The following is a 72,089-nucleotide window of genomic DNA, read 5'->3' on the forward strand; positions in this document are numbered from 1 at the left end:
CTGTAAAACTGTACAAAGACACAAATGATTTTGTACTCTCTGCTTGGTCTGTGTCAGAGTCGTACATGTAAGACTGAATGCTAATCCTCTCACTCCAGCTCCTTCTCTCAGTCTGCCTGTCTGTGTTGCAAAAGCAGAGTGGGTGAGCTCATGGCCCCGCCCCTTTGTTACAGTGGCGGGAAGCCAAAACTAAATTACATGTGAAGCAACACACCCCTAAATCAGCGAACTGTGGACACGCCCCCAACATGACACTTTTTAACACATTATAATAAAAAAATCTGAATTGTGTTTTAAACTGAACCTAAACTGGCACACTCAGAAGAGCCATAATATTAATATTAAATCATAAAAAAGAGGTAAACTATGTGCCCTTTAAAGGAGCCGTTGCAGCACATCAGCAAATCAGTTACATTCCCACATAAAACATGCTTTTTAGCGTGAAAATGTTACACACTTTTTATCAAATTCATTTAACTCTGGAAGGTTAAGTTGTTGCGTGTGATGTGGCTTTGCTCCAATATGTGTCCATATGTCTGAATATGTTTTGTACTGTCGTTATTTTCAATAAATATAAAGTTTCCTTCCTATATGCGGATGACACTCAGATGCATTTTCCTTTAAAACAAAAAGATTCAAATGGCTTACAACCACTTCTGGCTTGCTTAGAGAAGCTTAAACTTTGGCTCTCAAGCAGTTTTTTAAATGTAATTATTATTTTTTTTTATTTATTGGGGGGTTTTCACCTTTTTTAATGGACAGGACAGTGTTGACAGGAAATCATGGGGAGCAGAGAGAGGGGAAGGATCGGCATAGGACCATAAGGGCGGGAATCGAACTCAGGTCACCGTGAGCACCAGAGTGCATGTGTTGTCGCACTAACCACTACACTGCTGGCGCCGACCATTTTTTAAAATTTAAACGAAAATAAAACTGAAGTAATTGTATTTGGGCACAAAGAAAATGATCTGTTAAATGTCAATGTGGGATCTTTGGCCCCACATATTACCCAGTGTGCAGGAAATCTCTGTGTTATGTTTAATGAAAACTTAAAATTTGACAAACAGATCAGTGCTGTCGTAAAATCCTGCTTTTACCACCTCAGAGAACTGGCTAAAGTCAAGCCATTTTTATTCCAGAGAAATTTTCAAACAGTGATTCATGCCTTCATAACAACAAGTCTGGATTACTGTAAGTCTCTCTATTTAGGTATTTCTCAGTCTTCTCTCTCTCGTCTGCAGCTGGTACAAAATGTGGCTGCTTGACTACTCTCTGGCACCCGCAAGTCGGTAACTCCGATTTTACTGGTTACCCATTAAATTCAGAATTGATTTTAAAATGTTATTATTTGTTTACAAAGCCGTCAATAATCTTGCTCCTCAGCACCTTACTGACTTGCTTAGTCCGTCTACCCTCTCTCAATCATTGAGCTCTTATGATCTCAATTTACTCACCATGCCCAGAACACGCCTTAAACGAGCTGATCGAGCGTTTGCTATTGCTGTTCCTAAACTCTGGAACAGTCTACCAACTCACATTAGACTTCCCCCTCTCCATTTCTGTGTTTAAGTCCGTTTTAAAGACCTATCTATTTTCTCTCGCTTTTAATGATCACTGTTTTATTGCTTTTATTTGTTAAATGTTTCTTTTATATTCTGCTTCTCTGTCTTTTGTACTCCTATGTACAGCACTTTGGTCAACCTTGGTTGTTTTTAAATTTGCTTTATAAATAAATATTGTATTGTATTGTATTGTATTGTATGAGATTCCCGCTTTAAAAAAAAAAAAAAAACATTAATATACATCAGTAACTTTTTTGTCCCTGTAAGAAAACATCGTAACGGTGACCGCAATAATCAAACCCCTATGATTAAATACTTGGGAACTAGTGTGGTCAGTACCAAAGTTCACAGGACTGTCTTCTCTGGAATCCTCTCAAGCGGTAGACTTCTACATTCCGATTGCTTGCTGCCGAACTGTCTCATAGCTCATTACAATAAATCTGACTTGATTTCAACTCTCCTCGACGCCCACACTCGCGAAGATGCGCCACACCGCTCCTCAATGCTTATCGCCACCAGCTCCCATTGAAAATGAATGACTTCCGGCTACTTTCAGTGTGAACGCACAGTTACTGTTGGGTTACCTTTTCATCTGGGCTGCGCGTGCTTGTTTGTAACAATATAAAAATGTCTATTTTTGACAAATGTAAAGCCTTAAGGCTGAGATACACCAAGCTGATACCAAAACAACTAGAGTTGAACAACAGCAGCAGACAACTGATTCCAGAGTGAGACTGATTTGCCATTTTTTTGGACAATATCGATTTTAACAAAAAATTATCAGTCAAAACCCATATTGGTATTGGATATTGGTATAATTGCATACAGTACTAACAGGTTTTTTCTCCTCCACTTAATTGAAATATACTAAATATGGATTGGATCCAGGGTGTCACGGTGGCGCAGTGCATGTTCTCCACGTGTTACTGTGGGTTTCCAAAGACATGCAGTACAGGAGAATTGAATGAACTAAATTGGCCGTAGTGTATGTATGCGAATGCAAGAGTGTATGGGTGTTTCCCAGTGTTGGGTTGTGGCTGGAAGGGCTGCGTAAAACATATGCTGGATAAGTTGGCGGTTCATTCCACTGTGGCGACCCCTGATTAATTAAAAGACTAAGCCTGAAAGAAAATGAATGAATGGATTGAATCCATTGAACACTCAACTGTCCAACATTATGAGCTCTATCACACACCCGGTGCGATACAGTGCTAGGCGCGTCAGACGTGACCTTTTGCTATTTATATTTGTGCATGTGGGTGTCCTGGTCTGAAGAGGAGGCGCGTTAAGGTGCATTATTAACGCGTTGCTATTTTGAGGAACTGAAATAGTCTGCGCCATTTACCAACTAAAAGCTGCTCTAAAGTCCAGCACAGAGTTTTTATTATTTAAAGAGCACGTTAGTTATGTGGCTATGCAGGTCCAAAACAAGCATGCACATTGTTTAACACACACACAGAATGTACAACAATACAGAAATATCTTTACATATGAATAAATAAAAATTTAAAATGTAACAAAAATTATTATTCTCTACATTAATATGAAAACCACTGCCTCCATGTCTCACCTCGAGGAGCTTTGGAATTGTTGTATTCAGTTTATTTATGACAATTTGCTTTTGTATAATGTTATTATTATTATCAGTATTATTTACTATATGCATATTTGTATTTGTTTTATTAAAAACAAGCTTAGATTTGTCCACCTGTCGGGTTTTGGAGACGTCTGCATCACCATATGGGGCATAAGAACAGGACGTGTGTTTGGATATAACTGGAAATCTGAACTGAATTTAGAAATAGTTTTGAAACAAATCTTTGCGCTTAACAAACTAAATTAAACATGTAGGCTAATGGATGTCTTCAGTGGAATGAGTTTCAACCAATTCTTTATCTACCAAAGTAAAGGAGTAAAGAGTAAAAGTAAAGTAAAGAGAAAGTAAAGAGGCTGAATGGAGGAGGCTCATTCTTTATCCTCGCGCTGCAGATTGTCTGTTTAACTGTTTTCTCTCTAGTGAAGCCTTCAGTTTTTCCACTTACAAAGTCCACCGTGTAAATAGCAAATGCACCATGGCGTGATGCAACTGACTCTTAAAGGGAATGGGAGATGAGACTCTGATTGGTTTAATGCACATTATGCTCAAAACACACCTATAACTCATTAAGAGAATAAGCACAACCCTGTTAGACCATACGCCGCCACACAGAGCATATTTTTCCATCCTTAAACTAGTGGATTCAAATCCGCCCTTAATGCTTTTGCGCCATGCGCTTTAGACTTTGTGCTTAGACCGTTAACATAGAGTCCATTAAGTGAGGATAAAACAGGACGAAAAAGTCTAATTGCTTTTCTAGTTACTCGAAAAATGTAATCTGATTGCGTAATTTAAGTTACTTGGAATGTGTTACCCAAAACAATGATGGTAATGAAAAATATATTGTTTTAAAAATCCTAAAATTTTAAAAATATATATATTTATGCTGACAGCCAATCAGAATCTATCCTGCTTTAATTAGCATATTTAAAGTGATAGACGACAAATTAAAGCTCATGCATATAATAAACAACACTTTGTGCATTCTTTTGGATGCTAATAGGGTTGTTGTCATCTTAATTATTATAATTCTTGGTTGTAAACGAACCTTTATGAAGTGGCTGTTTCATAGCAGAATGCAGACAAACCTGAATGTGAGTTTCCAGTGGATTGCGCAGGACTGCTTTTCTCCTGGACATTTTTCCCCAGTGTTGGAGGAGGTTTTGTGACTGGGATGTCATCTGAAAAGAGCAATTTAGTACTTTTTGATTATAGGTTAGAGATAGAGGTTATCTTCAATGTGTGATAACATACAGTGATAGACTGTGTACAATAAGAATATGCATGTGCTATGTATTAAACATGTTAAAAAATGCCATTATTTACAGTTGTTTAAAATCTGTTTGAGTTTCTGTTGAACATAAAGAAAGATATACTTAATATTGCTTGGGAAAAAAAAATGGTTGTCAATGGCTTTTTTATCCCAAGCAATATTAAGTATATCTTCCTTTATGTTCAAAAGAAACTCAAACAGATTTAAAACATCTGTAAATAATGTCATTTTTAATATGTTTAATACATAGCACGTGCATATTCTTATTGAACATTCTTCAGTATTTCTTCCTTTGTGTCCAACAAGAAAGAAATTCATACATTTTTAATCGCATAAATTGTCAGTGAATGATGAAAATTATTTCATTTTTGAGTGAACTGTCCCGATCTACTGTAAATCACCCTGAAACAAATCAGCTGTGGTCAAATCTAATACATTTACTGTCTTTACTTTTAAACTGTAATATTAAATGTCAAGGATAACTAGTAAAATGCAAAATATTTACACATTTAATTCATGTAATAAATGATGTGAGTGGAAAGAGCTCATTCAGAACTCGCTCGTAATATTTGAATGCGATATTATATTAAATAAGAATAAAAAACATGACTAACTTAATTTTTAATGTTCATAGAAAGGGTTTAGATCAAACAGTTTTACAGAATATTCAGTCGAGTATGTGCAAATTTGTCCGGCATAGTGTATGATTAAACAATCAGTCACTTATGAACTTAATGAGCTGTAAGTGGATGAACTAGAAAAACAGGATGTGCGTACGTACGTTCATTTGAAGTCTCCGATGGCTCTGTTTGATTCTGATTCACTGCTGAACCATTCGCAGGTGCCGAACTGCTGCTGCTTTCCCCCAGGTAGGATGAAAACTTCTCCCACTTAAAACACATTACAGATCAAAAGTTATTTTGCAACAATATTCATATGAATAAATGTGTTTTTATATACCTATATACTCAAAAATGACATTTGCTGTTAGCTACTCATTTAAAATGAGTTGAATCAACAAAATATTTTGCGTTTTTTTTTTAAGGGGGTAACATTTTATGTAATTATTTTATGTTCAATTCACTTAAATTTGTTAAAACTAATAAGTTAACTTAATTGCTTCATGTTCTCCCAACATAAATCATTTATTCCAGTGTAGGTTTCTCTAATATTCCTCTTTTACTGGCTTTTTCTAATTGTTCAATAATAAATAGGCTTGCATGTGAACTGATTTGACCGAACTGTTGTAGAAATCACTACTTGTGCCCCGATATTTAACACTATTTTAACTAATTTATAGTAATTTTAAACTAATTTATAGTAAATACTGTAGTGTATTTGAACCATACTATAATGTATTTACAACTCTTTGTCAATTAATGCTTCACTGTAGTGTTAACTAGTGAGCTGATAAACTGGAAGAACTGCTGTATACTTTCAATTTCTGATGTTATGAAACTTTAAATTTCATTTTCCAGATACTGAAAAAACCACGGTAAACTTTCATTTTCACTACAGTAAACTCTGTGTGTTGTAGTATAATGTAGATTCATAATTACCATATTAAAGAACAGTGTTGGCTAATTTGTTTAAATTACTGTGGTTGATGTTTAAATTAAATTGTTACTAAATTACTAGTTGCACTAGAAACTAGGCCTATATAATTACCACACCAGATTCAATCAAGTACTTTACTATAGTATGGCTCAAAAAACATGTTTGTTGTTATATTACATTTCATTTTAAAGGTCCCGTGAAGTGCTTTGAATTTTTATTCAACGTTTGACTTGAAGGTTCATGAGATTTTAACAGATTTGTGTGTGTTGATCAGTTAAGACGTCTGTGACGGGGAATTGTCGCTGACAATGGAGGTGAGGATCCAAATGCAGGGTTTTATTAACAGGATGGTCAAGCAAGCAATGATAAACCCAGGAGCAAACAGTAGTATAAGGGCAATCCAGAGTCATTGTCGAAATAACAGGCAGATGGTCACGAGGGGAGGCAGTAGACTGGAATGAACAAATAAACCAAGGCAAGGATCAAAAACACGGCAAAGCAAGACAAAGGAAAATGGGTTAAAGTGTCACATAAACAGTAGACAAGACTCAGCCACATTGTGTGTTTGTGCTGTTCTTATAGTTCAAGTAATCAGTCTGTAAACAGCTTCAGCTGTGTGAGTGTTTGCATTCACTGGTGACTTGGAGCAGGTGTGTGTGTGTGTGTGTTGCATGACTGAATATGTAGTCCATAACATGGGGGATTTGTAGTTCATGTGAATGTAAATGTTTACCAGCGATCTAGTTGTTAGATCGCTGGTGATCCTGACAACGACATTAGCACCTGTCAGCTTTAATTGTGGTGAAAACTGGATAATTTTAAGCTTTTGTCAGCTGATTTCATCTTCTGGGTTTAAAATAATTTTTGGGGCGGAATCAAAATCTGTGACGTAGCGCGAATCTGCAAGTGGAGTGATAATGCTTCGGTTTCTTTTTATTATTCATAGCTGGGTTTTCTTATCCTATGAAAAGACCCTGCTTCTTAATTATTCATGACTGTGCTTGCTTTGGTGACGCAGTGGCGCAGTAGGTAGTCCTGTTGCCTCATAGCAAGAAGGTTGCTGGTTCGAGCCTCGGCTGGGTAAGTTGGGGTTTCTGTGTGGAGTTTGCATGTTCTCCCTGTGTGGGTTTCCTCCGGGTGCTCCAGTTTACCGCACAGTCCAAAGACATGTGGTAAAAGTGAATTGGGTAGGCTAAATTGTCTGTAGTGTATGAGTGTGTATGGATGTTTCCCAGAGATGGATTGCAGCTGGAAAGGCATCCGCTGCGTAAAACATGTGCTGGATAAGTTGGCGGTTCATTCCGCTGTGGTGACCCCGGATTAATAAAGGGACTAAGCTGAAAAGAATGAATAAATGCACTTGCTTTCCGAAGGCAAGGCAGACCTGCCAAGCTGTGAGACCCAATGACTGGTTGAGACTGCATCCGCGTACGGCACGGGTCATATGTGTTTGTTTCAATGATCCACAGGGTTTGTTGTATGTGTTTCCCCAGGATGCTGTCAGGGCCGATACAGCAAAAGTGTTGGTTTGCTGCAAGCATATTTTGTCAGGAGAGCTGTACGAGAATTGGAGAATGGCGGACTTTGTCTTTTATCAATTGAGTTTGTTACCATTCAGACACATCGCCTATATCCGTCCTGCTGTGTTCGCCAATGTTTAAAATCTTCCAGATTACCAGCAGGGCTAATGGTTGAAATAGAAAGGGCAAGAGACCTGCTGCACTGCTATCCACTGTGTCTGCATTCAGACACGGGGATTCAGGAGGAGGGAAGTCCTCCTCATTTATAGTGTTTATATAAACAAGATTATCTTTATGATGACATAACAAATTGTGGTTTTGTTTATATGATATTATGAATAACATACGCAGCAGGGCATTAAATTACTATTTCTTTCTTTTTTTACTTTGTAAACTATAAAACCATGGGTCTCCTCACGGTTTGAGTCTCATTTTGTGACAGTCGTTCACTCCCCTCGTTCTCCCCTGCTCTGCTGGTCACGCCCTCTCCTCCCTCTGCTCACAGAGCTCCACACCCATCTCGGAGTGTTTTTTGATTTGTGGTGGACTTGAACCAAAAGTGGGGGGTTTCATGACCCTTTCAAGAGTTCACACTTAGCTGATAATCAATAAAGCGTATTTGGCATGCTGTCCCGGGAGAGAGCCCTGAGCTCGTAATATCCTCGAGCCCGGGGCTCCCTCCCGTTAGAAGGGCGAGAGCGGAGTTCGAGCTCAGGTAGGTCTCGAGGACTCCCCTGCTTGTCGCCGCGTTAGAAGTGTAAACTAGTGTTGTTTTCGGTGATAATTTGGTTTAGTCGATTGGCTATAGTTTATGTTTTTGGACGGTGGGAGGAAACCGGGGGACCCGGGGGAAACCCACACGAACACGGGGAGAACATGTAAACTCCGCACAGAAACACCAACCAGCCCGATAGGAGGTTGGACCAGCGGTGTTCTTGCAGTGAGGCAACAGTGCTTGCCACTGGGCCACCGTGTCGCCCTATCGGAAGAAGGGGGAGGAAGTAGAGGTGGAAGGGGGGGAAGTTTCAAGACGAAGATAACTGGAGTGAAAAACTCTGGTTATTTATAATGCTTCAGTAATCATTTAATGGGTCAGATTACAGAGCTAATGAGGAGCTAGCCATGTTGATCATAAGCACGTGATCCTCTCGAAATTAGTTTATAAATAAACCACACTTAATCTCAACTGAAACAGGGGCACAGAGTAGCTCCTCCCCTTTTAAAACAGCCAATAGTGTGTGGTAAAATGATTTTCAGTAACATCTCTGCAGGTAACCTGCTTAGCATTTTATAAGTGAGCTGTATTTCAGCAATTGTAACTGTGGTACAGTATTTTGCAGCATCAATTCACAATGTTATGAGAAGGCAAACTACTGCTTGTATATATGCTTGGATATTATTGTGGGAGCTTATCACACTGAACGCAGTGAGTTTTGTCCGCTGTTTAGTAATAAAATATCTTTTTTCAACTCGTTGCGCTGCAGCAAACGCTGTGTCACAACACGCGCATGCGTCGTTCCCTATTGGCACGCACGATCAGCATGTCTCTATTTGAAATAATAAACTTGAGCACGCAAAAGACAAGGGATATGTAAACAGTCCCTTAATCAATTCTTTGAGTCTGGCTCTTTGCAGGATCCGGGATGTCTGCATGTTGGATCAAGAAAAAGATACATGATACATCACTATACATTTCTTGTACCCTACTTTATCTGTCATTTTCGGGATCTTCCGGTAGAGTGATAAAGATCTGATCCAGGGCTGTTAAATTCAGTTCTTAGAAGGCCGCTGCAGGGGCGCCCCCAAGGGATGGCCACGGGGGGATAAACTCTGGCCACTCCAATATGATTTTGCTGTCGATATTATTAAATGTACTTGCATAAATTCACAATATTTTAATGAATAAATAAATAAAATGCAGCCACTAAATTAATGTGGATTAATTGGCGCCTGACATTGCAGATTCACTCCCACTCCTTGTTTAAGCATGTGCTAAATCAGGGGTGTAGCGGACATTTTGAAAGTGGGGAGGGGGGGACAGCTGTATGAGATCATACGTTCATATAATTATTAATCACCTATTTCTAAATGGTCTGTCTATAAAAGTGAGTGGGACGTATTTAATTTAGCCAGAAACAAAAATATAACATTCCACTGAATTCAGTGTGTGTGTGTGTGTGTGTGTGTGTGTGCGTACGTGCGTGCTAGCGCGCGCGCGCGTGCGTGCGTGTGTGTGTGTCACCCTTGAGAAAATTTGCTGAAGGTGCCACTGGGCGGCTGGCATGCACAGTTTAGTTATAATAACTCTGCTCCAACACACTAGTTGTGACAAACCGCAAGCTTTGGATGTTAATGACAGGTTTATATCTTTGAATTTTGTTACTGTTTTGAAGCATCCGTCAACAGACATTCTTAACACACGTGCCACGGTAAAAACTTTGAGACAATTACTTGATAGGCGAGTATATTTATTACGAGTGCTAATAAAGACGCAGATTCCCAGAATAAGAACGTCATTCTCTGTGTACAATCGAACAAACCAAGTGAAAGCAATGCAGTAGAAACAGTTTAAACAATTCCGGCGCGCCTCACATGCGCGGCTCCTGCTGCCTGTTGAAAAACATATGCGCTGCTCAAGCGCGCGCTCATGTGTTGTGAAACCGCAGCACAGTCTGTTACGCAGAGGTGTTGACACACAGCGAGTTTTGCAGGTCGACAAAAATAAAGTTTAAATAGTATGATGATGATCTTATTTTGACTAAGTATGGCTCCTTATAGATCTTTTTGTATGAAGCAGAAAGGAGAGATGATGAGTCATGGAGGCTCGCCATGAGGTAAGACGGCCATGAGTCGGGTCTAAGACAACAGATAATTCTATAACACATATTTTTTGTATTCTATAGAAATTAATAATAATAATAATAATAATAATAATAATAATAATAATAATAATAATCATATTCATATTCATATTAATAATAATAATTAACAACCCATACTGATAACATCTAACAAACTTTACAATTTGAAAGGTTTTACCCTGAAACACTTTTGTTTTGTTGATTAAAAAGTACATTTCATATTTTTAGCAAATCTGATCATAAAATAATAAAAAAAAAACTCATCTCAGTGTTTACCATATTTAAATCTAATGCATGAAATCATGAAAATGTCAGAGATTAAAGTGTAGAGGCTAGTTACTTACCACACTGAAGAGAACGTTGATAACTGCGGCCATGTCTTAAGCTGTATGACTTGACTGTCTGTGCTGACTGGATCTCAAATTGCCGACACATGCGATTACTTTCATTTTCTATCCCTGTGTCTGTATTTATAGGCAGCCACGTGCTTTCTTCTAAAACACCTGATGTAAACCCCCTAAGATTTGGCTTGCCATAAAATATGCGTGAATCCACCATTCATCATGAGGCATTTCTGCCTCACCCGTCACCAGTCACAGTCCACTGAAAACCCACAAATGAATAGCATTTAGTTAAGTACATTGAAATGGAGGATATCTGTGGTTTCTGCAGTGTGGATAAAGAGAGCCTTTGTCATTTGTTTTTTGAATGCAACATAGTAAAGAATTTCTGGATAAATCTATAACCCAATATATTTGTTAAATTACAAAACTTAGTTATTATCTTACATACAATAAAAAATATTTTTTATTATGAAATCAAATCCAACAAATGTCTTGAATATATTGTTAATCTCTTTATTTTATTGGCGAAGGTTTATATACACAAACAGAAATTTACTAAATCATCTCCCACATTGTTGAAAAGCAAAAAATCTGAGATATGCATCAATTATTATGACACTTTTTTGATTCCCCTGTCAATTCTTAAATTCATTGGCTGTAGAAATGCTGTACACTATACTTTGTGTAATTAAATTAATCCATTTTTATTTATTTATCTTTGTTTATTTTTTATTTTATTTTTTTTGTTGTTGCTTTTTACCATTGTTATTTTAGTTTCTGTTTGTATTGTGTTGTATGTTTGTTCCTGATGGTTATGCAATTAAAAGAAGAAAAAAACAGAATAGTATTTAGTTGGTTAGTTTATTATAGCAACACTTAGTTTATTAAGCATAACTCAAATATATTGCATATTTATCTTCAAATACAGTCCTTCTCTTTTTCTTTTTTTTGTAACAAAACAGACAATTCTACTAAGAATGTGTCCTTTCCTATTAATTTAAGCCAAAAAAACCTCATAAATCAAAATGAATTATACACGAATAATGAGTTTTTCATTGATGTATTTGTTAGGACAGGAAAATAATTTGGACTAGACAAAACTAAACTGAGAAAATCATCTCTAAAGTTTCACCCAACATTTCACCCAACAGTTCACCCAACATTCTGTCATTATTTACTCACCCTTTACATTTATAAGTTTCTTTCCACTGTTGAACACTAAAGAAGATATTTTGAAGAATGCTGGAAACCTGTAACCATTGACTTCAATTTGTTTTTATACTATAGAAGTCAATGGTTACAGGTTTCCAACTTTCTTCAAAATATCTTCTTTTGTTTTCAACAGAGGAAAGAACGCTATAGAGATTTGGACACTTGAGGGAGAGTAAATAGTGAGTAAATATTCATTTTTGGATGAACTATCCCTTTAAGCTCTTAGTCATGCATATCACAATTACTAAAATTGGATGTTTAATATACTTTTGGAAGTAAATAAATCAAATATCTGGCTCACCATCACTACATGCCTTCAGTCCACTGGAAACCACAAATGAATAGCATTGAGTTGGTTAGTTTATTATAAGAAAGCATAACTCACAACAAATATTTCAGATTTACCTTCAACAGTCCTTCTCTTTTGCTTCTTATAAATAGACAATTCCTAATAAGAATGTGTCCTTTCCTGTTAATTAAACCCAAAAAAACTCATAAATCAAGATGAATTGTGCATAAATTGATGAGTTTTGTATTGAGGTATAGTTTGTTAAGATAGGAAAATAATTCAGACCAGATAAAACTATAAAAAATCTGGAAAAAAATTAAATACTAAGAAAATCATCTTTAAAGTTTTCTAAATTAAAGGGACAGTGCATCCAAAATTGAACACTCTGTCATCCTTTACTCACCCTTTACATTTATGAGTTTGTTTCTTCTGTTGAACACTAAAGAAGATATTTTGAAGAATGCTGGAAACCTGTAACCATTGACTTCTATTTGTTTTCATACTATAGAAGTCAATGGTTACAGGTTTCCAACTTTCTTCAAAATATCTTCTTTTGTTTTCAACAGAGGAAAGAACGTTATAGAGATTTGGACACTTGAGGGAGAGTAAATAGTGAGTAAATATTCATTGTTGGGTGAACTATCCCTTTTAGCTCTTAGTCATGCATATTACTATTAACAAAATTGGATTTTTTTTATATAATCATGGAAGGAAATAAACTAAATATTCGGTTCACCATCACTACATGCCTTCAGTCCACTGGAAACCACAAATGAATAGCATTGAGTTGGTTAGTTTATTATAAGAAAGCATAACTCACATATATTACAGATTTACCTTCAACAGTCCTTCTCTTTTGCTTCTTATAAATAGACAATTCCTAATAAGAATGTGTCCTTTCCTGTTAATTAAACCCAAAAAACTCATAAATCAAAATGAATTGTGCATAAATTGATGAGTTTTGTATTGAGGTATAGTTTGTTAAGATAGGAAAATAATTCAGACCAGATAAAACTATTAAAAATCTGAAAAAAAAAATTTAATTAAAGGGACAGTGCATCCAAAATTGAACACTTTGTCATCCTTTACTCACCCTTTACGTTTATGAGTTTCTTTCCTCTGTTGAACACTAAAGAAGATATTTTGAAGAATGCTGGAAACCTGTAACCATTGACTTCTATTTGTTTTCATATTATTGAAGTCAATGGTTACAGGTTTCCAACTTTCTTCAAAATATCTTCTTTTGTTTTCAACAGAGGAAAGAACGTTATAGAGATTTGGACACTTGAGGGAGAGTAAATAGTGAGTAAATATTCATTGTTGGGTGAACTGTCCCTTTTAGCTCTTAGTAATGCATATTACTATTAACAAAATTGGATTTTTTTATATAATCATGGAAGGAAATTAACAAAATATCTGGCTCACCATCACTACATGCCTTCAGTACTCTGATAATCACAAATGAATAGCATTAAGTTGGTTAGTTTATTCGAAGAAAGCATAACTCACATATATTACAGATTTACCTTCAACAGTCCTTCTCTTTTGCTTCTTGTTTTTTTTCACCTGCTTTTTTATAGCAAAACAGACCATTACTAGTAAGAATGTGTCCTTTCCTATTAACTAAAATATAATTTGGGCCATTATAAAGATTTGGACACTTTAAGGAGAGTAAATAGTAAGTAAATATTCATTTTTGGGTGAACTGTCCCTTTAAGTGTGTGACACGGTGGCGCAGTGGTTTCTGTGTGGAGTTTGCATGTTCTGCCCATGTTGGCATGGAGTTTCGCTCCAGGTGCTCCGGTTTCCCCCACAGTCCAAACAAACACATGCGCTATAGGTGAATTGGGTAAGTTAAAATTGTCTGGAGTGTTTGTGTGTATGTCCTGGTCCTCCAGCTTGGGGGCTGAGCGTTGGGCTGACAACCCACCTCATAAAAAATATATTTTCTGAAACACCAATATGGTGTGGCTGAATATCAACTTAAGTAAGTATCCCTTTAAGATTTCGATATATTTATGCAAGGATGTTAACAAAATGTCTTCATAGCTCATGTTTTTTGTCATACAATAAAAATATTTGACTCATACTATGTATTTTTTGTCGATACACACATTAAACATAAGACTAGTTTTGTGGTCTAGGGTCACAGATGTACAGAAGAACAGTGTTTCTCAACCACATTCCTGGAGGACCATCAACACTGCATGTTTTGGATGTCTCCTTTGTCTGTCACACCCATTTCAGGCCTTTCGGTCTCTTCTAATAAGCTGATGATCTGAATCAGGTGTGCTTGGTTAAGGAGACATGGAAAAAGTGCAGAGCTGGTGGTCCTCCAGGAACGTGTTTGAGAAAACACTGCAGTAGAAGAAAATGTTGTCTGTTGTTTCCTACCATAGTGTTTTGCAACCACCTTTAATCTATCTATGTTCATTAAAGTTATACTCTTCTTTTGTGTTCAACAGAACAAAGAAACTGCAAGAGATTTGGACGCTTGAGGGAGAGTAAATATAGTGAGTTATAATAGGTGAACTATATCCCTTTAAACTCTTAGCAATGCATATTACTAATCAAAATTTAGATTTTAATATTTTTATGGAAGGAAATTAACCAAAGATCTTCAAAGATCATTTGCCTAACATTTCTCAAAGAGGGAATAACAAACATCTTACCTGAGACGGTGTGTGTGGAGCTTGAGTGCCCAGCAGGAGCACCTTTGTTATCGATGACTCTCGCTTGTTTATTAATGCGGTGACGTAATTTTGACAGCGGAGTGTCGCTGTTTGATTCGTACTCTTAATCAGGTCGTCGTGTCCGTGGTGAAACTGTATTTCGTGTTTGTAAAGTACACCCATCGTAAATATATCAGTCATATAATAGTGTCCCACGAGAGGAGGGAATTTATTGAAAATGAAATGAGTAAACAAATTGAGGAAGTCTCTGAATGGTTTTGCCTTAATAAATTGTCCTTACATTTGGCTAAAACTGAATTTATTTTATTTGGTTCAGCTGCGAAACTAAGAAAATGTGTCGGGTCAGAGATAAAAGTAGGAGATCAAATTATTACTCCAAAACAGGAAGTGAAATATTTGGGTTGCGTTTTAGATAGTAATTTGACAGGTGAAAAGATGGCTGTTGTAGTCCATTCAAAAACTTGTTCTAGAATTAGGTTTTTAGCAAGACAGGCAGAGCTCCTAGATACCCAAACTTTAAAATTTTTAGCAAGTGCATTAGTGCAGCCATACTTTGACTATGCTGCAGCTTTTTGGTACAGCGGTAGTTCTAAAAAAATTAAAAATTAATTGCAGACGGCCCAAAATAAGTTGTGTGGAATAGTTATGAAAGCACCTCCACTGACACATGTAAATAATGAACATTATAGCCAAAGTAATATTTTAAAAGTTGAGATTAGGGTAACATTTTTAAAGTTAGTGATGGTTTTTAAGATTTTAAAGAAAATGGTCCCAAAATATTTCCTTAATTATTACGTTTTAGTTAGTGAGGTACATTGTCATTCTACAAGAGCACGTAGCAGGAATATTTATCCTTATATAGATTTAAGAGTGAATCAGGTAGGAATTCTTTTTTGTGTACGAGCTCTGCTGTTTGGAATGTTTTGCCCACGATTTTTAAAGAGATTCAAACTGAGAGTGATTTTAAAAGGGAAATTAAAAAGTGGTTGTTTTATAGTTGATGTTGAGGATTTTATTGTGCTGAGTTGCTGAGCTGATGATGTTTGCTTTCCATTTATGATTTGCTCGTTAATTTAAAAAAATATCGAAGACCACAATGGAAATAAGCCTGTGGCTTTTTTGTGTACTTCATCCTCGCCAGTTTTTGAAATAATGTATGAATTGGTCTAACTTTACTTGTTTGTATATTTTTGTTAGAATTGTCAAATAAAATCAATCAATCAATTAATATACAAACAGACAGAGAAAATTTCGGATCTGTGTCTGTTCTAATCGCAGATATTGAAATTGTACCATCGTAAAATTACGAGTACGCTCCATTTTCCTTTACGATTTTATAACTACGGATGCGTGAATTTTATTTACGCACGAAATATTTACGACAGTGATTTTATTCCATAATATTCAAATGTTTTTGGCATATTAAAAATCTATAACTTTGACTCATGCAGGGTATGTTTGTCTATTCACACATATTAAACATAAGACTTGTGGTCCAGGTCATAGATGCACTGAAAAAAATTATTCAAAGATGATTCCTTGGATTTACTAAATTTTTTACGTTAAGTGGTTGTAAACAATTTATTTGGGCTGAATTTAAACAAACAAATTAAGCTGAACATTGCTCAATTTAATTTGTTTGTTTAAATTCAACACAAATAAATTGTTTGCAACACTTTTGCATGCAACACTTTTTTCAGTGTATACAAAATGTTGTCTGTGGTTTCCTATACCGTAGTGTTTTAATCACCACTTTTAATCTATCTATACTGTATTCATTAAAACTATATTCTTACATCACTGTGGTAAAGGTGTGATGAATGCATTAGTAAATCAATCATTCTTGTTTCTAAGGCTCTTGTGTTGTGTGATAAACAGAATTGTCATGATTTACGCACAGTTATGAAATATAACACACACTGATTCATTGTCAAACAACACAAGTTGTTGAAACTGAAACTAAAACAAAACAATGCTACCATAGCTGAAAGTGTTGTAGACCTGCAGGCTATTTGAAACCCCCTCACATTCAGCTGGGGAAAACCTGTAGAGTTCAAGAAGTTCCCTAAAGTGAAACCCACATTCCTTCTCACATGGAAAGTGATTTCTTGTAAATACTGTAGTGTTTTGTTGTAAAGTACTTGAATGAATCTGTTGTGCTAATGCGATAGTTGCTATCGTAACACAACTATTGTAATGTAAACAAATTACCCAACTCTGTACATTGGTTTATACTGTTGTTACTACAATATACCACAATTTGTATATACCACAGAGCTGTGTGACTGATCTAGTCTTGTCTTGGTTTTGTGAGCACATGGCTGATTGTTTGTGTTGCCAGGGGCTCTCCTTTCATGTTCCGCCCCGCCCCTCTTGTTACTGATATGTTTTGTTTCTGATTAGTTTGTCTTTATGAACTCCTTTTGTGTTCTGTCTTGTTGCTGGTTCCTTGTGTCTTGTTATAGTTTAGCCTACTTTGCCTACGCTTTGATCGTTTCCTAGTTTTTGTTTCGCTTAGTTAATGTTTTCATTGTTGGTGTAGTTTCAGTTGCGTTTTCCCCACTTGGGATGTTTGTTCTTTTCTTTCTGTTTGTGAATAAAAGCCCTTTCTTGATTTGTGTCATCCACGTACACTCATTTAACCCTTGTGTGCTGTTAGGAATGTTTTCATCCACTCTGGAGTGATTTTGAGTCTTAATTTAACCATAAATCTCTTTCTGTGTTTCAGTTTGCAGTATGATTTTGGTGACAAATCTGTTTTTGATACATATTTTGAGAAAATGCTTTGAAATATATTTAAAAAAACCTCAACAATACACTTTAGGCAAATTTACTAGCCTTTTTTTATGTTCGGGATGGAAACATCCACTAAAACTGCTGTTAAAATGCATCAGATTTATATTATTTTCAATATTTTTTTTGCTAAATATGTTAATCAGCCTCGGTCCTGATCAAAACTACTGAACCGCTTAGAAAATGGCAGGATTTTAACTCTTTAATTGCCGAATTCATAAATAATGTCACTGATTTGGTGAAAAAAATGCACAAAATAGTGTATTTTCAATATAAAAAGTAATTGTGAATTTGATTTTTTTTTACTTTTTATCACAGTTTTGGACAACATTGACTTTGATTTGTTTTTTCTCCCTAATGTACCGTTGGTGGCTGTTTTTGTCCCCCTGACTTTCATCATAACCAAATATTTTGATTGTGCAACCATAACACCATCATGCATTTTTGACTGTTGGTGGTTTTCCTGTTGAGAAGAGGTTAGGCACGGGCCGGTATAAGATTCTGACGGTATGATAACCTTGGATAAAAATATCACGATTTCAATGTATTGTGATTTACTGCTCTAATATATATTTTTTAAATGTCTGGGTTAAAAACAACAACTTTTTCCCCCTTTGAACTCAATGTACTTTATTTTTAGAAACATTTCCAAGATATTTTGGGACAGTAAACATGTCAGGCTTAATATAAAAGAAATCATTGACTTCTGCTGTCTTCATTAGTTTTAAAAACACAGATTTCTTTACAATTTAAAACAGCATTTTTGGAGATCTTTTCTGCTGGAGATACTGCTGTCCTAAAAAAACAAACAAATAAAAAAAATAACGTAAATAAAAAAATCTTACACATACCATAGAAACGGTATAGCAGAAAATTTTGACGGTTTTAAAACCTTGATTTTCCATACCAGGGTATACCTTGAAAACAGTTATCGTCCTATGCCTAGAAGAGCTACAATTTGTAATTTTTACTGTTAATCATCAGTTGGCACTATAAATCCTTTAATTAGGCCTCTGCAAAAAAAGAGTTTAGTTTCCGGATATTATATGGAGTATAACAGCAAATTAAAGTGTGTGAGAGAGTGTGAGCGTGACCTTTACACTCTTACCTTGATGTGTCTGAGAAAATCTAAATATGCGTCTCAGCTCTCGGAACTACAAGGAGTAAGTCAAGGAGGAAGTCAATGGTGCAAAAACAGCCACCAACATTAAATTAGGGAGAAATGAAAATATAACAACGCATCAAAGCCAATGTTGTTACTAATCATTCACAAGACTGTGATAAAAGAGTAAACAATCCAGTCCACAATTACCTTTTACATTGAAAATCCGCCATTTTGTGTGTTTTTTCACCAAATCAGTGACATTATTTATGAATTTGGCAATTAAAGAGTGAAAATCCTGTAACTGTCTAAGCCAGTGTTTCCCAACCCTGTTCCTGGAGGCACACCAACAGAACATATTTTGGATGTCTCACTTATCTCACCCATTCACTTCAGGTTTTGGAGTCTCTTCTAATGTTCTTTCAGTTGATTCAAGTGTGTTGGATTAGGGAGAGCTTGAAAATGTGTACTGTTGGTGTGCATTCAGGAACATGGTTGGGAAACACTGGTCTAAGCAGTTCAGTAGTTTTGATCAGGATTGAGGCTGATTAACAGACTTATGCAACAAAAATATTACTCTGATGCATTTTACAGCAGATTAATTCAGCGGATGTTTTTATCCCGAACATAATAAAAGGGTAGTCAATTTGAACAGTGCACAAGGGTGAAGGGGACAGAGTACCCAAAAATCTAAATCTATTTACTCTCGCTTAAGTGTTTCAACCCTTTGAGTTTCTTTCTGTTGTCTTAAATCTAAAATAACTTAAGAACTTTATCTTCCACTTATAAAGCACATTGCTTTAATATCAGCTGTCATCTTTCACGGACAGCAGTTTGCATTGTGTTTTATGAATTTAACTCCGTGCATGCGCACTCTCTCACGAGACGTCAATCACGGTTTCCAGGCATGTGATTGGCTGTTCGTTAATGCCGCGACCTGTGCACGCGCTCCCCGATCTCTGCCAAAGCCTACTGAATAAAGTATTATATCGTGTCTCAGCATCGCAGCCTGGATTTTCCTCATGGTCCCAAGACTCCCAACGAAGCTTGACTTTATGAGTTTGGTTTAGTCAACTCGAAACGAATCCTGTAATGCTGAGTATTTGTTTAGCCTTCATCATCCAGGATGATGTGAGCGTCAACAGGTGAGTTCATTAAATGATTGTTGTTCATTTTGAATGTAAATTATGTTCAGGATAAAGATGTGAGACTTGCATGCGCTATTTAGTCGTCAAAAGATGAGTTAATCTGGAACTTAATGTGCATGTACACATCACATTGCTGTTTTTTGTTGCCTAAAAAACAGTCGACATCAAATCAATCCTTCTCTGTGGTTTTAATGAGTTCCTTCAAATGTAAAACCCCTCATTAGCCAAAACGTGTATAATATTGCACTTTCTCTCAATTTCATTAGGATACATGATATTTTTCTACACAAACTAAAATTAAAGATGACTAATGACGTTATGAAAGCTACACACGACATATAAAAAGGGTCTAACATCTATATTTGCAGATCATGCATGTTTGAACACACGTATGTACTTTATTGATTGCGCTAGTTAAGTGCAGGGTTGCCAGATTTGTCCAACAAAACTATAGCCTACCAATAATTTCCAACCTCAAAATACATATTTTGCATCTTGATATGCATTATACACAGTTTTTACTTTGAAAATAACCATATTGGCTGTTAGTAGTTATAAAGATTTTGTTATGGTAATGGGCGGATTTAACCAATAAGCAAAGTAAACCGCTGCTTAGGGCAGTGTTTCCCAACCCTGTTCCTGAAGGCACACCAACAGTACACATTTTGAACCTCTCCCTAATCAAACACAGCTGAATCAGCTTATCATAACATCAGAAGAGACTCCAACAGCTGAAGTTAATGGGTCAGAAAAGGGAGACATCCAAAATATGTACTGTTGGTGTGCCTCCAGGAGCAGGGTTGGGAAAAACTGGCTTAGGGGCCCAGGAGGAGGTCTGGGGCCCACAATAAATAACTACAAGTTGCTATAAATTATATATAATGTCATTTTCTATCATATTATGTAGGATAAGGGTGCAAATACAAAATATTACAAACTATTAACAAATACAAATTTACCTTAATTAGTACATCTGTGCAATTGTGCCCCCCCCCCCCCCATCCCCAATCATGGATCAGTCCAGCAGTCAGATCAGATGAAAAGGTAGCCTAGTTTTAAAAACCAAATAGTTTATTCAATATGTTTAGTTGTGAACTCATTTTAAGCAAACAAATCTTCAAATGTAGAGATTGGGTTCAGAAAAAAATACACAAAGCAAAACTGAGTGACATGAGAAAAAGACAGCTAAATAAATAAATACAAAGACTATGCCTATAAACTACATATAACATAATTTTCTATCATATGTTGTATAGTGAGGCAAACAAATACATTTTTATATAGGTAAATATTATTTAATATACTATAAAATGTAATATTATTATAATGATGGTATTTAATAATATTATTATGGGGAAAAAAATATCCACCATCCTCAGTCATGAAGCAGTCAAGCAGTCAAACTTATAAAAAATAAATAATTATTATTTTTAGTTGTAAATTCATTTTAAGACATCTAATTATTTAAAATGTGAAGTTTACATTGAGATAAAACGTAGAAAAGAAGATTAAGTGATATAAAAAAACAGCAAAATAAATAAAAATTGAATAAAAGTAGAAAGGGTGCATTTCAGGACTTGGGGCCCCATGCTGGAGTTGCTTAGGGCCCGCTAAATCACTAAACTCGCCCCTGACTGTATACTGCTGTAGAACTTCTGGGTCCCATGTCTCGAATTGCTTAGGGCCCTGAAATCACTAAATCCAGCCCTAGTTATCATGAAAAAATAATCTTACTTTAAGATTGACAGCACAGCTGGCAATTGTGTCTCTCATGACTACAACTCTGGTGTTCTGCAACACAAGTGAAACCTAAACGTGTGAGATTAATTTTAAATTAAAGATATTTTTAAACATCTTAAACAGTTAATAGGTTAATTACATTGTAAATTGGCAGTCTTTCTTCTGTATGTAGATTTCGTCCTTTTTCAGTTATTGTTTAGCAACTGTCCTGGTGTATATGTGTCTTGTTTGGTGAAATGTAATTGACTTTATTGCTGTCAAAATTGATGAAAACATTAGTTTACATTGGAAAGATGTTCTTTTAGGAATATCTAGAGATACATTTTTGCATTTTTTATTCATTTCTTTATTTTAATGGCCAAATTTCGTATTCATAAATGTCAATTTTCAGGTAAAAATCCTAATTTTATTGCATTTAAAAATGAAGTGAAGCATTATATTGAGTGCATATTACCATCAAAAAATCACTAAGATATGCGACTTGTACAAGCCTGAATGTCATTTAAAATATTCCTGTGATATTGTTAATATCTCCCCCTAGCCTTTAATATTTTCTTTGCATTTGTTGTATTTTACTTGTATTGTATTTCTTGACGTTATTCAATACAAAAATAAAAATAAAACTGCCATGGAGAGTCCTGCTAAACATTTGCCATTGACAAAAAACAGCCGCAAGTACAGTCTCTCCTCTAGTTAAAGGTGTGCTTACTCTGTTTCACCATATAGCACAGTTTTACCATTGGTGGGTTTCAAATTTGGTAGGAATTTTGGTAGTAAAATGTTTCAACGCAACCATAAAAATCTAATTAATGCAATATACCGTCTTGTTTAACTCGCGGACAGGCTTAGAGCGGGAACTGCGGACATGGCAACCCTGCTATCATGGAAGTGTGTAGAACTTTGCGCCGCAAACATACTGCTTAGTCTCAGCAGTAATACACAACATAATTTTACAGATGGAAGATGTCTGAGTTGTAACTTACTCTTTTTTATAGTTATTTTATTTTAGACCGCTTCAAAACTTTAAAGCCGCATTCTGTATGTATAACGTACGTTACTGTTATCTTTTGTTGCGCAGGAGGGTCCATATTGTAAAGTAATGGCACCCTAAGTGCTGCCACAGGGATTTGATCACCATTGGTATGAATGTGTACACGTAAGACTTAATAAGTCATATGATATGAATAACGCTGCGGTTCTGGTCCGGACAGTGATTATGATATCCGCAGAATGTGGTTGCAAGCCCGGCTAGCTCAGTCGGTAGAGCATGAGACTCTTAATCTCAGGGTCGTGGGTTCGAGCCCCAAGTTGGGCGCTTCACCTTTTGTTTTGTTTCGTATACACGAGTAGAAATCTTTCTAACTCGTAGAAAGGTGCAGTGCTGAGCGTTTCTGGGACATTTTTGAAAAACCTTAATAACAGTATCTTAGGGAGAAAAGCACACTACATTAACAGGTCGTTTTCCAGTGGAGCTGACGCATAAAACGTGATGACGTCAGCACAAGCGCTATCCCGTCTCTGTGGCGCAATCGGTTAGCGCGTTCGGCTGTTAACCGAAAGGTTGGTGGTTCGAGCCCACCCAGGGACGAATGTTATTATGCTTTTAACCCTTGTGCACTGTTCAAATTGACTAACCTTTTGTTATGTTCGGGATGAAAATATCCACTGAATTAAACTGCTGTAAAATGCATCAGATTAATATTTTGGCATAAATATGTTAATCAACCCCAGTCCTGATCAAAACTACTGAACTGATTAGAAAATTACAGGATTTTCACTCTTTAATTGGCAAATTCATAAATAATGTCACAGATTTGTTGAAAAAACACACAAAATGGCGTATTTTCAATGTAGAAGGTAATTGTGGACTGGATTGTTTACTCTTTTATCACAGTCTTGTGAATGATTAGTAACAACATTGGCTTTGATGCGTTGTTAGATTTTTATTTCTCCCTAATTTACTGTTGGTGGCTGTTTTTGCAGCATTGACTTCCATTATATCCTCATTTGATGGTGCATCAATACAGTCTTTGTTTTTGTTTACTCCATGTAGTTCTGAGAGCTGAGACGCATATTTTGATTTTCTCAGACACATCAAGGTAAGTGTGCAAAGGTCACTTTCTCTCTCTCTCTCTCTCTCTCTCTCTCTCTCTCTCTCACACACACACACACACACACACACACACACACACACACACACACACACACACACACACACACACACACACACACACACACACTTTAATTTGCTGTTATACTCTATATAATATCCAGAAACTAAGCTTTTTTTTTGCACAGGCCTATATAAAGGGTTCATGGTGCCAACTGATGATCAACAGTAGAAACTACAAATTTTAAAAAAATGTGGTTATGATGGAAGTCAATGGGGCAAAAAAAGCCACCTACAGTAACCAAATTAATCAAAAACAATGCATCAAAGACACTGTTGTATTACTTTTTATATTAAAAATCCGTCATTTTTCCCACCAAATCAGAAACATCATTTGTGAATTTGACAATGAAAGAGTGAAAATCCTGTTATTTTCTAAGCAGTTCAGTAGTTTTGGTCAGGATTGAGGCTGATTAACAGATTTATGCAACAAAAATATTAATGTGATGCATTTTACAGCAGATTAATTCAGTGGATATTTTCATCCCGAACATAATAAAAGGGTAGTGAATTTGTATTGTTGAGTTTTTGCTCAAAATATGTGTCAAAATCATATTTGTCACCAAAATGATTCCTCTAGCTGAAACACAGAGAAAGTTGTGGCCAAATTTAGACTCAAAATCACTCTAGAGTGGATGAAAACATCCCCAACAGCACTTAAATATCGCCATCTTGTGGTGCTAGTGTGAGTAAAAAAAAAAACAAATGCGCTTACGCTTTAGTCCACTGCCATCTAGTGGAGGAATAAATCTACTCACAGAGCGAAGTCGCTTCACAGTCTCTGTGGCGCAATCGGTTAGCGCGTTCGGCTGTTAACCGAAAGGTTGGTGGTTCGAGCCCACCCAGGGACGAGTCAGCTTTTGGACTTCATTTAAGAGGATATTTACCAATTATTTAAAAACATCCTCACCATTTATTGACACGCAAGTGGTTCCAAACCCGAAATTATTTCTTCCGGATATCAAGATATTAGCAGGAATGTTGGAGTAAAAGCAGCCATTGACATCCATAGAAGGAACAAACAATACTGGGAAGTCAATGACTGTTTTTCCAGCATACTTTTGAGTATCTTCTTTGTGTTCAGCATATGAAAGAACCCATTAATACTCCTTATTGGTAATGTACAGGGTTGCCAGGTACATTGCCTGGACATTTTATTCCAGTATGTTCTATCATTCCTAATGCCTTTGTAAAACATCCACTAAGTGTCAGTACAGACTAATATATAAATGGTAACTCTTTACCACAGGTTGTATTAGTTAATATTCGTTAATTTGAAAGAAAAAAAAAAAAAAAAAAAAAAAAAAAAATATATATATATATATATATATATATATATATATATATATATATATATATATATATATATATATATATATATATATATATATATATATATATAAAGTAATATAAGACATACAGCCGAGAAATATTGGAGTAAAAGCAGCCATTGACATCCATAGAAGGAACAAAAAATACTGGGAAGTCAATGACTGTTTTGTCCAGCATACTTTTGTGTATCTTCTTTGTGTTCAACATATCATAGAACCCATAAATACTCCTTATTGGTAATTTGCAGGGTTGCCAGGTTTTTGCAACAAAACTAAACCATTAATTTATATATATGTGTGTGTGTGTGTGTACGTATGTATGGGGGGCACGGTGGCTCAGTGGTTATCACTGTCGCTGTTTTGTTCCTACTGTAGATGTAAACGGCTGCTTTCCCCCAACATTCTTCATAACGTCTAGTTTTGTGTTTAACAGAAGAAGATCAGGTTTGAAACCACTTGTGTGTCAATAAATTGTAAGGATGTTTGTAATTAATTGGTGAATTGCCCCTTTAATGAAGTCCAAAAGCTGACTCGTCCCTGGGTGGGCTCGAACCACCAACCTTTCGGTTAACAGCCGAACGCGCTAACCGATTGCGCCACAGAGACGGAGTTGCTGCAGTGTTCAAAACTCAAGCAATTCATGTGGACCGAAGCAAGGTCAGCATATAGTTGATGATAATAAACAGGTTTCTGTTTTAAAGATGTGTACACAGCTCTGTTGTTAATATTATTCTTATTTTAAAGAAAGGGTCAGGTACATTGCCTGGACATTTTAATCCAGTATGTTCTATCATTCCTAATGCCTTTGTAAAACATCCACTAGGTGTCAGTACAGACTAATATATAAATGGTAACTCTTTACCACAGGTTGAATTAGTTAATATTATTTAATTTGAGAAAAAAAAAAAATAATAATAAAATAAAATAAAATAATTATATATATATATTAAGTAATATAAGACATACAGCCGAAAAATATAGTCTCAAAAGCTTGCTGTATTCAGTTTGGATTGATACTTAGACATATGAATATATTTCAAGCATCATAACTTTACTTGTATACATGTAAATGTGTCAGGATTGTCTTTTTGTTGTTCTGAGAATTTTTTTTTCTATGATTTACAGAAGTTCACAGAATTTTTTTACACTATGGCACCATTTTTCATGACAAAAACAAAGCCGCTTTAAGGCTTATTAAAAACGATCCAAATAAGTCATGATTAATTGTGAATAATGACTTCCAAAATACTTTAGTTTGGACAAAATATATGTGTGTTCTGTGGATAATTATTATGTAAATATAAATACACACATGTATGCATATAATTAAAAATGTTCAATTATATTTAAATATATGATGTGTGTGTAGAGTGGCGCAGTAGGTAGTGCTGTCGCCTCACAGTAAGAAGGTTGCTGGTCTGAGCCTTGGCTGGGTCAGTTGGCGTTTCTGTGTCGAGTTTGCATGTTCTCCCTGCATGTTTGCATGGTGCAGGTGAATTGGGTAGGCTAAATTGTCTGTAGTGTCTATGAATGTTTCCCACAGATGTGTTGTGGTTGGAAGACCATTTGCTGGGTAAAAATGTGCTAGATAATTTGGTGGTTCATTCTGCTGTGGTGACACTGGATTAATAAAGGGAGTCAGCTAACAAGAAAAATGATATATATATATATATATATATATATATATATATATATATATATATATATATATATATATATATATATTGATACATAAAGTATGATACATAAAGAACAAACATGAATTTGGACTTTAATAAATAATACTTTACTTTTTAATAAAAGTAAATGTTGATCTATCGTTATTAAATGCTGTATAAGCATTATTCATACTTTTTTATGTCAGTAAATTCAGTATATATAAAGCAGCTAAATCAGCAGAGGATCAAATATTTGTCTCCCCACTAAGGGTTGGACAATGAAACTGAAACCTGGTTTTAGACCCCAATTATTCATTGGTATGGTGTAGGGCCTCCTTTTGCTGCCAATACAGTGATGTTGATTCATTCTTCTCAAAGTGCTCAATAATGTTTAGGTCAGGTGACTGTGCAGGCCAATGTGTGTACTGTGGATAATTATTATGTATATATAAATACACACATGTATGTAAATATAATTGAACATTTTCAATTATATGCATATATAATTGAAAATGTTCAATTATATTTACATAGATTATATATATAAAATACATTGGATTATGGTCACTTTCCAACACAAACTAAAGTCACGCAAATATCAGCGTCATTTGACGTCGTTATTGGGAGAACATGTAAATTCCATCATTATTGGGAGAACGCAGGGAGAACATGTACTCCACACAGAAACGCCAACTGACACAGCCGAGGCTCGAACCAGCGACCTTCTTGCTGTGATGCCCACTATGTGATGACGGAGGAGAAAAAAAACCTGACTCGCTCCTTCAAAACAGCCCAAAAAGGCTGAAAAATATTTAGATCTGGTGGCTGTGTAGGCCATGGGAGATGTTCAACTTCACTTTCATGTTCATCAAACCACTCTGTCACCAGTCCTGCTGTGTGTATTAATGCATTATCATCCTGATAGACAGCACTGCTTTCAGGGTACAGTGTTTGAACCATTGGGTGCACATGGTCCTCCAGAATAGTTGGGTAGTCCTTGGCGGTGATGCGCCCATCTAGCACAAGTATTGGGCCTAGAGAATGCCATGATATTGCAGCCCATACCATTACTGATTCACCCTCATGCTTCACTCTGGGTGGTACACTTCTTTGAGGCTTCTCCACACCATAATTCTCCCGGATGTGTGAAAGACAGTAAGGGTGGACTCATCAGAGAACAATACATGTTTCACATGGTTCACAGCCCAAGTTTTTCGCTGCTGGCACTATTGAAACCGACGTTTGGCATTGGCATGAGGAACCAAAGGTTTGACTAGAGTAGCCCACCCTGTATATTGACGCTGTGTGCCCCCGTTGAACAGTTTTGGTGGAAACAGGAGAGCTGAGTTGCACATTTATTCTGCAGTATATATATATATATATATATATATATATATATATATATATATATATATATATATATATATATATATATATATATATATATATATATATATGTATGTAAGACAGCATTAAGGGTGAGCGTTAAGACAGCATTAAGAGTTGTTCGCGGTCAAGCTGGCACTGGAAGAGGTTAACATTGGTTAGAGGGTTCGGGGGTTCCCTTAATAGTTTGGACCGATCACAAAGATTTGGAGTATATCAAGACCGCTTAAAGGTTAAACTTGAGGCAGGCTCGATGGGCATTATTTTTCGGTCATTTTGATTTTTCCATCTCGTAATGACCAGGCTCTAAAAACATCAAGCCTGATGCGCTTTCTCACATTCTGAGTGCACGCCGACTCCTGAGTCCATCATTCCCAGCAGAATGGTCATATCTGCTGTTTCTTGGGAGATCGAGTTGAGGGTTCGCTTGTAGTAGAAACACTTCTGTCCAAATGTCCACCTGGTCGGTTATTCTTGCCAAAGTTTTTACGGACCGACGTCATCCGGTGGGGTCATTCTTCCAGATTAGCGTGTCATCCAGGTGTGAATCGTACTTTATCCCTGATTAAACAAGGATTCTGGTGGCCACTTATGGCTCGTGATGTACGCGATTTTGTTTTGGCTTGTTTTGATGGCAATGTTTCTAAGACTTTTAATCATCCACCTGCTGGGCTCCTTCAACTGCTGGCAGTGCCTTCGAGACCCGGGTCCCATATAGCGCTAGATTTTGTCACTGGACTCCCACCCTCCAGTGGTAATATGATTATTTTAACCGTAGTGGACTGGTTCTCGAAAGCAGCACATTTTATAGCTCTGCTCAAATAACCCTCAGTCAGAGAGACAGCGGCTGCTGTCATCGACCATGTCTTTTGCATTCATGGCCTGCCGAAAGATGTGGGTTCTGACAGGGGACCTCAGTTTATCTCCAAATTCTGGAAGGAGTTCTGTCATTTGTTGGGGGTCACAGTTAGTCTTTCCTCTGGTTTCCATCCTCAGAGTAATGGTCAAACGAAGAGAGCCAATCAATTCAATTCAATTCACCTTTATTTGTATAGCGCTTTTACAATGTAGATTGTGTCAAAGCAGCTTCACATAAAAGGTCACAGTAAATAGGAACAGTGTAGTTCAGTTTGTAGTGTTTAAGTTCAGTTCAGTTTAGCTCAGTTCAGTGTGGTTTAATAATCACTACTGAGAGTCCAAACACTGAAGAGCAAATCCAACGATGCGCAGCTCTACAGATCCCGAACCATGCAAGCTAGAGGCGACAGCGGAGAGGGAAAAAACCTTCACTAAATGGCGAAAGTGAAGAAAAAAAACCTTGAGAGAAACCAGACTCAGTTGGGCACGACCATTTTAATTTCTCCGCTGGCCAAACGTCTTGTGTAGAGCTGCAGTCTCAGCGGCGGAGGCTGGAAGCTGGCCTCAGCGAAGACTCGTCTGTCTCTGGAGCGTCACAGGAATCAGTCTCATGTTTTCCACTCTTCCATGACCACCACAGTAGCTGCTCAGGATACGGCCTGGTCCAGGATATGGAAACCTTGGGATCATCTCGTCGTTGGTCTTGGATCAAATCAGTGACTCTGCATAGTTTGAGGGCCTCGGGATGAGTATCCCCAGGTGGAAATGGAGAATAAAGAGAATAATTAGCGTAGCTGCTGTTCATAGTGTATATAAACAAGATGCAGAACCTGTGTGGAAGCCCCCTAAGTGAAATCAGGATTTGGAGCATACATTACAATGTATAGTTTCTCAGAACCCTGGAGCCAGCAACTCTCTTGGGTTGAGTACGCACATAACTGGTTGCCAGTATCTGCTATGGGCCTGTCTCCGTTTAGTCTAGTTTAGGATACCAGCCACCTGTTTTTCCCAGTCTAGAATCTGATATCTGCTCACGCCTTTGTCCAGAATTGCCAGCGCATGAGCCAGATTGACCCTTCCCCAGGTGGGCATTCGCACCAAGGCCGATCGCCACCGGTCTAAGCCTTCCGATTACGTTGTCAGTCAAAAAGTGTGGCTTTCATCCAAGAACACTTCACTCTGTACTGTTTGTAACAAACTTGCTTCTAAATTTATCGGCTCGTTTACTGTCACTAAGATAATTAATCCAGTGGCAGTCCATCTTAAACTTCCTCCGGTGTACAGGAGAGTACATCCCGTTTTTCATGTTTTTAAATTAAAGCCCATTTTTAATACGGCCATTAATGCGCCATCGAACGCTACCTTCACCTGGCTATTCCGTCTGCCCTGTTTATTGTACAAAGCAGCTTTTCAATAAACCTTTTTAGTTGCAATTGGATCCCGCTTGCTAGCGTTTGTGACAGACGGGTTGTTTGTGATTGTAGAAGTTTTTTACCAGTATTATCTCTGCAGACAAAAAAATGCCATAAGCGTCATTTTATTTTATTATATTATCTATAATTTTAGATATGTTCATATGTGGCCATATATATCAGATTTTATGGTATATATATATATATATTTAAGTATAAAGAATTTTAGTATACACTGAAAAAAGGGTTGCATGCAAAACTGTTGCAAACAATTTATTTGTGTTGAATTTAAACAAACAAATTAAATTTAACAACGTTCAACTTAATTTGTTTGTTTAAATTCAACACAAATAAATTGTTTACAACCACTTAACGTAAAAAAATTGAGTAAATCCAAGGAATCATCTTTGAATCATTTTTTTCAGTGTAGTTCTACATATGTATACCCACAGGACAGATACATTGTATACACTGGTCCATTTTTTTCTCAGATTCATATTTACCTTAAATAAAGTCTCAAAGTTTCAGATGATTCAGGTCAGGCAAACAAAATCTCCAAACCTGAAAAAACAGTATAGTAATTTATAGTAAATACTACAGTGTTTTTGAACAATATATGGTGAAGTGTATTGCTACAGTTCACTGTGGTGTATTGTAGTATAATATATTTAGCTTTCAAAAACTTGGGTAATTTGGTTTAATCGCTATAGTTGTTGTATTACCATAGCAACAATAGAATCACCACAACATGCTGATTCAAGTACTTTGTTATATTATGGTTCAAAAACACTACAGTATTTACTATAACATCCATTAGCCATATTTTGGTCGATAATGCTTTTCTCGCCCTCAAATGATGGGAGTGGCAAACAGTAAAACCTGGACACACATTTTCATATCACCAATGGCTGTGACAACACAATACGAGAGCACTCACATTCATTTTAATAGCTTGTTGACTGAGGGAGCAGGTGACATGCAAAGTTAATGCCAAATGAGACCTTGACTTGCATATACATTTAGTCATTTTTAGCAGAGACTTTTAACCAAAGCATCTGCCACTGGGACATCTGCTACTGCCACTCTTTAGAGGCGAAAAGGTAAGTTTTTATGTCTGATTTATTTAGATGTTGGACTGTGTTTGTATATCATTACAAGGTTGAACCGGTTTAACCAGTTCTTAATTATAGTCTTTGACCAAATGTGAATTATTCACTGGCCTTTGATGCCTTTAAAAAATATATATATATATATTTTTTTGTGTTTACACATTGGTAATGTTAGTTTTTATTTATTTATAAGCGACAGTGAATTATCAGCAGCTTATGAAAAACAATATGATCATGCAGGTGTTGTGGTGAAACATGCTACTTATATAGTATGTGGATTAGTTTAATACTACCACCAATGTCGTATGACGTTGTTTGCATGAAATCATTATACAAGTGAACACTTGAAATACATGACAAAAAACCTCGACATACTTCAAAGAGGACTGATATTTGATCCATTCTTTTGTTGTCAGGATTTAGGCAGTACTGTATGCATGTTTTTCAATGACAATGAAAATAAAGCGTAAAAAAATGAAATACCTCGACTGTACCATCACTGTAATATCCAGTATCCAATGTAATAACACAACATTTTGAGTTTTGAAAATATGATATATTGTTCTAGCCTTTGCCTTGTTTTTAATGTTATCAATAACTCTGCTGCTCCTTCTTTAAGAAAATGTTTAATTTTCAACATCAACAAGAAATGAGACATTAACTGATAGCCCTGCCTTAAAGGACTAATAGCCCTGCCCTAAATGACTGATAGCTCCTCCCTAAAGGACTAATAGCCCTGCCCTAAATGACTGATAGTTCCTCCCTCAAGGGCTAATAGCCCTGCCCTAAATGACTGATAGCTCCTCCCTAAAGAACTAATGGCCCCGCTCTAAAGGACTAATAGCCCTGCCCTAAATGACTGATAGCTCCTCCCTAAAGGACTAATAGCCCTGCACTAAAGGACTGATAGCTACTCCCTAAGAGACTAATAGCCCTGCCCTAAATGACTGATAGATCCTCCCTAAAGAACTAATAGCCCTGCCCTAAATGACTGATAGATCCTCCCTAAAGAACTAATAGCCCTGCCCTAAATGACTGATAGCTCCTCCCTAAAGGACTAATAGCCCTGCCCTAAATGACTGATAGCTCTTCCCTAAAGGACTAATAGCCCTGCCCTAAATGACTGATAGCTCTTCCCTAAAGGACTAATAGCCCTGCCCTAAATGACTGATAGATCCTCCCTAATGGACTATTAGCCCTGCCCTAAATGACTGATAGCTCTTCCCTAAAGGCTGATTTATACTTCTGCGTCAAGCGCATGCGTATGCAACGGTGCAGCCTATACGCATAGTCGCATAGCCCTCGCAGTGGCCGTCGGCGATGCTGACGCGCACCTCACAAAAAATGTAACCACATCCCAACGACGTGTAGTTTGTTGTTTGTGTTTACCTTATGATTAAAGTTGTTGCACGTCCGCCGATTCCAGCCTCAAAATGAGCGAATTTGGGCCACTTGTACATTAAGGAAGCGTTCAGAAAAAACAAAACACCAGTGAAGAAACTCGACACAGAGGATCATTAAAACATCACTGCCAGCTAGCGTTTCAGAAGTGTTATTGCAGTGCAACACACAGTGCGCAGAAGTATAAATGCACGGTTACGTGCATTGCATGCGCCGTGGGTCACGCCGATCACTTGACGCAGAAGTATAAACTAGGCTTAAAGGACTAATAGCTCTTCCCTACATTACTGATAGCGCTCCCCTAAAGGACTTATATCCCCACCCCAAAGGACTGATAGCCCTGGTCTAAAGCACTGATAGCTTCTCCCTAAAGGTCTAATAAATACTATACTAAAGGTATAGGTGGCAATTTTGGCCACAGGCATGGTCTTGTCACCTCATCTGTTTTGTTAGTTGCCCTGGTCACTATTTGTCTCCGCCCCTTGTTATCTAATCACCTTGTTAGCTCTTTGTTTTGTTAATAGGAAATGTTCCCTCACATTTGCCATATCTTCTGTAATAAATTGTTTTGTGTTTCCAAACAGGAAGTACATGGAGACCTTAGAATCCGATGTGAATGGCTCTGAGCCAGAATTTGATCAGGAACTCAGCAAGAAAGATATTGAAGAACTTTTGACTTCAAGGCCAAATGTTTTTAAACGCTGTAAACTTGAAACAGAAAGACACGATAAGGCATACGCCAGGCCTCTCGATGAACCGACTCTCACTATCAAAATCTTCGGAAGAGAAAACGTGGGCCGGTCTTTTCCTGGAGATGAAGTCTGTGTGGAGATCTTGAACACAGAAGATTGTAATGGGAGGGTGGTTGGATTAATAAATAGAGATGAAGACACTTTAATCTTTGTCTGTAAGATGGTGGAGGATAACCCAAATTATGTTACTGCTGTTAACAAATGCATGACCAGAATACGAACAATTCAAACGAAGCTTGACATGGGTCTAGTTGAAGTACGACAATACAAGTATGGACGGTGGGTGACAAAAGAGTTTGTAAAAGTAGCTGAGAACGATATGTTTGTTGTTAATTTCATAAAATGGGAAAACAAAAAAACACACCCTCTCGGGGTGGTTACTAAAGTAATTCCAGCCTGCGATGCTTTCCATGAAATGCTAGACATTGAACTTGGCTCTAAAGACAAACCTCCACCTTTTCAACAACAAGAAGACAAAGAGGGTGTAAAAAGGAAGGATTTGTCTAAAATGACCACCTTCACCATCGATCCAACTACAGCTCAAGACTTGGATGATGCCATTAGTGTATCTGAAATGGGTGATTCCTACCAGATTGGCATTCACATCACAGATGTTGCAAGCTACATTATCAAAGATAGTGAGCATGACCAATTTGCTAGAATGCGTGGCAGAACCATTTACACTCCTGAAAAAGGTGACGTAGCCTTTATGTTCTCAAGAGAGATCAGCAAGGAATACTTGAGTTTGATAGATGGAGAAGAACGGAGAGCTGTATCCTTGCTGGTGGTCGTTGACAAAAAAACAAGCAAAATACGAAGCACTCAATTTGCTCTTACTCGCATTAATTCTGACAGACGGATGTCGTATGAAGAGGCAGACCAAATTATCCAGAAGTACTTCTCGAAGACAGAACCTCTACAGATTTCTTCTTTGGAGGATTGTGTAGCTGTCGCTTACCGTTTTTCTGAAGTCCATAGAAAATACAGACTGGAAGGTGGATGGCAATGTGGGAGGCAGTTCGGGCAAACTCGCTCTCAGGCCATGATGGAGGAATTGATGAATCTCTACAATAGTGCCGCGGCTGAAGAACTCATATCTGCAGACGTCACAAGAGACCTCACGCCATTGAGATGCCACCAGGAGCCAGATCCAAACCGATTGATCCAGTTTAAAGAGAAATACACTGACCTAATACCCATGTCTGCTTACTTTTCAAATTTGTTCGATGAAAATATCGAATATAATCCAGAGCATGATGGTTTTGAACAGTCAGGCATGTCGTTTAACATTTTCACCTCCATATTTCACAAGATGGAAGAGTTTGCACGGAGTTGGGACTATTATAATTTGACGCAGTTAATTTTTTCAGACGAAATCCACCCTACATTTGTACCGATGGTTCAGGACTTTCGTGAAATCCAAAGAAAAGCAGTCATCCTTCGTTCTTGCACTTCAAAGGAGTCCAGGTTGGGTCATTATGATTTACAGCTGAACGCCTACACCTGGGCGTCATCTCCTATGAGGCGTTATCTGGACCTTGTCGTACAGAGGCTTCTACACACAATGCTGTCAAAGCAAAACCTGAAGCAGGCAGACTACACAAATGATGAAATCAACAGGTTTTGTTTGTCAGGAATGGAAGCAGAAGAGAAACAGGAGGCTCTGGTGTTTAGACTAAGAAAGATTCAGTTTGAACCCAGAGATGTAGTCAATCTTGCTATGGTGGACCAGATCACTCCAAAGGGGCATGAGTTCACCATATCATTCCCCCTACAGCCTTCGTTAGACCTGATCACTATCATGTACAAGCATCTTAAAGTTGTAGATCAGCCAAAATACAATGAGGACAAGAACTCAATGACTCTTCATTGGAAGAGGAGAGTTTATACGTTTGGTGAAGCGTTTAAGAATCGGTATCCCTCAAATCCCATGACGAATGTGACACCAGTGTCAAGCATCATGTGGAAAAGACTAATATCTGCCATTAAGCATCAGGATTGGGCTAAGATTGAGCAGTGCTTTCAAAACATGAAGAGAGAGGAGAAGCGAGAAATGGAAAAACTTATGAGTGAGGCTTCTTCAACACAGAGGAACAGCAAAATGCATTATAAGGAGCTAAACTTGGAGCTTAAGTTCGGAGATGTTGTTCAGGTTCAACTTGGATCCGAACTCAAAGATGGCCTTCCAGTTCCTGTTGTTCAGCTGCTCAGTGTTAATGAATGTTTTGAGATCTGTTTGGAGCACTCAAGAAACCCTACTCTATGCTTCTCCGATTCAGTATGCATTGCATCAAAAACCTCATATGAGAGTTATCAGGAGTACCAAAAAATCTGGACACAGCTATGTCAAATAGACACAGCCTATAATGCCTTGGAGGAAAATAACAGTGTTATCTTAGAGGATGTGGTTATAAATTGGAAAGATGAAATAAATCTGCAGGGTTTTTTTCATCTAACGAAGAATCAGAAAACGCAATGGTCTCTTGAGTTCGACCTTACCAACTGCTTCTTGTGCATTAGATTAAGGCATCAGAAATTGGACGAGAATCTTGGAAAACACATGGATCTTTCTACAGTTTCAGATCTGCAGGGTTGCCTGCCTTTCACATGGGTTGCACATGCAGTAACCACCAAATCAAAGAAAGAAAAGGATAGGAACACTAAAGGGCGCATTAATTTTAAGATAACACACAGATCTATGACTTACATTCCAGCAACGATTTTTAACAAGGGAACACATTTCACCATTGAAGTCATTCCCAAAAAAATTCCATTTCTGTGAGTGATGTTCATATTGCTGATGAATTTCAGATTTAATCAGTTATATACCCTACACACAGTTTGTAATCCAGTGTTCTTGCAGGCTCAGGGAGCAAGCGGTTGCAAATCTACAATGGGCTAATAACCTGGTGAAGAGTGTTGCCACTGGACAGCTTGAACTAAATGACAGTAAGTTGATCAAGAGGATTCAAAGCAGTTTGTTTGATGCAAATTATTTGAAACCAGGTACATAACTCAATTGTCTTAAGGGATTTAGCATTAAGTTAACTCAGAAATAACCAAATAACTAATTAGCCCTTGCAGCTGAACAAATGCATGGATGAGGAAAAGTTTTATAAATAGTACATTTTTTAAGAATTCAAAAAAAAACTTATTATTAATATTAATATTATAATTAATATTAATATTATAAGTTATTAAATAGTTGTTGAATCCAAAATCTTTGTATTTACTTTTCCCTTAAAGGGGAAGTCATTAACTACTCTGCCATTAATTACTCTTCGTCATTTCAATCCAATACCCTGAGACCTTCATTCATCTTCTGAAAACAAATTAAGGTATTACAGATAAAATTGAATTCTCTCATCCTCCATAAACTGCAACAGCCTAGAGATGTTCAAAGTCCAGGAAAGGAACCCTAACATTGTCAAAACAGTCTATGTGACTTTAACTCTTCGCACAGTCCAGAGTGTTTCAACTCTTTAAGCATGCAAAAAAACCCTGCAGTAAACGCGAACCCTGGTGTGATGCTGTATACACAGGCAAACATATTGCTTTTGCAGGGTTTTATTGTTGCACAAAAGTGTTCCTTAAGCTTTATATGGTTACAGTTGAACCAATTAATAACATAATTTTAATTGTAGGGTGAAAATAAGGCAGCACAAGATGAGTGATGTCCTGTAGCCTATAGTCTATATACTCTTAATTTCTATACTTCCTACTTATCATTGACTGTATTGTAAAAATAATATGTCAAAAAGCCACCACAACAAAAGCTTTTATGTTACTTCTACTTATTTTAATGCAGAAATCGGGTTTCAACTCATTTTTTAAGTTATACAAAGTTTAACGTAATATTTTTAGTAGTTTTTTAACTGATGTAGGTTGAGATGACTAGAAAAAATCATTTGATTCGACAAAATTTAAGGTGTAGGTTTTTTTTACAGTTTGCTGTAACCTATATTCAACAACTTAACTTGCTTTAAATTTTAAATTATACGTGAAGTTTATTTATACACTAATGATTATAAACTTATGATTGACCACAGCTGGTCCAGCATTAGCCAAGTCATGATTTACCAATCAGACGATTCCTAAGCCACTATAAATAACCTAAGTGTGGTTTATTTATAAACTAATTTCGAGAGGATCACGTGCTTATGATCAACACGGCTGGCTCCTCATTAGCTTCGTAATCTGACCCATTAGATGATTACGGAAGCATTATAAATAACCAGAGTTTTTCACTCCAGTTATCTTCGTCTTGAAGCTTCACCCCTTCCACCCCTACTTCCTCCCTCTTTTTCCGATAGGGCGACATGGTGGCCCAGTGGCTAGCACTGTTGCCTCACAGCAAGAACACCGCTGGTCCAACCTCCTATCGGGCTGGTTGGTGTTTCTGTGCTAAGTTTACATGTTCTCCCCGTGTTCGCGTGGGTTTCCCCCGGGTTCCCCGGTTTCCTCCCACCATCCAAAAACATAAACCATAGCAATAGACTAAACCAAATTATCACCAAAAACAACACTAGTTTACACTTCTCACGCGGCAACAAGCAGGGGAGTCCTCGAGACCTACCTGAGCTCGAACTCCGCTCTCGCCCTTCTAGCGGGAGGGAGCCCCGGGCTTGAGGATATTACGAGCTCAGGGCTCTCTCCCGGGACAGCATGCCAAATACACTTTATTGATTATCAGCTAAGTGTGAACTCTTGAAGTTCCATATAACAACCATCTTCATTTTCAAGAATCCCCCCTTTCACCCCTACTCATCCTTCTTTTCTAGATAGGTGGCATGATGGCCCAGTGGTTAGCACTGTTGCCTCACACAAGAATGTCACTGGTGCTAGTCCTTACCAAGCCAGGCGAAGTTTTTGTGCGGAGTTTACACGTTTTCCTCATGCTCACGTGGGATTCCCCCGGCCCCAAAGGTTTCCTCCCACCGTCCAAAAACATGCAACTTAAGTTAACTGACTAATCCAAATCGGCACCATAGACATTCTCCTAGTAAGAAGTTATCTCTTAAGAGCAATCACTATCTGTTCATTAGCTACTTCAGCAGGGAAGTTCTCAAGATCTACCTGAGTTCAAACTCCCCTTTCGCCCTGCAACGGGAGGGAGCCCCGGGCTCGAGGATCTTATGAGCTCAGGGCTCTCTCCCAGGACCGCATGCCAAACAAGCTTTATAATCAATCATCAGCTAAGTGTGAACTCTTGAAATTATATTTGAAAAATCAAAAGTTTTGGTTAATTTTTCTCAGCAAGCACAACACGTCAACATGATGTCAGATTGACGTTGTTCCCCAACATCATGGGATGTTGCATATTGTTGAGTTGACATCTGAACCCAACGTCAGGCCAATGTCCAATGTCATACAGATGTTGCATTTTGGTTACTTTCCAACACAACCTAAAAACAACAAAATATCAACATCTAATGATGCTACAGCTTGACGTCGTGTGGACGTTGACAATATGACGTCTATTAAACGTTGGATTTTGGTTGACATTTATACCTGATGAATAAATGTCAGTAATTGACGTCAATATGACGTTGGTTTAAGATGCTGGCTCAATGTTGGATTTTGGTCACTTTTTAACATAATTTAAAATAAACCAAAATATCAACGTCATTTTACGTCATTATTGGACGTCAAAATAACATTGTCCTTTAGACGCTGGTGACCTAAATCTAATATTAATGTCTTATGACGTTGTGTGTCTGCTGGGTTGATCTGTACTGTATGTGTTAACGCGGTAAAACTGTTTCTTGTCCTGTATTAGATACTGATATGAGAAATTTCAGCTTGTATGATGTTGACAAAAGCCTGAACCTGCCAACTTTGAATAAGAGCCAGAAGAAAGCTGTTAAGGAAGCTATGAAGAAACCTTTTACTGTGATACAAGGCCCGCCAGGTAAAATAATACAATACTTCACATGACAGTGGCAGCTATAAGCTTAGCCCTTCCTCAGTTTGAAGAATTATGTCATGTATTTGGCTGATATTTATGTTGGATGTTGTAGTTATGACTAATTCATTTAGGGTTCAAAGTAATTATGTTGAATCACTTCAGACAACTCACAGAATCATTTGGAAGATGAAGGTGTCTCAGTCAGTATCAACAACCAAGACATTGCTGGCTGAAGGGGCATCTACACTTTTTTGAAGCAAAAAGCATTTTAAAGATTCAGTTCACTTTATCTTTATTTGTATAGCGCTTTTACAATGTAGAATGTGTCAAAGCAGCTTAACATAGAAGTTCTAGTTAACTGAGACTGTGTCAGTCCAGTTTTCAGAGTTGGAGTCAGTTCAGTGTGGTTTAATTTTCACTGCTGAGACTCCAAACAGTAACAGTGGCGAGGAACAAAACTTCACCAACTGACGAATGTGAAGGAAACAATAACCTTGTTAAAAACTAGGTTCAGTTGAACACGACCATTTCTCCTATGGGTAAACTTCTTGTGCAGACCTGCAGTCTAGGTGCCGGAGGCTGAGAAACCCTGGACAACCAATGTGGAGAAACTGCAGGTGTGAGTAGGTCACTGGCTGATGTTCAGGCTGGCCCAAGAGATCAATTCGAATACTTGTCTGTCAGTGGGGTCTTTCAGGAATCAGTCTCATGCTCTCCACTTCTCAATGACCAACACAGCATCTGTTCAGGATACGGCCTGGTCCAGGATTATGGAAACCTCGGGATAAATAAAAAACATTCTAATATAAGCGTAGATGCCGTTCAAATGATTTTTTTTTTGGGTAGTGTTCTCCCGGAGAGAAACCAGGCTCAGTTGGAGATGACCATTTCTCCACTGGCCAAACGTCTTGTGCAGAGCTGCAGTCTAGGCACTGGAGGCTGGAGAACGCTGGACGTCCATCGTGGAGAAGCTGCAGGTGGGAGAGGTCACCGGCTGGTGTACAGACTGGCCCTTTAGGATGAATGCAAGGACTCGTCTGTGACTGGGGTCTTACAGGGATCAGTCTCATGCTTTCCACTCCTCCATGACCACCACAGCAGCTGCTCAGGATACGGCCTGGTCCAAGGTTATGGAAACCTCAGCAATAATAAAAACAGACTAACATAACCGCAGATGCCATTCAACTTGTAATGTCTTTTGGGAAGTGTTCCCAACTCTGGTTGCCCTAAATAATGCAGACTAACAATCCATTAGAGGATTTGGATTTCAAAAGCATTTGTGTTTAATGTGTATGCTAATGCAAAGAGATGTGTCTTTAATCTAGTTTTAAACTGACATGTATTTGAGTGGTGCTCACACTGAAAGGGTTTTTGTTTCACTGTTCACTGTTTGACCCATTGTGTTGTCTTCTATGTGTTTTTGTCTTATATTTGGGGGTGTTATATTTTAAATGTGAAGTTAATTCAAGAAACGCTTCTCTGATGTGCTCCAACATGTCATCCACAGGCACAGGCAAAACAGTGGTTGGCATTCACATTGTTTTCCAGTTTTTCATGAAGAATAAAGATTTTATGACATCTTTTAAACCAAATCATTCAAATTCTGATGAGAACCCCCCGAAAAAGCCTGCCATCCTTTACTGTGGACCTTCAAACAAGTCTGTGGACATTGTTGCAGGTGAATTGTGTTCGGATTCAAGTCTGATTATGCATACAAACGTAGCACCTACTATTAATGAGGGAATAAGATGCGTAGTTTTTGCAAGTATGTCGATGTAAATGTTTGATCAATGCATTCATTCTCAAGTGACTTTCTCAGAGCAGTTGCTGAAACTCAGTGGAGCCCTGAAGCCTTTGAGAATCTATTGTGACCAGATGGAGATGCGCGAGTTTCCCTATACAGGAAGCGATCTGAAACTCAGCCGCAGGTCTCTCCGTGATGATAAACCAAAAGATGAACTCAGGTAAGAGCTTTCTGAAAATGTAGTGTACAAACTGGACAACAGTGGCAGTGGCAAGTCTTTACTTGATAAACAGTTGAAGTCTGAATTATTAGCCCTCCTGAATTATTAGCCCCCTGTATATTTTTCACCCAAATTCTCATTGCAAACATAGTAATAAATAGTGTGTGAATACACCTATTTAAACCTTGAATTTTCCCACAGAGATATAACCCTGATGTACCTTGTGCGGAAACCTGAAAATCCCTTTTCAGAAGAAATAAAGGCTTTGGAAAAGAACTTATCAGTGGACCAAATAGACAAGTGAGTGAGACATTAAGTTTGTATAAGTTCCTCTATTATTGTGTTGGTAAGGAGTATGCATTTACAGCAGGGGTCATTAGTCTTAGTCCTGGAGGGCCGGTGTCCTGCAGAGTTTAGCTCCAGCTTGCCTCAACAAACCTGGCTGGAAGTTTCTGATATATTCAATTCAATTCATCTTTATTTCTATAGCACTTTTACAATGTAGGTTGTGTCAAAGCAGCTTAACATAGAAGTTGTAGTAAATTGAAACTGTGTCAGTCCAGTTTTCAGAGCTGAAGTTCAGTTTAGTTCAGTTCAGTGTGGCTTAACTTACACTGCTGAAACTCCAAACTCTTAAGAGCAAATCAATTGATGTCTAGCTCCACAAGTCCCAAACCAAGCAAGCCAGTGGTGAGGAACAAACTTCATCAATTGACGAAAGTGAATCCTTGAGAGAAACCAGGCTTAGCTGGGTATCTCCTCTGGCCAAACTTCCTGTGCAGAGCTGCAGTCTAGGTGCCGGAGGCTGAAGAACACTGGACGTCCATCAAGGAGAAGCTGCAGGTGTTAATAGGTCATGGGATCATTGTGAAGACTTGTCTGTGTTGTGAATTTCTCTAGTCTGGCTCACGGCACCAAACTGTTGTGAAATTCTATGAAGAGCCCAAAAAACCAGGGAGAACTTTCGGTTGTCTTCATAGCAGAATCTTTTAATAAGAAGAACTTAGCGTGGCTTTGGCGTCATCGAAAGAAAACTCTCAACTGTACAGCAAGCATTAGTTTTTTATACATTCTAAAACAAATCATGCAAATGAAGTGTTGTTGTCGGCAGGATAAACTGCCTTTTCAGGCCTGATCTTTTTAGCATGTAAGTCTGCAGAGTGGATGACAACATATTAGAAACCTGCCCAGCTACTGACAACATAAAAGCAGTTTCTTCGACCTGAAAGTTTCACCTGAAGACACAGCCATGCTGTGAAACTGACAATTTGTATTACTTTGGGGACAGTCAGGGCTCAGGAAACCAAGACATTTTAGGGTCTGTCGCAACAGTTACGGTCACGCTGTACTTTTCGCCCCATAGATTTCCATTCATACACACACGAATGCAGCAGCTTGAAAACACAAGCTTGTATGTCGCTGCGTTCCAAAGTTCTTTGACTTGTGAAACTGCATCATGTGACTGTGTGGGACCAATAGAAGATTAAAGTGTGACCTCACTGTACAGAAATGTAATATGGAGCAATCGCTCGCTTTATCGATGTCTAATCATCTTCTTTTATCTCGCCCCTTTTCACATGGCCATACCTCAAACATTTCGCATGCTCAAACTCTAGTGTGACCACGACCTAAGACCTTGATTCGCTTGTTCAGGTGTGTTTGAGTAGGGTTGGAACTAAACCCTGCTGGACACCAGCCCTTGAGGAGCAAATCTGGTAACCCCTGATTTATAGGGTGTGTGTGTTGACTGTTCTTGTATTCACTGCTACTGTGAAAAAAGCTATCCTGATTTGCATATTAGCCTTTGGACAATTTTGTGTCCACAACATAAGTTACAATTTTAGCTTTTGAATTTACTCATGCTTTTTCATTTAAAGTATTTCCATTTGAGGGAAGTTGCTCAGTGCAGTGTTTCCCAACCCTGTTCCTGAAGGCACACCAACAGTACACATTTTCAACCCATCCCTAATCAAACACAGCTGAATCAACTTTTCATAACATCAGAAGAGACTCCAACACCTGAAGTTAATGGGTCAGAAAAGGAAGACATCCAAAATATGTACTGTTGGTGTGCCTCCTGGAACAGGGTTGGGAAACACTGGCTCAGTGGTTAGCACTGTTGCCTCACAGCAAGAAGGTCACTGGTTCGAGTCCCCAGCTGGGTCAGTTGGCATTTCTGTGTGGAGTTTGCATGTTCTCCCCGTGTTGGTGTGGGTTTCCTCCACAATCCAAACACATGCGCTATAGGTGAACTGGGTAAACAAAAATTGGCTGTGTATGTGAATGTGAGAGCATGTGGGTGTTTCCCAGTACTGGGTTGCGGCTGAAAGGGTATCCGCTGTGTAAAACATATGCTGTAATAGTTGGCGATTCATTCCCCTGATAAATAAGGAACTAAGCTGAAGGAAAATGAATGAATGTTTCTAAAGTCTGTCCTACGACAGGTTTATCAGTGAACATTTTGGGATTTCTTTCTTCCTGTGGGTTTACATTAACAAAACAAAATTGCCTGAAAAGTTGCATGATTTATGAAATATGTCTTCGCAGCTACAGAAAACTGTTGAAGAAAGCGAATCAGCATGAGATCGAGAAGTATGATGTGGTTCTGTGCACCTGCTCATCAGCACTGACGCCTGAACTCCGGGAGGTCATGGACTTCCGGCAGATACTCATAGACGAATGTGCCATGGCTACAGAACCAGAGGCCTTCATCCCTTTGGTTTCCCACCATCCACAGCAGGTTAGATGTTGAGTTGGAGGAGTGACCGTTGCTTTTCTATCAGCTGGAACCAGCCTGGCCATTTTCTTTTGATCCCTCTGGCATCAACAAGGCATTTGCGCCCACAGAACTGCCGCACACTGGATATTTTCTCTTCTTCAGACCATTCTCTGTAAACGCTAGAGATGGGTGAAAATCCCAGTAGATCAGCAGTTTCTGAAATACTCAGACCAGCCCGTCTGGCACCAACAACCATGCCACATTCAAAGTCACTTAAATCAGCTTTCTTCCCCATTCTGATGCTCACTTTGAGCTGCAGCAGATCGTCTCAACCATGTCTACATGCATAAATGCATTAAGTTGTTGCCACGTGATTGGCTGATAATAAATTTGCGCTAAGAAGTATTTAGACAGGAATGTCTAATAAAGTAGCCGGTGAGGAGGGTTTGACATTAACACCCGCCAAATGCCGGTAGATTTGAGCTGTGGCATGTTAGACAGACACTCCCACTAGCACTTTGGCTGGTTGAAAATAATGTTTAAATCGTAGTTGTCTTAAAAGCACGGTTCGACAGTAAAGGTGGCCCAATATTCGTGCAAATGTGATCTTAGAATCGAGAAGCAGCAGGACTGACAAAAGTCATTTTGCTCGCGCGAACAAAAGAAATCAGGTGAATACCGAAAGAGGATGATCACTCGCATGCGCAGGTGATGTGAAGCGCGCGACTGTTAAAAAGCCTGCATGCTCCCATTTACTTGCGTGAAGCAACCGTGCCTATAGAAGCGAATCTGGTGCGATCGGTTCTCTTCGAACTGGACAGTCGACTGGACAGACCTGCTGCTTTTAATAGCTTAAGATTAAAAAGACATCCTTTGGTAAGCTCCAGCAAACTCTGCTTTCACTTTAATAATTTTTTGATCAGGTTAATAACAAACCTAACATTAACCATGTGCACGTGATCATCCTTTCATGATCACACACGCTATGTTTTTTTTTTACCTGCTTACTTTTTCTTACAGGTATTTTTATTAATATTGTTTAATTATCTTTTTTTTACAATAACATTGCTTTAATATGAGATCAACTCCCCATTTATGTGTAGTTAACTGGTGGTATGGACCGATAAATTTGGCAAATGCTTAATTTAGAGCTCTGAAAAGTCTAATTGCAATGACACAACCCATTTGCTCATGCACACTGAGCAGCTCATACACAACACACACAAAAAGTGAAATGAATGAGGAGGCATGTGGACATAACACAAAATCTAAATCAAATAGTTTTAGCATGTCAAAGTCACATTTATGCATACAAAATGTATTTTCCCAACAACAAAAGTGTGGCTAGTGGAAAAAGTAAGTGGCTAGTAATGTTGGAAATCCACTAGCCACAGTGGCTGGTGATCAAAAAAGTTCATGTCAAGCTCTGCCGGTGAGTGTAGCTTATGTTTCTGTAAGAAAGTTCTTAATTAAATCAACATCAGTTACACTGCATTTTAAGTTGACATAACCTAGTTAAAATTTTTCGGAAAGATTTAAATCATACGCCTTCGTATGCTTTCACCCACTGGAGAGGGTAGGCAGGTCTGTGACCAGCGCCTCCATGGCTGCAGGACCTGATGGCTGCCCGCCCTTACCGGACTACATCCACACCCCCTGTTCCCATCCCCTGTGGCAATGTTATGTCTTGTCGGTATGTTTTTGTGCTAGATTGCTGGGGCTTTTTCTTTCTCCCTGATCTCACATTGCTCTAACTTAAGAGCAAGGTGAGAGGGAGTTTTTTTTTGCCTCTCTCTACTGAATGTATCTTATTTCCTGTTCCACCTCCTGTGACCTGTCTTCCCTGGAGTTGTGATGTCTGTGCACGGTCGGGAGGGTTCCATTTACTTGCATTTCGTTGCCTTGTACTTGTACATGTGTGATGACAATAAATTGAATCTAATCTAATCTAATCTAAAAAAATCATCTGAAGACTAGCACATATTTGATATGTTTCTTCACCTTCATTTTCCAGATTGTTTTGCTGGGCGATCACCAACAGATCCGGCCGATCGTGCAGTGTGGCCATGTGAAGAACATGGGCATGGAGAAATCTCTGTTTGAACGCTACATGGATCTGGCCAGAATGCTGGACACGCAGTATAGAATGGTTAGCGCTAAACAAAAGATCCATTTTGTTTATTGTCTATTCCTTTGTTATCTCACACACGCACATATATGTTAGCATGCAGACATTTGCAGGTTTCCTTCACAAGAGTTTTATGATGGCAAACTGAAAACTGGAGCTAAACGAGGACCCTGCTACCTGCTGAACCAGTCCAAGGAGCCTACGGCCATGCTGTTCGGACACATTGAAGGAAAAGAAGTCAGCTTAGTGGTGTCTACAGAAAAGGGCAATGAAAACTCAATGGCCAACACTGAGGAGGCAGAGCAGGCGGTAAGTCTGATGAAACCACACCGATGCCATTATTAATTTGACCAATGGGCTGTATACACTGCTAGTGCCAATGATGAACTACCGGCGAAACCTCAATGTGACTGTTTACTGTTTTCAATTTCATACGGTTCATTGTACAGCATCAACGTTGTAATGTATTTAAAACATATTCAGTTAAACAGACTTAAGCATTCATTTAGTTGTTCAAGTGTAAAACAAAATGAAAGACGCTAGTTCTGTCAGTAGCAGCAGGCTAGCACTAAAAATGCATTAAAAATACTGGAGTAAAATAAATTTCCTCATTTTAAAGACATGGCGGGGGGAAATTTGAATTTAATGCAGTGCTTCGTGTACATTCTGAGACCCACCTTATATCGTATATCAATCAGGCAGTGAAGAAACAGTGAAACCTTAAATGCAGTGATTTGTATGGAATGACAATTCAGCGGAAGCGATTGAGCTGGCTGACTGAAAATTAAAAGTCTGTGTGCATATATCACATTAAAGTCTGACTGCTAAAATATCATGAATTTGACAGTCATATTGTAGTGTGACAGTGACACTGGACAACGGAATGAGGATCCTTATGTTACGGGTCCCGGTCGCGGAACTCGTAGGCAGATTAAAAGTGCCTGAATTATCAGGAGAAACAAAATCACATTGAGACTTCAGTGTCAATGTCAGTGCAGCATAGTAGCATCAGAAGTAAACACAGCGAGTATCGCCATGGTAACCCAAAGCGCAAGCTTTCTCAACTGCTGATGTTATTTTGTTTCAAACACAGTCATTAGTACTGATAATAAATGACTTTTGACAGTATATAAATAAATAAATAAATAAATAAATAAATAACAAAACAATCATTAATATTGGGAATACACAATGGTGTATCACACTTACACAGAGTTATATATATATATATATATATATATATATATATATATATATATATATATATATATATATATATATATATATATATATATATATATGGCGACGCAGTAGGTAGTGCTGTCGCTTCAGTGCTGTCGCTTCACAGCAAGAAGGTTGCCGGTTAATAAACAGGCGGGCTAATAATTCTGACTTCATCTGTATATATATATATATATATATATATATATATATATATATATATATATATATATATATATATATATATATATATATATATATGTATGTATGTAACGGAGGCCAGCTAGCAAAGCGCTATGCAGGTAAACTTCACTCCTCTGACCTCAAAAGGTGCTCTAGCAACAGACACTGGGGGCCATGGTCTTTAGACCATGGTCTTAACAGCCTCCGTGTTAGAACAACCAACTCCCAACGCTGGTTCGATCCTAGCTCAGACCGGGTTTAGTGCAGTAGGACCGGTGGGTTTTATGTTTGTAAAAAAATTATATAAAAAAAATAAATATATATATATATATATATATATATATATATATATATTTTTTTTTTTTACAAACATATACAGTTGAAGTCAGAATTATTCGCACCCCTGTTTAATTTTGTCCCCAATTTCTGTTTAATGGAGAGAAGATTTTTTTCAACACATTTCTAATCATAATAGTTTTAATAACTCATCTCTAATAACTGATTTATTTTATCTTTGCCATGATGACAGTAAATAATATTTGACTAGATATTTTTCAAGACACTTCTATACAGCTTAAAGTGACATTTAAAGGCTAAACTAGATTAATTAGGTTAACTAGGCAGGTTAGGGTAATTAGGCAAGTTATTGTATAATGATGGTTTGTTCTGTAGACTATCACAAAAATAAAGCTTAAAGGGGCTAATAATTTTGACCATAAAAATGGATTTTAAAAAATTAAAAACTGCTTTTATTCTAGCCAAAATAAAACAAATAAGACTTTCTCCAGAAGAAAAAATATTATCAGACATACTATGAAAATTTCCTTGCTCTGTTAAACATTGTTCAAAATTCAAAGGGAGGCTAATAATTATGACTTCAACTGTACATAAGTAAATAAACAAATTAAATGATGGGCTCGAATGTCAGCGTATTTCTATGCGTGCTGATTCTATGTTGGTTTGCACTGAAAAGAATGATTCGTCGGATTTACTAAATTATTTAGGTAAGGAAAGTGATTGCAAACAATTCATATGGACTGAATTTAAACAAATTAAGTTGAACACTACTAAATTTAATATGTTTTGCAACCACTTACCTTAAAAAAATTAGCAAGACCAATGAATCATTTTATTTTTCAGTGTGTAATGAGTTGTTTTGCTGCACTGGTGCCACTGGTGCTGTAACAGAATAAGCTCAAAACTAGAACTTCATAGGAAAGCTTGAAGGCGGCATTTGTCCTGTAACACTGAAGCACATCTTATTCTCACGTATTCCCTATTCTCTTTTACGTTATATCTTAGTTTGTTTGTTTGCTTTCTCCGCAGGTCCGTGTGGCAGATCTCTTAATTAAACAGTCAGGTGTGTCACCTGAGCATATTGCAATTCTGACCCCTTACAATGCACAGGTGTCCGAGATCAAAATGACACTGGAGAACAAGACTATTAGAAACGTCACCGTCTGCACAGTGATGAAAAGCCAAGGTGTGCATTTACTAATTTACTACAACTTCTATATTAAGCTGCTTTGCCACAATCTACATCATAAAAGCGCCATAGAAATAAAGATGAATTGACTTGAATTGTTTTCCATGTATCTTCTAGAGTTGAAGAGTTCAGATGCAAAAACCTCTAAGTGTCGTCTGAAATTTCCATCAAAATGAACATTTTTCTCGGGCCCCTTCGTCCATGTTGAGATTTTTCACTTTAAAGACAAGGAAAAGAACTAATTATTTGCCATAAAGGTGATATAACTGAACAAACACACAGGAGCCTGATAAAAATGCTCATTTTAGAGGAAAATTTTAGACAGCATTTAGAGGTTTTTGCTTCTAAACTCTTCAGTTGCAGACTTTATTCTGCATTAAAGTTTATCTTGTCATCAAACAGAGCAGAGCATTAGCAGAGGATTGGTTTAGCGTAGCGTTTATTAGATTTGATATATTTCTGAAAGTATTTTTGTTTTGTTTTTGCCCCTGTGTGCAGGAAGCGAGTGGCCATATGTGATCGTCTCCACTGTTCGCTCCTGCTCCACATCTGACATACAGGCTTATAGAGCCAGACCACATAAAGCCTGGCTTGGGAAAAGACTGGGATTCGTCACTGATGCAAATCAAGTCAATGTTGCTATAACTCGTGCACAGGATGGACTGTGCATTCTGGGTAAGGATTGAAGAACGTGTACTCTAGACACACACAAACACACACACTTTTTAAAGTACAAACAGAGCAAGTAGAGTGTTTACACTGAAAATAGCAAAAATATAAAGTGCACATAGATCACAAAACCAGTGTTATGTTCAACCCAGGCTCATTCTGATTATGTACCCCTATATACATTTCTGGTGAGCACCAAATATGTCCCAGGAGCTACTTTTTTTTCTGCTTTTGTTTTTGCAAATCCACCAGAGGCGGCTGTGTATGCTTTTTGAAATCTTAAAATTTCTCTCACGAGTGCCATTCGCGCCTGCTATTCTCATGTAAATCCACCAGAGGCTGCTGTCGACTGACTGACTGACTGACTGATTAACTGACCCACCCTCCTCCTTCCCTAAACCCAACCAATAGTGTTTTCAAAAGCACCGATTGACCCGATCACCCTCTTCTCTAAAGAGGAAAAGTCCTTGCAGCAGCCTGATTTTTACAGCGTTTTCAGATTTTACCACATTCTCACCCTGTTATTTACTTGTTTATTTTATTTTTTGGCTTTCTGTCTCACCTGCTTTCTCCAATCGTTAGTCGCCAAACTCGAATCCCGTCGTCGTGGTCAACTCTGCTTCACGTCTCAAGTCCGCCGATGTACATGGCGAGCTACTGGACAAACTGGAAACAGCAGGAAAGCTGTCCATACGGAGCGAAGTGGTCAGCTGGTAGCAAGAAAAGGAATGGCGTAAAACCGCCACATAGCGTTCATTTTAAAGACGAAATGCAGCCATCCAAAGCTCTGGCTACAGAGTTCGGGATCTTCAGGGGCCTCATGTATCAATGCTGTGTACGTTCAAAAACTTTGCGTACGCCAGAATTCACGCTCATGTTTTGATTTATGAAATTAACCTGAGAATGTGCGTTGGTCCGCGCCAGTTATGTGATTTAAAACATATAAAAGCATTTGCAAATGTATACAACCCTGCAATGGCAGTGTCTGCCTTATTAGAGGACATTGTCAATAGTCGAATCTGAAGGCTCCAAGGTGGCAGGGTGCGCAATGGGTGGCTTCTTGGTGAGTGATGTATTTAAAGATATTGTTCCAGTTAAGTTTTTTTTATTTACTTTTTTATTGAGTGTAATTATTTAACTGCATATCAAGAGACAACCCACAAACTGACCAAGAGCGCAGATACAATGATGCCCATTTACGCACTCGGTCAGTTGTAGAGCGGGCGATTGGGCAGCTAAAATGCCGGTGGTGCTGCCTTGATAAGAGCGGAGGGGTGCTGCTATACCGCCCTAACAAAGTGTCCCTCTAATACATCTGTGTCTACCACAGACACGGATACTACTCCAGACAGTAAAGTGTCACCAACAATTGAGGCAACTCTCTCCTCAAAGGGTGTTAGTTCAGCATCCCCTGTTCCCCTGCCTGTTCGGTCCACACTTTGACGGTGCGGCGCTGTTCTCCTCTTAACCTGAACCTTTACATCGAACCATTTCTTTTTTAATTCATTCACAGCATGATGTTCAGACCCCACTGTGTTAACCGAGTCAGCTAAACTCTCCCACTCTATTTTTTTTCTTTTGTTATTAATTCCAGAGGACAAACTCGCAAATTACACCGTTTTTCTCCGGTCTACCTCCGATAGGAGCACCTCCAATTGTGAAGTTTCTCTTCTTGCTTGCTTTTGCCATTGCTTTTTCGTTTGGTTTTGCCAAAGTGGAGTCATTACCATATTTAGCACATGTGCTCAGTTTCACGTTAATTCAGATGTACAAAGAGAATATGCGTGGGATTCAGCGTACGCAGTGTTTTATACATCTGGTTTTTACTGTGTACGTACACTTACAGCTTTGTCCGTACACAATGTTTTAGAATTAATTCAACGCAAGTCTTTAATTCAAGTATGCAAGTACATTCAATTCAATTCACCTTTATTTGTATAGCGCTTTTACAATGTAGATTGTGTCAAAGCAGCTTCACATAAAAGGTCATAGTATATTGGAACAGTGTAGTTCAGTTTTTGTACATGAGGCTCCTGGAGAGTGCCAAATACGTTCCAGGAGGTTTGTTTTTTTGCTGTTTTTGCAAATCCACCAGAGGCCGCTGTGTACGCTTTTTGAGATCTCAAATTTCTCTCACGAGTGCTATTCGCGCCTGCTGTTCTCACGTAAATCCACCAGAGGCCGCTGTCGACTAACCCACTCTCCTCTTTCCCTAAACCCAATCAATAGTGTTTTCAAAAGCACCGATTAACCCGATCACCCACTTCTCTAAACCCAACTGACAGTTTTAAAAAGCAATCCAGAAAAAGAAAAGCCCTCGCAGCAGCCTGATTTTTACAGCGTTTTAGATTTTACCACATTCTCACACTGTTATTTACTTGTTTATTTCAGTTTTTGGCTTCTGATTGCATCTTACCCGCTTTCTAGAACCGTTCTTTACCGGCCTCAAACCCCGTCAATGTGGTCAACTCCTCTCTGCATCTCAAGTCCGCCGAAGTACATGGCGAACTACTGGACAAACTGACAATAGCAGGAAAGCTGCCCGTACAGAGATAAGCAGTAAGCTAGTAAGTGCGAAAAGGAACGGCGTAATACCGCCACATAGCGTTTGTTTTAAAGACGATATGCAGCCATCCATAGCTCTGGCTACATAAATCGCAATCTCCAGAAATGTATATAGGGCTACATTTTCAGAATGAACCTATGTTGGGCATAATAGGTCTCCTTTAAGGTCAATATTATAAGCCCCCTCAAGAATTATTTTCCCTCTATTGTCTACAGAACTATCTAGTCAAATATTATTTACTGTCATCATGGCAAAGATAAAAGAAATCAGTTATTAGAGATGAGTTATTAAAACTATTATGTTTAGAAATGTGCTGAAAATATTCTGCTCTCCGTTAAACAACATCACTTGGGAGGTATTTTAAGCAGAATTCAAATGAATAATTTAATTGTATATACATGTAATATTGAGATTTTTGTTATCTCTTAGGTAATAGTGAGCTGTTGAGATGCTGTGAACTTTGGGACAGACTCCTCGACCACTATTACAGAAAGAATTGTGTGGTGAATCCAGCCAGTCACATTCAGGTCAAAGCGAAGGCATCAGAAGGACTTTCCGTTTATACAGGAAACAAATAATAAGATACAAATCTCTGTGTACTTTATAAGGCATTGCAAATATGGCCACTTCCCGAAATAAAGGTACGAGAGCTGTCACTGGGGTGGGACCTTTTCAAAAAGGACACATTTGGACTTAAAGAGTCCATATTGGTAACTCAAACGCATATATATTAGTAACTATTTTTCAGGTATTGATATGTAGCCGTGAGGTATACCCCAGTGACAGCTCTTCCACCTGTATTTCTGAGAGTGTAGATTTTACAATGTTTCTACAAATATTGTAGCAAAATTCATGTTTCGAAATCCATTGCATACAATAGTTAATAATAATAATAATAATTCCTTACATTATATAGCATTATATCTCATCATCCACCCCCAGTGTGCAGCATCCATCTGGATGACCCAACAGCAGCCATATTGCACCAGACCACACACCAGCTGATTGGTGGAGAGGAGACAAAGTGATGAAGCCAATTATGATATGGGGATTGGTTAGAAGGCCGTGATGGACAGAGGCCAATGGGCAAATTTGCCCAGGATGCCAGGGTTAAACCCCTACTATTATCGAAGGGCATTCTGAGATTTTTAACGACCACAGAGAGTCAGGACCTCAGACGGTGCTCACTGAGCAGTATAGGGTCCCGGTCACTATACTGGGGCATTAGGACCCACACAGACCACAGGTTGAGCGCCTTCTACTGGCCTCACTAACACCACTTCCGGCAGCAACCTAGCTTTCCCATGTGGTCTCTCATCCAGGTAGAGGTCTACATTTGGGAATACATTTCCGAATAAAATGCGGTAGTGGTCAGCAACTCTAGTGTTATGTGAACAATAAAGCTTTCCAGGTCCCGACGTTATTTCGGAACAACATATCTGTGATTTCCTCATTCTTATTGAGCACCGGTACAGCCAGTGCTCATGACTGTTACACATGATGAACGCATGGACCAGTGCTTTCTGCATATGCTTTTTTTCGCGAGTCTGTGCGTGCATCATCTGCATAATGGTCCTCAGAGCGGGCTTAACCAATTTGGGAGAGCAAAGAAAAGATGTGCTGTCCTTCAGCTTGCATTAGAAAACGGTCAGTTCACTGTTAGTAAACCCACATCAGGCAAGTCTGATGCATGAAAGCCTTGCTTAGCTTCAGCAATCGGGCGAGAGTTGCAGAGAGCTAGCTGGTGTGTTTTATTTACATATTTAATCATTTCAAGAGTTCACACTTAGCTGATGATTGATTATAAAGCTTGTTTGGTATGCTGTCCCGGGAAAGAGCCCTGAGCTTATAAGGACCTCGAGCCCGGGGCTCCCTCCCACTTGCAGGGCGAGAGGGGAGTTTGAGCTCAGGTAGATCTCAAGAACTCCCCTGCTGTAGTAGCTAATGAACAGATAGTGATTGCTCTTAAGAGATAACTACTTACTAGGAGCATGTCTATGGTGCCGATTTGGATTAGTCAGTTAACTTAAGTTGCATGTTTTTGGACGGTGGAAGGAAACCGGGGAACCCGGGGGAAACCCACGTGAGCACGGGGAGAAGGTGTAAACTCCGCACAGAAAAGTCGGCTGGCTTGGTAAAGACTAGAACCAGTGACATTCTTGCTGTGAGGCAACAGTGCTAACCACTGGGCTGCCGTGCCACCTATCTAGAAAAGGAGGAGTAGGGGTGGAGGGGGGGATTCTTCAAAACGAAGATGACTGTTATATGGAGCTTAGGGTATTTATAGTGGCTTAGGAATCGTCTGATTGGTGAATCATAAATTGAATAATGCAGGGCCAGCTGCAAGCAGTCATAAGCACATGATCCTCTCGAAATTAGTTTATAAATAAACTTCACTTAGTAGTTTTCTGTTTTCATAATAACTAGTTGTTTCATTAGTGCCACTTGTGCCTTCTTAGGTCTTTTATTTAACATGTATAATGTTGCATTCAATATATAAATTTCTTATTGTTTAACTATATTTGTTATAATGTCCAGTTTGTTTGTGTTTTGCAGTTTACCTCAATATTGTGATAATACTCTATATACAGTGGAAGTCAAAATTATCATTATTTTGTTCTTTTTCATTTATTTCCCAAATTACTTTTAACAGAGCAAGGAAATTTTCACAGTAGGTCTGATAATATTTTTTCTTCTGGGGAAAGTCTTATTTGTTTTATTTCAGCTTCAATAAAATCAGTTTTTAATTTTTGAAAAAACATTTTAAGGTCAAAATTATTAGCCCACTTAAGCTTATTTTTTTCAGTACTCTACTGAACAAACCATCATTTTACAATGACTTGCCTAATTAACCTAGTTAAGCCTTAAAATGTCACTTTAAGCTGTATAGAAGTGTCTTTAAAAATATCTAGTCAAATATTATTTACTGTCATCATGGCAAAGATAAAATAACAGTTATTAGAGATGAGTTATTAAAACTATTATGTTTAGAAATGTGTTGAAAAACAATCTTCTCTCCGATAAACAGAAATTAGGGAAAAAATAAACAGGGGGGGCTAAAAATTCTGACTTCAACTGTATCATGATAAAAGCTTTAGATATTATCCCAGTAGAGAAATTTGATATTATCTTTAACAGCTTACAAGTTTACAATGTTTTAAATAGCAAATTTACTGTCAAAACAGGTATTTATTCATTGTTGGTTGTTGTTTTGTTGGTCGTATGCCTTTCTGGTTGTTTGTAAGTTTCATTTATTTGTAGATCAGCTTTAAAACAGCCACAAGACTGACTAAAGTGCTTTACAACAGTGATCCTCAACCACCATGGATCAATTGGTACCGGGCCGCACAAGAAATCATTAATTATTTCTGTTTTATTTATTATCGGAGTCACAACAAGCTTTTATTTTGAAAAGTCTTTTATTTTGAAAAATGACCGTATTCTCTCGCTTATATCTCAGTCACTTGAGCACCCAAATTTAAGCCACAAGCAGCAAAGTGAGTAATAAACAGACGTCCTTGGAAATTTTCTTTGCTAAGGGGAAAAAGCCCAGTGAAGGACCCGCGAACTCCCGAGGAATAGATCTGCAACCCATTTGTCAATAAATCAGGTGAATCCAGCATGTCTGTGCAAGAAGATCAACTGCTAGAGTTCCCAAATAACGGCGGCCTTTTAGAGGCCATTCGTATGTTGTGTCTTTTCTAGAGTTCACACAAGTTTGTTGTTTCCAATGGAGTCATGTGACAAGAATTGACCAATCAGCTCCTTCAGCTTGGAATATACACATTTCAGTAGACTAATCATCCAACACAATCTCACGGCAATTGTAACTTTTTGATTTAGTGGCTAATTCGTACGAATTCGTACGATCTAATTCGTACAATTTAGTACGATTTGCTCATCCGCCAATGACGGTTGGGTTTAGGGGTGGGGTTAGGTGCCACGCCTCCTTTTTAAAATCGTACAATTTCGTACAACTGAACTCGTACGAATTCGTACGAATTAGCCACTAAACTGACAAAACGTAAAATACTTATGTTTTCTCACGAGATCAGGCTGAATTATCTGAGACAAACACAGAATACCCAAACACTGTAGTGCTTTGTAATTTTCTACATGCTTAAAACTTGTATCAGAGTGACAGCAATGTTTTGTCAGCTTGTCATCCTCTGAGAACATGCTTGATGGTAGCAACCTACAGTCTATGAAACACCTCTCTCTCCCCCCGTCTGCGGTGATAAAAAGGTTGAGGACCACCGCTTTACAACATCATAAAACCTAGAGGTACAAAAAGAGAGCTCATTAATTCATTTTCCTTCGGCTTAGTCCCTTATTTATCAGGGGTCACCACAGTGGAATGAACCGGCAACTATTCCAGCATATGTTTTACACAGCGGATGCCATTCCAGCCACAACCCAGTACTGGGAAACATCTATTCACACTCAATCACACACACCCAACTATAAGTGAATTGGATGAACTAAATTGGCCGTAGTGCATATGTTTGGACTGTGGGGAAAACAGGAGCACCTGGAGAAAAACTCATGCCAACATGCAAACGCCACACAGAACTTGGTCACTGGGACTCGAATCAGCACCCTTCTTGCTAGAAGGCAACAGAGCTAACCACCGTGCCACCCAAAAAGTGAGATATAAAAAAATGATATAGAAACACAAGTAAGACGTGAAACTGGCTAAATGAAATCCCCAATTGGCAATCATGAGTTCCTCCTTCTAATGAAAGCATTCATCTCAGATATTGCATATATTTTATTTTAATTATCTCCAGTATAATGCACATAACATGATGTGACAAATTGGTGAACACTCAGACCCGCACTTATTTTTACCTGCATTCATTTATTGTCTTTTCGGCTTAGTCCCTTTATTAATCTGGGGTCGCCACAGTGGAATGAACCACCAACTTATCCAGCATGTTTTACACAGCAGATGCCTTTCCAGCTGCAACCCATCACTGGGAAACACCCATACACTCTCATTCACAAACACACACTAGACAATTTAGCTTACCCAATTCACCTATACCACATGTCTTTGGATTTGTGGGGGAAACCGGAGCACCCGGAGGAACCCCACGCCAACATAGGGAGAACATGCAAACTCCAACTGACCCAAATGAGGCTCGAAACAGTGACCTTCTTGTTGTGAGGCGACAGTGCTACCATCTGCACCTCTGCACCTCCCCTTTTTACCTGCATATTTGAGTTCAAATGGATGATTTAATGTGAGGCACTTTAAGCTTAAAGGGATAGTTCACGCAAAAATACTAATTCTGTCATCATTTACTCACCCATAACATTTCTTTCTTCTGTTGAACACAAAAGAAGATATTTTGAAAAATGTTAGAAACCTGTAACCAATGACTTCCATAGTACTTTCCTTCTATAGGAGTCAATGGTTACAGGTTTTTAGCTTTCTTCGAAATATCTTCTTTCCTGTTCAACAGAATAAAGACTCTCATAAAGGTTAGAAAGCACAGAGGGAGATTAAATAGTGAGTAAATATTCATTTTTGGGTGAACTATCCCTTTAAAGTACCTTACTTGTGGAATATTCACCAATGTGTTTTATTGTCTTCCCACTTTGCTGTTCGATTTAGCTTTATTTGCATGGTCTCGTGTACTCTGGCTAGTCAGAGATTGTCATTGAGATGCAGTGAGCCGCTCTTTCTTCTGACAGACTCTATAATTGGGCTGTCATACGGCTGATGCTCCCTCCAATCGGACTCTGTGTGTGTGTGTGTGTTGATCTGACCAATGCTGTCTGATCTCAATGGAGCATCTCTGAAAAGTTGTTCCTCAATGCAGGTGAACATCCACAATTCAGCAAAACTCCTCAACAAAATAAAACTCCCTGTACTGTAGCTTGAACATCACAGTGCAAGGCTTTTTTTTAATGTTCTTTATTTGAGTTTTTTTCCCACATTTTTAAGAACTAACCCTAAAATCACTGTCGCCTTACAACAAGAAGGTCGCTGGTTCGAGTCCCGGCTGGGCCAGTTGGCATTTCTGTGTGGAGTTTGCATGTTCTCCCCTTGTTGACGTAGGTTTCCTCCGGGTGCTCTGGTTTCCCCCACTGTCCAAAGAAATGCGCTATAGATGAATTGAATAAACTAAATTGGTTGTAGTGTATGTGTGTGTAATGTGATGGGAATGCTGAGTCGTAGTCATTAAACAGGTGAATGGTCAGTACAGGCAGGCAGCACACAATGTAAACAAACAAACAAACAAGGCGAGGGTCAAAACACGGCAAAGCAAGGCAGGAGAAATGCGTCGTGATGTCACAAACAATAAAACAAGACTCACCAAAGAGATGTGTGTGTGCGCGCTGTATTTAAAGTCCATTCAATCAGTTCATGAGCAGCTCCCAGCCATGAGTGTGTGTAACCAACCGAATGAGGAACAGGTGCATGTGAGCGGTGCATGACTGGATATGTAGTTCGTGTAATGGCGGATTTGTAGTGTGTTAGCGATCTGCAAGGATTAGATCGCTGGTGATTGTGACAGTGTGTGTGTGTGAATGTGAGAGTGTATGGGTGTTTCCCAGCTGGAAGGGCATCCGCTGCGTAAAACATATGCTGGAATAGTTGGCGGTTCATTCCACGGTGGCGACCCCTAATAAATAAAGGGACTAAGTTGAAGGTAAATGAATGAATAAATGTAAGGTGTATCAAATACATATATGCGTATGTACTCCCACAACTGTGCAGATGCCTAATAATATACCTCCGTAAATAATTTATATACTGTGCGATGTTTTTCTAAACCTTATTTTACAAATTGTGCTGTTTCACTCCTGTTGTTATGTTCCCAAAATTCTTCAAAATATTTTCGGCGTAATGAGGAGGCTGAGACAGTGTTAGAATCCATATGCGGAAGTTTATTAAGGGGCTTACGCAGAGACATCAACGTGTAAACAGGCAGAGAGTCTGCAACAAGCAGTCCAAACCAGTCAACAAACACAAGGGCAAATCCAGAAGAGGTAGTGATAAGTAGGCCCACACGGAATCTGCGCGTGCAATTTTTAGCCCATCACTGATTCTGTTTATTTACTTGAGTAAATGTGTGTAAATCTACATTTATTCAGTTTTTAAATTAATGTCAGTAATATTATTGACTAATAAGAAAATATTCATCTGATTTAGTTTGTACTGTAATATCTTTAGTCTTTTAGTAGAGATATTATATGAGACTTGCTTTGTTTACCAAATAAAGTGGATCTAATTGGATTTGAACATTAAATAAAAGTTAAAAAGGAAGTTAAAAAGATATTACTTTTATTTCACATATTAGAGTTTTAGTTATGATACTCCCAAAATAATTCCGCAGAAATCTGCAGATTTTTACCAAAATTCTCCACAGAAATAGCAAAAAACGTCCGCTGATTCCGTCTGGCCCTGGTGATAAGGCAGGCAAAAGTTCAAGGCAACAACAATCAGTCCAAACCAGATCAAAAGGGCAAGAGAGTCATGAGAGTCACTTTAAACAATGCTTGGTAAGGCAGGTTAACTAGCAATACTTCGCAAGGAAACATGGTTCGAGTTCTCACTGATATACAGGCCAAACAGGAAGTGAGCGCAGAGAGAGCGAAGCTGATTAGTCAGGCGAGGGCGAGGTATGTATGTATGCATGTATGTATGTATGTGTATATGTATGTATGTATGTATGTATGTATGTATGTATGTATGTATGTGTATATGTATGTATGTATGTATGCATGTATGTATGTATGTATGTATGTGTATATGTATGTATGTATGTATGTATGTATGTATGTATGTATGTATGTATATATGCATGTATGTATGTATGCATGTATGTATGTATGTATGTATGCATGTATGTATGCATGTATGTATGTATGTATGTGTATATGTATGTATGTATGTATGTATGTATGTATGTATGTATGCATGTATGTATGTATGTATGTATGTATGTATGTATGTATGTATGTATGTATGTATGTATGTATGTATGTATGTATGTATGCATGTATGTATGTATGTATGTATGTATCTATGTATGCATGTATGTATGTATGTATGTGTATATGTATGTATGTATGTATGTATGTATGTATGTATGTATGCATGTATGTATGTATGTATGTATGTATGTATGTATGCATGTATATATGTATGTATGTATGTATGTATGTATGTATGTATGTATGTATGTATGCATGTATGTATGTATGTATGTATGTATGTATGTATGTATGTATGTATGTATGTATGTATGTATGTATGCATGTATGTATGTATGTATGTGTATATGTATGTATGTATGTATGTATGTATGTATGTATGTATGTATGCATGTATGTATGTATGTATGTATGTATGTATGTATGTATGTATGTATGTATGTATGTGTATATGTATGTATGTATGTATGTATGTATGTATGTGTATATGTATGTATGTATGTATGTATGTATGTATGTATGTATGTATGTATGTATGTATGTATGTATGCATGTATGTATGTATGTATGTGTATATGTATGTATGTATATGTGTATATGCGAGAGGATATCATATGATCCGGAAGTGTACAAAAAGGAGCACCTGATTGTAGTGAACACTGTCTGATGAAGAGCCGTGTGGCTCGAAACATTACACATGCTTTGTGTCAGCCGTTTTAATTTAATACATTTGTATTTTTGGAGCTTTGGTGTTGCCGCCTTTGATGAATATTTAATTTGCACCTTTTGCGTTTTTTGGCTGAGCACCCAGTTGAGAGGGATGTGCGTGCTTTTGTACAGTTTTTCATTAACTAACATTAACCAATACAACCTTACTGTTAAGTGTTACCATATCTTCTTTAGTGTTCAACTGAGCAAAAACAACCTCAAACTGGTTTGAAACAAACAAAACGTGAGTTAATAGGGACAAAATTTTCATTTTGAGTGCGAACTATCTCTTTAAATCCCAAATCATGATGGTCAGAAACAAATAGATTGCTTAAACCCATCATTGGATGCATCAGTGCATTCATTCTGGCCTCATTTCCAAACACAAGGGCCATCTCTACTTCTCAAGAGTCTCTCTGTTACTGCAGGTTGTTTTGCATCATTACAAACAAACTACAAACAAGTTTAAAGAGAGTCCAAGGAGAAAGAGCTTTCAGAAAAAGTAAAAAGCCTTGTTTCACATTGCTTGAGAGGAGCAAACACTTGTCACAAGCACCTGGCATGCTTACAAATGTGGAGACTTTTATTCCCAAAGTAAACCCATGTCCATTATAATCAGCGATTGACCTTGCGTGACATCTCCTATGGATTTTCCCCTCGTTTGCTGAAGTTAATTAACTCGTGGAAAGCTGCGGTCACTGCAACTTCATTTAGGACTAATCTGTATGAAATAGGAGGAGGTTTGTGCCAAAATAGTGTCAAGGTTGTGCTGGGATTCCTGTGCAACGACTCTAATTAAAAGAAACCTGAGTTGAATTGGTACATGTTTTTGATTCCCGGCTCGGCCGGTTGGCATTTCTGTGTGGAGTTTGCATGTTCTCCCCGTGTTGGTGTGGTTTCTTCCGGGTGCTGAATTGGGTAAACAAAATTGGTTATAGTTTATGAGTGTGTGTGTGAATGTGTGAGCGTATGGATGTTTCCCAGTACTGGGTTGCAGCTGGAAGGGCATCTGCTGTGTAAAACATATGCTGGATTAGTTGGCGGTTCATTCTTATGTGGCGACCGCTGATATATAAGGGACTGAGCCGAAGGAAATTGAATGAATGAATGTGTTTCTGATTGGTTGTGACTCATGTCTTAATGAGTGGGGGGGGGGGGGGGGGTGTTGTGGACAAAAGTGAAGGAATGTGGGGGAGGGTGGGTTGTGGACAAAAGGGAAGGAATGTGGGGGAGGGTGGGTTGTGGACAAAAGGGAAGGAATGTGGGGGAGGGTGGGTTGTGGACAAAAGTAAAGGGAGGGGATGGGGGGTGTTGTCGTGGACGAAAGTGAAGAGTGGGGGGAGGTGGGGGGTCAGGAGTCGTGGACGAGGGCCCCTAATAATATCTCTGGGGCCCCCAAAATGCATGGGCCCTTAGAATCGTACTAACTATCCCACCCCACAGCGGCACCCCTGGGCTCTATTTTAATGATCTAGGCACAAAGTCTAAAGCGCATGGTGCAAAAGCATTAAGGGTGCATCCGAATCCACTTTTGCTATTTTAAGGTTGGAAAAATACGCTCTGCTCCATGGCGCATGGTCTAACAGGGTTGTGCTTATTCTCTTAATGAGTTAAGGGTGTTTTGAGTGGACTTTATAAGTGGAAAAACTGAAGGCTTCACTAGCGAGAAAACAGTTAAACAGACAATCTGCAGCGCGAGGATAAATAACAAGCCTCCTCCATTTGACCTCTTTACTTTCTCTTTACTTTACTTTTACTCTTTACTCCTTTACTTTTGTGGATAAGGAAACGGTGTTGAATGCACTCCACTGAAGACATCCACTAGCCTAAATATTTAATTTTGTTTGTTAAGCACAAAGATTTGTTTCAAAACTATTTCTAAATTCAGTTCTAATTTACAACAAATGAATAAATGAACAATAATAACGAAGTGTGGTCAAAAACTGAGTTATATCCAAACACACGTCCTGTTCTTAAGCCCCATATGGTGATGCAGACGTCTCCAAAACCCCACAGGTGGACAAATCGAAACTTGTGTTTATTAAAACTAATATAAATATGCATATAATAAATAATACTGATAATAATAGTAATAACATTAAAGCCCCCCGAGATGAAGAAGGCATAGTGGCGGTGGTTTTTATATGTAGAAAAAAAATGACTTTTGCATAATTTTAATCCTTTAACTCTTTTTCATATGTAAAGATATTTGTGTATTGCTGTACATCCTGTGTGTATTAAGCAATGTGTAAATGTTTGGACCTGCATATGTGCTCTGTGCTGGACTTTAGAGCAGTTTCGGTTGGTCAATTGCACAGTCTATTTTAGTTCCTCAAAAAAGCTAAGCACCAACAAGGCACCTTAACACACCTCCTTTTTAGACCAGCACACCCATGAGTCCACAAAATGACGCAAATGGATTTGCTATTTAAACAATGTGGCGCAAAACATGAAAATTACAGTTACGCTGGTCTGAAATCGCGACAAACATGTCTTGCGCCTTATTGCACTGGGTAAATAATAAGGCCTATTGCCAAAATGGTTGCTAAAATTGTCTAATTAATTTAGCCAATTTCAGGCATTTTAGCCAACAAAATTCAACCGTATTTGACTAAACAAGTGGCAAAACCTTTTATGCAATCCATGATGCACGGCATTCACTGTGTAAAACATATGCCGGATATGTTGGTGGTTCATTCCGCTGTGGCGACCCCAGATTAATAAAGGGACTAAGCTGAAAAGAAACTCAATGAATGAATGTTGATTAATGAGCATTGTCCTTGTTAAGCAAATACCTTTTAGCAACTCAAATAAGTCTCAGATTTAGAGATTAGTATAGTCACTGTTGGGGGAGTTTTATCATAAAGGGATGTGTGTGGATTTAAACAGATGTCTGTAGACTTTGTGGCATTGAGTCATTGCAGTGTTTGCCAGAAATGTTATTATACGTAAGCGCACGATAAAATTATGTAACTGTTTTTTTTTCTTTCCATGATTTCATTCACATGCACACACTGCTGTGGAGGCATGATAATGATATAAATATGCTGTATCATTAAGAGGTTCAAACATTAGGTGGCAGCATTCTCACAAAAATACAGCAGCAATTCCTGGAAAAATCCTCATATTTTGTACTAAAAGCTTTTATTTTAATAAGGAATGAAGACAAGCGTATAATTAGACTAATAGATCGATGTTTATTTTGTTTTGAGAGCTGATTTATAAGTTTGTTAAATTGTGGTAGAGATAACGTTAACATTATTATAAATATGTCAGATACTCACTATATAATGTTATGCATAATACATTTAATTTATATAGCTTAATTTAATACTTATAGACATGTTTTGGAAATATAAAGGAATATTTAAATAAATATGATGTTCTAGTTTTGTGAAAAATCTATTATATATTATTAGCATCTTAAAAACTAATCAAGCATTGTTCATTTTATCTGTTATTTTGTTATAAATATTTGTATGCATACAGCTGGAGAAATGATTAGTCCTCTATGATGATGCATAATGTATTATGTTATTTTGCAAGATACTAGTATTCAGCTTAAAGTGTAATTTAAAAGGCTTAACTAGGTTAATTAGGTTAACAAGGTTAAGTCAGGTTAATTAGCCAAGCCGTGGGACAACAGTGGTTTGTTCTGTAGCCAAATCAATCAATCAATCAATCAATCAATCAATCAATCAATCAATCAATCAATCAATCAATCAATCAATCAATCTATCAATGAATCAATCAATGAATCAATGAATCAATCAATCCATCAAAAAAAATCTGACCGTAGCGGATTTTACATTAAAAAACTCATTTTAATTTGCACACTTTGCAAAGTCACTTTGAATTGCCACTGTGTATGAAATGTGCTATATAAATAAACTTGCCTTGCCTTACTTCAAGCAGCCGAGCAAGCTGGACACATAATTAACCACATGCACGTAGTACTGGATCATTTCTAGTGGTATTTCCACCAAAGGACATCCTGGTCTTTTAACTCTGTCCTTTATAAAAACCCAGCCGGTAACTTCAATTAGGTTGGCGAAGACAACATCACTGATTGTGTTGTTCGATAAGGCCACAAACTCATTTAACGTGTCCAAAATGAAATGCATTTTAAGTGAATCTAAAAAAACATTGCATGAGCTGTCATCAACCTGCTGCGCAAGTGTCAGTATTTGCTCCACAATTTCACAGATTACCTCAAAACAGTAAACACGTCGACTGTGAGTGACATCACTTTCCGATACAAACATGCCCTATATATAAAATAACCCCTCCCCTGTCGTGTGATTGACAGGTTTCAGTGTACACATCGGAAATTCAAACGCAAAAGGATTTGCGATTCCATTAGAGTTTTGGCAGGTTACATGAACAACACGGAGAAAAGGGAAAAGCAAATGAAGCTATTAATATTGCCATTTAGATATGTCAGGTTTATAGCTTGTAAGACATGGGAAATGCATTTGCAAATGGACTTTTTCATTTGAAATGTGGCAGTCACTGGTCGTTCGCGAAAGCGGAAATACAAATGGTAATACGCGATTTGCAATTGCTTGTGGATTATGACACAATTTATGCGTCCACATATGAAAAATGCTATTGAAAATCCTATTTTGGATGCCGAAGCACTGAATCTCCAAAATAATAGATATTTTTTTAAATAGGCACTATTCTTATAAATAAACTGCATAGTTGCAGTCTAAACAACTTTATTTTCACCTAAAAAGCCTCAAACATTATGTTGTCCAACAGCTACAGTGAGTTTATTGATCTGCTGTCACTCTATATTAGCGGAGTCATACACAAGAGTGAAGAAACTGTACTCCCCACTCTTCACTTTTGTCTGCGACCACATATATATATATATATATTTACAGTTCAAGTCAGAAATATTAGCCCTTTATATAATTTAACCCAATGCATTGGGTTATTTTGATTAAGTGTTATTTTCTTTCATTCTGGTATTACTATTGCTACTATAACTAGTACTACTATTAATTTTATAATTATGGCTGTGTAAATAAATAACATACAGTATTCAAAAATATTGAAAATGCTTCATTTCCATTACATTTTAAGTTCCGAAAACAACATTACGCACGCATATTAATGCAGCTGTTTTGTGTCAGTTAAATCAGTTGACTGTTGAAATTCAAAATTTTTAACCCAACTGGTTGAGTTATTAAATAAATAACCCAATAAAGGTTAAAAATAACCCAACAAAGCACCAAATATTTAACCCAACTGGTTGTTTTTAATAAATAACATAATAAATGTTAAAAATAACCCAACAAAGCACCAAATATTTAACCCAACTTGAGTTATTAATGTATAGTCCAATAAAGGTTAAAAATAACCCAACAAACCACCAAATATTATTAACTCAACCATTGCATTGAATAAATAACTCAACGTGTTTTAGAGTGTAGTTTTAATAACTCATCTCTAATAACTGATTTATTTTATCTTTGTCATGATGGCAGTAAATAATATTTGACCAGATATTTTTCAAGACACTTCTATACAGCTTAAGCTGCGGTCACACTGGGCTTTTCTCCCCATAGACTTCCATTCATACGCACGCGAATGCTTCAGACCAGAAACGCAAGGTCATGTGTCAAGTTTCGCAGGTCGCTGCGGTGCAAAGTTTAAGCTTGGTGAACTCTGACCTGCGAAATTGCATCACTTGACTGCGTGAGACCAATCGAGGATCAAAACAGGACCTCTCTTGACAGAAATTTAAAACATGGAGCAAATCACTCGCTTTTTTAATGTCTGATCATCTTGTTTAATCCTGCACCTTTTCACAGTGCCGCACGACAGAATTTCGCACACACAAACTCTAGTGTGACCGCAGCTTTAAAGTGACATTTAAAGGCTTAACTAGGTTAATTGGGTTAACTAGGCAGGTTAGGGTAATTCAAGAGTTCACAATTAGATATTGTTTGACAACTGTTAGCAGGTTTGGCATGCTGTCCCTGGAGAGAACCCTGAGCTCGGAGATAGTTGAGCCCAGGGCTCCCGCCTGGTCCATACAGCATGTGAGGGAAGTACGAGATCAGGTGGTTCTCGAGAGCTCCCCGTGGTAAAGGAGGAAAGGAGAAGAAGGGGTGGTTGGGGGGTTTCTTCAGAAAACGAAGATAAGAGAGTAGTTCTAGCTAGGCTACTTATAGTGAGTTGGGATTAATCTGATTGGCTAACTAATAAATGTAGATGGGTGGCCAGCTGCAGTCAATCATATCACGTGCTCCTCTCTAAGTGAAGTTTAGTTATAAACTAATTTCGAGAGGATCACGTGCTTATGATTGCTAGCGGCTGGATCCGTATTATCCAATTCTCAATGCACCAATCAGACGACTCCTAAGCTACTACAAATACCCTGGGTTGCCTACCACCGCTATCTTCGTTTTGAAGAATCCCCCCATCCACCCCTACTCCTCCTTCATCCTAGATGGGTGACACGGTGGCCCAGTGCTTAGCACTGTTACCTCACAGCAAGAATGTCTCTGGTTCCAGGCTTTACCAAACCAGCAGACATTTCTGTGCGGGGTTTCCCCCGGGTTCCCCGGTTTCCTCCCACTGTCCAAAAAACATGCAACATAAGTTAATTGACTAATCCAAACCGGCACTATAGACATGCTCCTAAATGGTTATCTCTCAGGAGCAATCACTAGCTGTTCATTGGTTATTACAGCAGGGGAGTTCTCGAGATCTACCTGAGCTCAAACTCCCCTCTTGCCTTGCTACGGGAGGGAGCCCCGGGCTCGAGGATCTTATGAGCTCAGGGCTCTCTCCCGGGACAGCATGCCAAACAAGCTTATAATTAATCATCAGCTAAGTGTGAACTCTTGAAATTAGTTTATGAAACTTCACTTAGGCAAGTTATTGTATAACGATGGTTTGCTCTGTAGATAATTGAAAACAAAAATAAGCTTAAAGGGGCTAATAATTTTGATCTAAAAAGGTTTTTTTTTTACTGCTTTTATTTAAGCCGAAATAAAACAAATTAGACTTTCTCCAAAAGAAAAAATATTATAGGAAATACTGTAAAAATTTCTTGCTCTGTTAAATGCAATTTAGGAAATATTTTACAAAAGGAAAAAAAATCAATGGGGGTCTAATAATTCTGACTTCAACTGTATATTACCCTGGAGCATGTCTCCATTTACTACACAGAGCAGTTGAAGAGAATCACTGATATTTGATGTTAGTTCAGCGTTCTCTTCAGTGACCTCCTGAAAGTACACTTCGGCCTCAAGTTTCGTCAAATGTTCATCAAGATGTTCAGCAGATGTGAGATTCTGTATGATAACAGCACGGTTCTCTATTCAGTCAGCCCACAGAGAAATCCATCAGACTGAATTGGATCTAGTTTTTAATCTTAAAAAAAAGCAAAGCTGCATGCAAATGTACAGAAGATGCTTTATGCAGAAAAATGTCCAACTGTGCAAAGAGCAATACTATAAACAGGTCAGTGACAGATTGACTTATGCACCTGTTAACCACTAATACTAACATACCTGCCAAGATCATGAGAAATTCAGCTGGCCGAGCTCTCCAAAACGACATGCAAGCCAGCTCTACCTGCCAAAATCTGCTCCGTGGGCAGCAAAAAAACATTACGCAACCACCCCATTTGGAGTTGAAAGCCATTTTTGCAGGAAAATGACACAGGGTGAAGATGTGCTAGCATTTGCACCCAATATGGACCTCTAGAACAAAGAAAAAAAAGGGAGTTTTTCCAGCTAACATATGGTGAGCATCTAAGATATACGCAACAGCTGTCTTTTCCTTAATGAATGCCTTCAGCTTAGAATATGAGCAATGCTGACGTCTTCAAAACCGATCCAGATGCAAACACTTTATCAGTATGCTGCATTCACTGTTAAATGCTGGGTTCCACACAATCCCTTCAACGCAAATCAATTGAGTTAACTTAAGAGTTTTTACAATTTTAAGTTGACTGAACATAGCATAAAACAATTAATTTGCCATCCCCCCCCCAAAAAATCATGTTGTTTCAGCTTATTTTAAGTAAGAAATTTGAACAAGCAGCCAAAATAGTGCTATATGGCATCTAACATGCTTTGAATGTCTCAAGTGTATTGTGAAAAAGACAACCTCAGTAAATAAATAAATATACTGATGACACTATCAGTTCTTTTAAGGTGGCTAACAGATAAATTTAGTCTATTTCAAGAGTTCACACTTAGCTCACGATTTATGCATAGCTTGTTTGGCGTGCTGTTGGCGTGAAACCCACCAGAGGCCGCTGTCGACTGACTGACTGACCAATCGACTGACCAATCCTCCTCCTTCCCTAAACCCAATCAATTGTATTGATTGACCCGCCCACCCACTTCCCTAAACCCAACCAACAATTTTCAAAAGCAATCCAGAAAAAAAAAGCCCTCGTCTGATTTTTACCAGGTTTTTTCGATTTTACCACATTCTCACCCTGTTATTTACTTGTTTATTTTAGTTTTTGGCTTCTGTTTTTGTCTTACCTGCTTTCTGGAACCGTTCTTCACCAGACTCGAATCCCGTTGTCGTGGTCAACTCCTCTCTGCGTCTCAACTCCGCCGACAAACATGGAGAGCTAATGGGACAAACTGGTAACAGCCGTTCATACGGAGGTAATCGGTCAGCTGGTAAACTTGTATAATTGTCGGCTAAGTAAAGTAACAGCTAGTTTATGAAGTAACTTATAAGGGTGCCTGATAACATAACAGTGCCTGTGCCTCAATGTGCATACTTTCCACCCTAAATTATTGAATATTACAAATGTTATATAGCATTTAGATCAGAGAGGTGGATATGCACATTGAGACGCAGGAATATCGATGTTTCACATGAGTTGTTCGTAACGGAGAATTATTAACAAACGAACCGCTCCCTCCCTTAGATTTAGAAGTGAAAGCAGGAGAGGGGGTGTGTGCTTCAGGACACAGATTAGATCAAATTTAACAGGGAGGGAGGATAATACTTTTCCATGCACACAAACACACGCTTTTTGTTAGCAATGCCCATGCGATCACTTATCCAACGATACAGAAAAGTGATGTCTAATTATAATCTTCATGATTTAAACAAATACTTGCGTACTGACCTCCTGATCATAAATATATGTGTATATATCTATGGCTCCGGAAGATTCTCCACTGCACCTTGGTCCCGCATCCATTTCAAAGGAGCACTACCCTGTACTAAAATGCGACTCTATTGACACATTTCTTCCTATAGAAAACAACAGGGTAGGCGACATCTAGTGTAAGTATCTATGGGGTAAACTTAGAGCGCAGTGAATGGGAAAGTACCACAAAATTTTTTTGTGTCCTTTATTTCTCAGTCTTTCACCCCTGAGCACAACAGAAACCCATATGTTGCCGAGAAAAACTACCATATGTTTCCGAGAAAATTCAGTAAGTTTGCTATGTCCACCTAATGCTCTTGAAAATAGACAGCGGGCAAGCTAAAGGGGCGAGTGTCGCTTGGGAAGGGAGACATTTATGGCAACAACACACAGTATTATTATCACACAGCATTACTGTCTTTATGAAATGAATATTATGTTATCACAAATTGTTAAACAAGTTATCTTTTGTTTAATAATTGCTTTAAAATATTAAACGTCAGTTGTGGGTGATGACCGCATGGTGCAACTCACCGCCGGAGAGAGCCTGAGAGACAGGCTGCAAACACTGTTTGAATAATCTTTCTGCAGTGATGATGTTCATAGTCATAAAAGATCAGTCAAGTTAACGTTAATTTGCATGAATTTAACATTTCAATATTTTAAATTGTCATGCTGTAATAAATAAAATGATTGTGAAGTTGTTTCATTTCCAAATTTCATAAAATTGATCAAATATAGTATTAATTTCAAGTTAAATAAGACTTAAAACAATGTCCATTTTTGATGGTGAATTGAAGTTATGCGCCCTGTACGGAACACTGTTAACATCATCTTCCGTACACATGCGTAAGCGGTACTTCTCCCATGTTTTCTCAAAAAAACCACTGGTCCAAAAGACATCAATCAAAATTTATATTGTGCAATAGGGATTCACATTTCACCCAGAGAATAATCACACAAACATTATTATCTAGCTTTCAATGATGGAGGAGTTGTCATTTGAGTGCACTGAAAAGCGAAAAGTGTACGGAACACGGTTAGTCTATGTTACTGAGGAAATATACTATGTAAAGTAAACTGAATTTAAATGAATTGTATAAAATCTGACTTTCTAAGCATGTGTTACCATCTCTCAGTTACTACTTGCCCCATAGATGGGGTAAAAAGTTACATTTTTACCCCTGGCACTTTTGGCAATACTGCACAGAAACCATAGATCCAGCGAACATACTTTTATAACTCATTTGTAGGAGAGGCTTGTGTGTTGTTGGGAAAAAATATGGTTTGTCTAACCCCATTACTTTGTTCATTATTTGGTTGAAAACCAAAAAGTGTTACTTTGCCCTACTGAAAAAAACTGCTTAAACCAGCCTAGGCTGGTTGGCTGGTTTTAGCTGGTTGACCAGGCTGGTTTTAGAGGGGTTTTGGCCATTTCCAGGCTGGTTTCCAGTCATTTCCAGTCTGGCCTTAGCTGGTCAGGCTGGAAAATGACCAGCTAAAACCAGCTTGACCAGCCTAGCCAGGCTGGGAGCCCAGCCAAAACCACCTATGTCCAGCTTAAACCAGGCTGGTCAAGCTGGTTTTAGCTAGATTTAGCTGGTAATTTTCCAGCCTGACCAGCTAAGATCAGGCTGGAAATGGCTGGAAACCAGCCTGGAAATGGTCAAAACC

The 72,089-nt window shown here is 38.1% G+C and overlaps 1 protein-coding gene and 4 non-coding genes across 5 annotated transcripts; 4 read left to right on the top strand and 1 right to left on the bottom strand.

Moving 5' to 3' along the window:
* The first annotated feature begins 19,895 nt into the window (after positions 1 to 19,895).
* helz2c (helicase with zinc finger 2c) lies at positions 19,896 to 53,207 on the top strand. Its single transcript, XM_056462597.1, has 13 exons — positions 19,896 to 19,948; positions 33,601 to 36,546; positions 36,632 to 36,717; positions 39,548 to 39,679; positions 41,184 to 41,354; positions 41,496 to 41,640; positions 41,842 to 41,940; positions 44,188 to 44,380; positions 46,374 to 46,508; positions 46,584 to 46,796; positions 49,218 to 49,374; positions 49,876 to 50,052; positions 53,042 to 53,207. The coding sequence occupies exons 1-13, from the start codon at positions 19,896 to 19,898 to the stop codon at positions 53,188 to 53,190; spliced, it is 4,656 nt and encodes a 1,551-aa protein (XP_056318572.1). The 3' UTR covers positions 53,191 to 53,207.
* trnak-cuu (transfer RNA lysine (anticodon CUU)) lies at positions 22,934 to 23,006 on the top strand. Its single transcript has one exon. It is a non-coding gene; the product is annotated as a tRNA-Lys (tRNA).
* Positions 23,206 to 23,279, top strand: trnan-guu (transfer RNA asparagine (anticodon GUU)). Its single transcript has one exon. It is a non-coding gene; the product is annotated as a tRNA-Asn (tRNA).
* trnan-guu (transfer RNA asparagine (anticodon GUU)) lies at positions 24,639 to 24,712 on the top strand. Its single transcript has one exon. It is a non-coding gene; the product is annotated as a tRNA-Asn (tRNA).
* Positions 25,725 to 25,798, bottom strand: trnan-guu (transfer RNA asparagine (anticodon GUU)). The gene has a single exon. It is a non-coding gene; the product is annotated as a tRNA-Asn (tRNA).
* Positions 53,208 to 72,089: the final 18,882 nt, after the last annotated feature.

The sequence above is a fragment of the Danio aesculapii genome, chromosome 7 (genome assembly GCF_903798145.1).
Source record: "Danio aesculapii chromosome 7, fDanAes4.1, whole genome shotgun sequence".
Lineage (NCBI taxonomy): Eukaryota > Metazoa > Chordata > Actinopteri > Cypriniformes > Danionidae > Danio > Danio aesculapii.

Bases quoted from the DNA above. Each gene is read 5' to 3' on its own strand.
- helz2c (XM_056462597.1), top strand. From the start codon at position 19,896: ATGCTGAGTATTTGTTTAGCCTTCATCATCCAGGATGATGTGAGCGTC. The intron at 41,941-44,187 runs GTGAGTGAGACA...ATGTCTTCGCAG, and splicing joins TCAGTGGACCAAATAGACAA to CTACAGAAAACTGTTGAAGA. The intron at 49,375-49,875 runs GTGTGCATTTAC...CCCTGTGTGCAG, and splicing joins CACAGTGATGAAAAGCCAAG to GAAGCGAGTGGCCATATGTG.